Source organism: Microtus pennsylvanicus, chromosome 1, assembly GCF_037038515.1.
Source record: "Microtus pennsylvanicus isolate mMicPen1 chromosome 1, mMicPen1.hap1, whole genome shotgun sequence".
Taxonomy (NCBI): domain Eukaryota; kingdom Metazoa; phylum Chordata; class Mammalia; order Rodentia; family Cricetidae; genus Microtus; species Microtus pennsylvanicus.
The window spans coordinates 28,438,106-28,509,835 of NC_134579.1; the positions used below are offsets into that span (position 1 = coordinate 28,438,106).

General features: G+C 41.9%; 1 protein-coding gene across 4 annotated transcripts; it reads right to left on the reverse strand.

The window, feature by feature from the left end:
• Positions 1-1,109: 1,109 nt before the first annotated feature.
• Scaf4 (SR-related CTD associated factor 4) lies at positions 1,110-57,491 on the reverse strand. 4 transcript variants are annotated; one of them, XM_075959456.1, is made up of 20 exons: positions 57,018-57,491; positions 37,052-37,135; positions 36,352-36,396; positions 34,182-34,343; positions 32,348-32,483; positions 31,637-31,776; positions 30,914-31,090; positions 25,848-26,035; positions 25,464-25,572; positions 22,816-23,166; positions 22,353-22,438; positions 21,258-21,448; positions 20,368-20,468; positions 19,850-19,963; positions 17,819-17,975; positions 16,346-16,503; positions 15,592-15,751; positions 15,419-15,505; positions 15,071-15,196; positions 1,110-2,403 (listed from the first exon to the last, which is right to left on the reverse strand). In XM_075959456.1, the coding sequence occupies exons 1-20, from the start codon at positions 57,045-57,047 to the stop codon at positions 1,454-1,456; spliced, it is 3,552 nt and encodes a 1,183-aa protein (XP_075815571.1). In that variant the 5' UTR covers positions 57,048-57,491; the 3' UTR covers positions 1,110-1,453. The 4 variants fall into 4 exon arrangements, with proteins under 4 accessions (XP_075815571.1, XP_075815565.1, XP_075815576.1 ...); XM_075959450.1 differs by having other exon boundaries at positions 15,071-15,262; XM_075959461.1 differs by having other exon boundaries at positions 22,365-22,438; positions 57,018-57,490.
• Positions 57,492-71,730: the final 14,239 nt, after the last annotated feature.

The following is a 71,730-nucleotide window of genomic DNA, read 5'->3' on the forward strand; positions in this document are numbered from 1 at the left end:
GATATATTTTTTCAGAAGTATTCTAGAGCAAAAACTTAATAATCTAAGTAGGGTCAGCATAAAACTAAACCCAGGGCAGCTGCATTATCACAAAGACCTTGCATTTAAAATTCAAGTGAGACCATACAAAAAGGAACTTCTCGGCACTCTACAGCTAAGCCCATTTAGGACCTTGCAGTTTTAAAATCACATTTACCTATTTTTAGGGTATGTGTAGGAGGGGAAAACCAGTTCTTCCACCACTTGGGTCCCAGGGATGAAGCTGAGGCCATCAAAGGTGGCAGAAAGTGTCTTTACTGGCTGAGTTATTGTACTTGTCCTTAATGTAGGTTTAGGAAAGTCGTTCAGACTGTAAATCAGTGCTTCTCAACCTGTGGGTCAGAACCCCCTTGGGGGGGATTCCACATCTGATATTTATGATTAAAAACAGTAACAAAACTACAGTTATGAGGTAGCAAAAAAAAAGGCTATAGTTGGGGTCACCAAAACATAAGGGGTCACAGCATTAGGAAGGTTGAGAACTGTAATACCTAACTAATATTAAGTCCCTGACGTCTACGTCAGCGCTTTCAATACTATTAGAGTCTCAGTTTGTAGTAGCAAAAAGTGCAGTGTACTCTTGGGTTGTTGAAGATGAAGGAAACAAAGCTTACAAGAGATGTTACACTATACCTAATCTATAAAAACACTTTCTGGTTGCATACATTAACCTTGACCTTGTTTTACACCTTAGCAATTTGAACAGAATGATTATAAACAACACACTCAACTTTCTAAGTTAAGTGAAGCCCAGGCAATCAGGTAATTTGTAGTGTCATGTGTAATGTTGGGAATCCAATTATTTCTCTTAGCAAATCTTTACAAATTAATTATGGTAACATTACCACAAAGCCAACGAGAAAAAAGGACACAGGTTTCTTAGTTTAACGTTAAGCTCACTAATTTTTACCTTATAATCAAATTATGATCAAAATATTAAAATAGAATTCATGTAAGTGTCCTTTTCCCCAAAAAGTCTAGACTCCAATACATCATCAACAGCTCAAACTTAGATGGTTAACATCCTTTTCCACCTTAATGCAGTGTATGAAGAATAGCACACATTAAAGTTTGTTACGAAAATAGAGTTTATTAAAAACATCCCTATTGTTTGAGGAGCTTTCACCGTTACCTTGTCTTAAATTAAAAAAAAAAAAATAGAGAGCACTTCTAATTAGGATTTGTAAACTTTTAAAAGCCAAAACTTTTAAAAAGTTACAGCAAAAAAGGGTAATATATTTTCAGTATTTTTTGTTATTTTGTGGCTATTTTTAAATAGAAGGGAAGCAATCAAATTGCTTACAGTCCCCATCAACTACTGTGGGGTGATGTAGCAGGAGCAAATATTATACAGCATCTGTACACCTCAGCTCTACACCCAAGTGTCACCGTCACATTCTGTCATATCCAGTCTCTAGCGAGGAGCCTCTGCTGCTGAGCCAGAATCCTTCTCGGGTTCAACGGATGAGGTAGCCTCAGCAGGTGACTCTTCAGGTTTTACCACTGTGGCCATGGCCTCCCCCTTATCAAGTTCTGAAACAGTGTCTACGTTTCCCACTTGGCTAAGGGGAGGTTCACTGGCTTTGCTACCACCTGCCCTGTCTGTGAGCTCATGCTTCTCTTTTCGATTCTCTTCCTTCTCTCTACGAGACTCTCTGTCTCTAGAATCCCTGTCTCGGTCCCGATGCCCACTAGAGCGCCTATTTCTCTCTTCCAAGTCTCTGTGTCTGTCCCGGTCAGGGCTCCTTCTTCCCCACTCTCTCCTTTCACGGTTACTATTATCTCTATCATCATTACGGTTGCCATAACGTTCCCGGTCATTTTCCACCCTATTTCCAAAAGATCTTCTTCCAAACCTTTCTTGGTCTCTACCTGAATTGAACTGCTGCCTGTTATCATTTCTAAACTGCTGTGGCTGCTGCTGAGCTGGTGCTGGCTGCTGTGACGGTGGTGGCTGCTGTGGCTGTGACTGTTGTGGTGGCTGCGGCTGCTGCGGCTGCTGCTGCTGTTGTTGTTGCTGCGGCTGTTGCTGCCTTCCATCTCTATCTTCTGGTCCTCCCGGGCCTGGGCCTGGGCCCCCAAGCCCTGGCATTCCACCAGGCCTAACGAAAGGGCCATGTGGTGGAAAGGGCCCTTTCATTCCATGAGGTGGGGGCATAGCAAAGCCCCCTGGTCCTGGAGGCGGACCTCTGTGCATCATGTGCGGTGGCATGGGGCGAGGTGGCATCATAGGAAACCGCTGCAAGTGAGGTGGAGGCATCCCTGGGGGGCGCTGGAGTGGGATCATGCCAGGTCTGGCACCAAGAAGACCAGAAGATGGTGCCTGGAGCCCAATTACAGGACCAGGTGCAACTCCTTGAGTGCCTGAAAGATAACACAAACAAAAATATAACTATTTTTAGCTGTCTCCTGTGTAAAGAAAAACACCATTTAGTCCTGAATTGGTTTCGCTCTGAATTCATGCTGAACTAACCTCACATTAGTGATAACCAAGGTCAGCAATGGTAGACTCACTGTTTGGGTACCCAATTCAGGCAGAGGACAAGAAATGCTGAACGAGGAAATTGTAGTATTGTAGTTCTTGTCAGTCTTCCCTCAGAAGTTGTGACATCTAACAGTCCTGAGTCTCAACGAGATAAAAGTCTATATTCACTGCCAGCATGTCAAGACAGTGGGATGTGTTCTCTCAAAGTGTACAACCTGATCCCATGTCTTAATGTGTCCACTCTGTTAGACTACGCTGTGTAGTTACGATGCAGTATCCACCATCATTCTAGGACCTATGATAAAGATCCATATGCACATAAAGCTTATTTTTCATTTTTTTTCTAGGCCCTGCTGAAAGTGTCATCTACTAGGTCAACACGAGGGCTGGAATTGATCCTTGGCCATATACCCTCTACTCTTCTCCCAAAGGCAGCAAGACTGACGATGCTGATGCTGGTTAGTCACTAGCTCGCTGCCTGTTTCTGGTCTGTAGGGGAGACCATCCTGGCCCTGTAATTATGTAAGTTCAACCCAGCATTTACAGGAGGAGGGAAAAACAAGGATTTCTTTTGGTCCTGATAAACAGATATCACATCTATTTCTTTTCAAATACAAAGAGCAAAAGCCACTATGATCAAAAAGCTGTTAGAAAAGGCTCCAGATAATAAGAGGTAGCAGTCACTCATCTGCCCATGTACCAAAGTCTGTGAGGAAGACTGGAATTATGACCATCAGCTGACAGTGGTCATAAGTGCCTTTATGACAGAAATACACTGTTAATTTCAGGTGTGTAACTTGAGTCAATATTGTAGAAAACTAGCAAGCCCTGCAAGGGCCTCTGTTTTCTGTATGCACCAGTACTACCAAGGAACCAAAACTCCTACTTCAGCTGTGACCCATGCACGAGCCCACGCAATGTATGAACACCAGCTTACACTATTTTAACCCAGCCACATGTTTACATAACAACAAAGTCCTCTAGTACACAAACATGATCTACTCAGGAGTTGCCTTTTGTTTATTTTTTGTTTTTTTCAAGACAGGGTTTTTTACTATGTGACCCTGGCTGTCCTGGAACTTGCTGCTCTGTAGACCAGGTTGACCTCAAACTGAAGAGATCTGCCTATCTCTGCCTCCCCAGTGCTGGAATTAAAGATGGTGGATCACCATGCTTGGAGTTACTTTTGACATGTACCTGTCACTTAAAGTATGACAGAGCTCAGTGCCTGCTGAGGTAACTGCAGATACTATCAATAGACACATTTTGTTTAGTGACTAAACAAACAGGACTAAGCACAACATTTCCATTTTGTTGTTGTTTTTTGTTTTTCAAGACAGGGTCTCCCAGTAGCTTTGGAGCCAGTCCTGGAACTTGCTGCTCTGTATACCATGCTGGCCTCAGAGATCTGCCTGCCTGCTTCCGCTTCCTGAGTACTGGGATTAAAGGCGTGTGCCACCACCACCAAGCAAGCAGAGTATTTTAAATCCATGTTCTTCCAATATCAATTATAATTTAAAGTCAAAGTTTAGTAGCTGAGAAGAATTTTAGGCCAATGACACTCCCAATGTAAGGTTGTAAATTGAGAAGCCCTGTAAAATGGGTAAATTTGGCAAAGACTTTCAGAATGCCACCAGAAAATCATAGACAATAAAAATAATACAGACTATCGACTAGACTAAGACTAAAATACTGAAGTGGCAAACACAGCTAGTGCTTGCAGTACAGTTATTAGAAAAAGTTTGTTCTCAAGGACTAAGAGAACCAATGCATGCTGTTAGGTTGCTGTGGCATCTTCCCGTGCTCATCTATAGGCGCATGGGGACAATCTCAAAATGCTCTAAGTAGTCAGACAAGTCTGAGAAATCAAAGTTAGATCTCATGCCAAGCAGACAGTGGATGGAAGATGTAAGGCCAACTCCCTATCACAGAGGATAAAATGAGAGTCTTTATTAAATGTAAGTGACTATCCCTAGGACCACTTGTAAGTCTTTAATAGGGTGGATTTGAAGATTCAGGAATAAACTGGGCCAATCTGCAGTAATCATGTATTTAAACCTCCCATAAAGTACACTTAAAAAGGACACAAAACACCTGCCCAAATCTCCTTTCTACACATGGATCTTTCTATTTGGTATTTGTTCTAAATAGTAAACAACCAAATCCTTTTCATTCTATCAGCTGGGAAGATGTGTCAGAAAGGCTGTCCTCACGGGGTACAGGGAAGAAGTAACATTTATAGATCACATACACCACTGGCCCTCAGATACTGGGTAAACTCAGCTCCCTACCCCTTTAACTGCAGCTCCTTTTGCTGTTTTTGCAAAACAGCAAAACTGTACTGCTTCTGTAATAAAGGATATAATTAAAATGTATACAGTGAATCTTTTAGTAGGCACACAGGTAATGTTAACTTTTGCTAGGGAATCTAGGCTGGCATTACACACCAGTGCAATACAGATTTGTAAAGTAAAAAAGATATGCTGGCCATAATTATGTTTAATTAGGTTTATCTAGAATAGCTAGTTATAAATTAAAAAACAAATAAACCAAAACTTTACTATTAACTCACTTGAGGATTAAAACGTAATCTTCCTTTTAATTTCAATTGCTACAGATGGCACAGAGAGGGTTGGGCTAACCAAAAATGCAGACCTGAATAGGAATCACAGAAGAGGCCTGGATTGAGTCTGAAGGAGAGGCAGAAAAAAATACAAAACCAGTATGGGTAGGAGAGAGTGTAATAGAGGGGAGGGGGTTGGGAGCTTTCACAACAGCTCAGTACTCCCGTGAGACAGACAACCTCTGATGCAAAGGAAGGAGACCCTACCCATAGACAAGGCTTATGAAGCTGCCTGGGTCAGCCAAGGCAATGTAGGGGCCTTGAATGCCATAATAAAGAATCTGGTCTTTGCCTATTTAATGGAGGAAACCAAAGAGGGATCATGAGCAGAGGATGATCCCGTTGGTTTTGAAAACTTTCTGGTAAGTGGTATACAAAAAGCAAAGAGGGCCAGACTATTAGGTTCTTACCCCCCAAGAAGGACAAAAGACAGGAACAAAAGTAGGAGACAGACTGATGGCAGCTAGTGGGCAGGACTGAGTTCTGGAATTAAGAAACACAGATCTCTGCATGAATAAAGGTGTCAATGCAAGATGAAGAATGCAGAAAACAATTTTAGGAGATTAATAAGAAATGTCCTATTTTAACAGACTACCTTGCTGGATGTGTAGGCAGTAAGTCATGTATACACATAGGCATTGTCTGGAGGCTGCTCGTTCGTTTTCTGGCCGCCCAGACCCTAATAGGTAGATTAGTATGAGCTTACTCATACTAATACATAGGGCTCAGCAGGCAGAGCAGAGTCACAGCATTAATATTGGCCAATATTAAACAAAAAGCTCAGACCTGGGGAGCTAACACATCACACTCACAAATTCTTAGTAAACAAAGCTTGGGAGCAGGTTGGAAATAAAACATTGAAATGCCTGCCTCAGACTGTGGAGGCATAAGGATGCTGGGCTCCAGACTAGCCAGGGTTCTACAGCAATGTGGGATAAAGTGGTGTTGGTGGGACAACAAACACAATTACACCTAAGTCTGTTTAACTTAACACACCAGCAAACTAACCAATTTCCTAATGATCCCCAAAATGGCTGCTTCACGATTAAATTACAGAGACAGCACCACCATGGTGACTAAGGGACAGATGTTAGGAGGTTGTCCTCAACACCTGATGTGAAAAGGATACATATAAACACACACACACAAGGGCTTTCAGCGGAGTCCCACAGAGGGCATAAAACATAAATGGATCTTTAAAGAACAGACGGACCTCCCATGTGCAGAGGTGAGGACCAGAAGCACCAAGTGTACATGGCCTAGAATCTGTCCCTCAATCTCTACTTGGCTAACCTGGCCTTCTATTCCATTGCGGTCACTGCCTCACCTCTAGCAGGTAATGAAAGCTTCGTCACTAACAACTATCACTCAATCCAAATCCCAACCACCCTGCCCAGGATCCTCTCTGAGACTTCCTCAATTATCTCCTTCCTATTAGTCCTTGATTCCCTCCCATCATAGATTCCTAGAAAATTCCCAACACTGGTATTTTTTAAAAATTTGTGACACTGGAGACTGATCACAGGACCTCACACAGCTATGCCTTCACCCCCAATACTAATTTAAATTTGGGCCTAAGCATGGAAGTCAAGTCTTTCCCACCCCAAGCCCAAGCAAACTGACTCAAGAAATTAAACTCTTAAATACAGAACACATTTTTTCTCTCATCAGCAACTCTCCATTTCCCCAGTCAATTCACAGTCCCATATCTAGGGCATCTATTTCATAGGTTAATGCTTCTCCTTAGTCTACTAGGTATAGCTGGTTTGCTTTGTGGTTAACTTTTCGACATTCTAAATGTGCTCATAAAAAAACCTCAAGCCAATGGCCTTTGTGCTTTCAGAATACTTTCATTATCCTTAGAAGAAAGCCTGCTCTATGAATCATCTCCCCCAGTCCACCCAGCTATTTTTTTATTCTGTGAATTTGTCTATTAACCAGCGTTTTCAAAAGAAAAAGAAAAAAAAAGAAATCATACAATGTCATACAATACGTAGTCCTTTGTGAGTGGCTCCTTCCACTTGGCATTTTTCCAAGGCTCATCCAAGTTTTGTAGCACGAACAAGTACTTAATACCAAATATTCTTCCATTGTATGAACATACCATTTTGTTTTATTGTACCTTTTTTTTTTTTTTTGCAAAACCATCTTCTGTTACTTTCCCACCTGACCCTGAAACCTCCAAAGCCTACTTGCCCCGTGTCAGTTTTATGCCTGCGCAACATCAAAGCCCCTTGCTCTGCGCCATGCTGGCCCCACTCTCACCTCTCTAAGCTACCCTTCGGTTCTCTCTCTGACTAGCTTCTCCAGAACCACCCACTATTTAGGAATAAAAATGAAGAAACTCACTTTCTTTCTCTTCCACCTTTCAGCATTCACCTACCATTTGTCCCTATAAAACAACTCTCCCCAGGGTTTAAAAAAAAAATCATGTCTATATATATATTTCTTCACCGCCATTCTCTCCTGTCCCTACATCAGGATTACAAATCTTTCATTTCAGTGAACTTTTCTCAAGTCAGTAAGAGCCTTCGTTTTGTTAAGGCCTGCTGCCAAGACTCAGCACTTAGTTTTGAGACAGCTTGTTACATGCTCCAGGCTGGCTTCCAATTTAGGATTCTTCTGCTTCTCCTACTTGCTGGGTTTGGGGATTACAGCCATGAGCCACCATACCAAGACTTTTTTTTTTTTTTTTTTTTTTTTTAGCCAACAGTGATGGCACTTGGGAGCTTATCTTTTCACCCTTTGCCCTTGCATGGCCTCCAGATTACTTCTTCTAGTCCACTGGCTACACCTTCTCTACCCTCTGCTGGATAAAACAGTACATGAGTGGCTAAATGCCAGGCTCCCAATGCAGGTTACCATGACTTTAATTCCATCATCTGTTGCCATGAGACCCTGGGAGCTTTTTCCTCCCTTTGCTTCTCCAGCAACTCATTAATGTGCACCAATTCCTTAGAGATCCTGCCACGTACGGTCTATGTCCTTTAGCGCCGGCATCTTAGTCTTAACTGTGAAATGTTTTAAGGATTCTAGGGCTATGTCTATATACCAACTGTTTCTGAAACTCACAGGCCTCTGTGACATTAAATATTATCCTAATCTAATGGTGTGTGAGTGTTCCCCTTTATAATTTTTCCAGTGTACTTGGTACTTGCACCTGGACAAAATTAAAACAGAGCACGTAAATATGACCCTCACACTCCAAAATAGCCAGCACCCCTGAGATTTGTGCATCTCAAGAATGAAAGTCATAGCACCAACTGCTCATGTACATGTGACAAGTGTACGAATTTGATGCTTTTAATAGCACATACTTAAAAAGTGGGCAGTCCTGAATGGCCTACCTTTAAAATGCATTCGATGACAAACTACTGTATCAGCTCCCAGACTGTTCCTCAAAAAAAGGCCTGTCTTAAAACCTAGCACTACTTCGCTCTGCATGCCCTGACTCCCACAACTCCCCTACACTCATCTGTCAGCCTGAGATTGCTCTGTTCCAGCTCTACCAGTTCCTCGTGGCTCCTCCAGGTAAAGTTGCTTCTTAGTCCAGGTTCTCTCTTTTGTTGGTGTGCCCGAAATGCCAAATCTCAGTACTTACGTGGCTTATTTTCCTCTCTCCTCTACTTGGTTTTCTTTCTCAATGTTACTTCCTCCAAATGCCCACTCTGGCCATCTTACTGATAACAAATGGCACATTTCAATATCTTCAATGTCTTCACCCCTAACACACCACCTCTACTTTTCTTCTCTCTTCATTGGATGACTCCATGTGATAATATTAGTTTACTTTTTATCCAAAGGAATAAACACCAGAGAGACAGATCTCATTTTGTTCATTCTGCTATCTTTAGCACCTGAAGGGATACTCGATATGGAGTAGGTTCTCAGTAGACACAGACCCAGAAGTAACACTGACACTTGAATGGTGGTCGCAGAGGTGATGAACAATCTCATCAAGATACCGCCGATGAGAGCAGAGGCTATGGGTCCCAAAATGGTGAGAATCTTTTCAACGTAACAAACCTGGGAGATCCTGAACTTTGAAAACTACGTCACTTTTTAAGTTTTTTCTTAATTGAAATTGACTGCTACTTGTTTTCTAATTTGACCGAGAGAATGGTCACTGTAGTATTTTCCATGGGGAAGGGTTCTTACACCCGAGGAAAACATCTATCGGCCACTCATTTCATTTTTATGTGTACTGCTGGGAATCTAACCAAGGAACTAGTACACACGAGTCAAGTGTACTGAACTACATATCCCTCCAGCTCACTAACAACAACCCTTAACTTCTCAACCAATGCCTTATCTGTAGGCAAATATACAAAGTACTTATTTAATCAATCAACCAACAAAAGGCATTTTGTTTTTGATATCCTACCTTCAAAACCCTGACACAACAATACAACCAACATTTGGGTTTCCTCCCTCCTAGACTCACCAATTCATGATATTTATGAACATTTACCTTGAGAACACTCCCAGACAATGTTCACAGTGGACCATGTTGGAAGCTAAAGGTCATTGTCAAGATTAAGAGAAAGCACATTCCATTTACTGTTACAAACGGGACCTTAACATGTCACCAGAAATCTTTCGGAGAAATGGGAGACTTTTTAAGCTAAGGAAGAAGGTATACTGAGATGTCTTGTCAAAAGTCATACCATATATGGACTCAAGAATTTTAAATGAAATCTGATCAGACAGTCATTTTTTAAAGACGGCTTGGATCTTTTTGTTTTACACAAAATATTTTGTGTAAATAGACAATAGACTTTGTATAGCTATTAGTCTGCACCATTTATAACTACTTTTTAAAATCATTTATGTGCTACTTGCTAACTACTTTATGTCAACCAATAGACACAGCTATGATTTTAATGGAAAATTACACTACTGGCTAGTAAACTTGATATATAGAGTTAGCTTCTATTATTCAACATAATTTTCTGTAGACACTCTTTTAGTGTTAGCCAGACAAGTCTTACCTGAAACTCTTCACAGTAATATCTGTGTCTATCAAAACCTATCTAGATTCCCAAGTTTATGCCCTCCTACTCTTCAAAAAATATCCCTTAGAAACAAGATGACAGGTTCTCTTCAGGCTAGTGAACAAACCTTGGACTTCCTAGTGACAGCTTCAGGAGACATGGAGACAATGTGCAAGCCCTTGGCAGTTTCACACACTATTTTCCTCGTGTTCTCTGTAAGAGCTTCACCTTTTGTGATAACATATTATATTCGTGCATAAATTCATATCCTAGGCAAATTTCTGCTACAGATTTAACCATTATTTTTGCCTTATCCAGTCCATCCACTGAATAATATTGTATATATTATGCTGAAGGCACTGTGAGGAATATTTCAAAGTCATTTCTATGTGATACTAGTGACTAGAGGAACAACATATTAGTGTTTAGAACACCAATTTAGGTACGTTTAATGCTCTGAAAAGAACACTCTTAGAAGACAATGTCAAGAGGCCTTCTGGTATATCCTTCCAGCTTGTAATTTAATGTAACCATACAAAAGTTCAGTATAAAAGTATCAAAATGCACTGTTTTTATAAATCAGGCATTACTCTCAAAAAAAAAAAGAAAAAATGTAATTCCTCTAATTTTCTATTGCTGTTTAATATTATAGATAGTATGCAACTAGCAGAAAGGTGCTGTAATGTTCTAATTTAAATGCTGTTTAAATTACTAGCTATAAAAATTATAAACTTAAAGACAATGACTGAGCAGAGAAATCCGAAGCTAAACCATCAGAAATCAAATACCCATGTTGAAACAATCAGCAAAATGTAGGGAAGACTTCTAGGCACATTTTAGGGCTCCTAACTTAATGATATAAAAATCAAAACATTTTAGTATAATTTACTAAACAGTTTAATTTTCAATTTTTCTTGCGGTGCCCTAGTCCGAGATCAGTTTAAATGCCTGCTGCAGCTAGGTAGAGACTCAAGGGTATCAACCCACGGACCAACAACTCCACTAATGGGCCATCAACATGTGAGTTTGGCTTCAAAAACACTGTGACTTAGAGCAGAGAAAAAGTAACCCCCATTTGTAAGATTATTCTCAGAAGTCAAATTTTATTTACAAACTTCACCATCTGCAGTAGTGTGACAAAAGCAGGGAAGGTGAGGTGACAATCGCTTCGTATTGAGAATTAACAAGTGCGTGCATGTATCAGGAAGTGGCTTCACTTCCCACAGAGGAATTCACGCCACCTGGCAGTTTGTGTCTGAAGCATACTCTGGATATCCTTGTAACACAGGACAGATAGGTAACACAAACAAACAATTTTTTGTGTACTTTTTTATTGTTTGGAACACCAAAGTAACCCAAACTTTACATTTACAATTAACTTTTTAATAAATACGCTGTACATAATATTAGCAATACATCATACAACGGATTTGAAAGGCAAACATAAATGCTCATACAATCAAAAGGATGAACTGAATTGCCACCATCTTCTCTCCGAGATGACTGACAACTGTAGATGTCATCTTTAGGTTTGACAAAACCACTACTGATTTCAGCTACTTTGGCCCATGAGATGCTAACTAAACATAGTGTTCTTTAAAATCAAATAATAACCAATACTTGTTGTATGCCTAGTCGTTTATTATTTTCAAATGATGAGCATTATTCAAAGAATCAAAGTATTTTTAAAAATATGATGGAAGCTTATGTTCTTCCAAATTCAATTTACTGAGGGGGGAGGTGTGCACCTCAGCTCAGCTCTAGAAACAGTAAAGTTACCTTCAAACTAACACCTAAACTCAAATCTGATGACAGAAATCAACAGCAGCACCAGGCACTTCACTGTCTTCCTTCCCATTACAACTAGTCCTCAGTGTGAAATTTTGATCGGGTTAACATTTGACAGGCTTGTGTTGCTTCAAAAATACCGACACACTGCAAGAAAACTATTTGGTATCTACTATGTAGAGACCTTCAATACTGAGTTGTGCTATTAAGTAAAATGCTGCTATGATTTAACATATTTTCTGAATAAGTCAAACATGGAATTTGATTGCTTGTGATCTGGTCTTATCTTCCTTCAAATGCACAATCAACTATACAAAGACTATTGTTCCAGAAATCTTGCTTTCTCCTTGAGAGCAAACCAGAGCTTATAATGAGTCAGAGCTCAGCAGTGTCATCACAGACTGGAGTATAAACACTTGTTTCTAGATGTCCTAAGCACACCTATGGCATTTCTTACCTGTGATAGCACCCACTGTTCACTAAATGCCTCCCAGGTGGCAGTTTTGTATGTTAGCCACTGAATCACCACCACACCCTGGCGTGTCGATGCCATCGTATCCCCTTTACAGACGAAGAAATGGGACTTCAGCATTAGCCTCTAGAGGTTTAAGGTGTTCTGGTCAACACAGCATCTCCTTCTACAGACTTACAGTACACATTAGAGCACCAATAAGAGAGGGAGCACCTAGTCTCCGTGCTCCCACAGGAGGATTACACCGGCAACCAGCTCCCGGTCCACTGTGATACCATAAATGTGATTCTTGCGTTCCCAAGTGGTGGAACTGTGATTCTTTTGTATAAATTCTCCTTTATTTGCACACACACAAAAACAAAACAACAACAACAACAAAAAAGGAAAAACATCTCACTTGAAAAAAGCTCACCCTCTCAAGCAGGCAGAGAGGTATGGGTGAGAACTTATTGAAATTTACTGGTGACAGGTATGTCCAAGGAATACTGCAGGGATCGGATTCCTTTTTGACTCTTGTGACAGATGGCAGTATGAGATGGCAACTAAAGGCAAGAGAAGAATGCTGGAAGGGTGGGACTGTGAGGGACTAGGGCCACCATGCCAGAAGCCTTGGAATGAGTACAATGGCAGCTCAGGGGAGAAACCCATTCACCTCTTCAAAGGGCTTGCTTTACTACAATGTAAAAATCAGGTCAAGAATATTTTCATATTAGACCTTTGTATTAATAAGAAAACCAAAACTCATTTCTCTGAAAGGTCAAGATTTATGTGACCATTTTTTTTTTTTCAAGATTTCTTTCTCAGAGACGGGGGCTTGCTACGTAGCTCAGGCTGGCATCCAACTCAAGATCCTTGGACCTCAGCCTCCCGAGTTCTGGGAACACAGTGCCACAAGGCCCAGCACGTTTCCAGATGTTTCCTTCTGTTAACTGGAACTAGACTATTTCATGTTAGTTTAAAGAATTGATTTTAATAAAAAGTTTCTGTTTTTACTTTGATTCAAATTTTAAACCTTCCAGGATTTGAATAACCCTTCATTTTCCAATTTATATTTTCTAAGTTATAGACAAAGATAACCAAAATTAAAAGAGCCCACATTAAAAGTCTCCCATTTCCCTATCCCACCTCACTTATGGAATCAGTGAGCTCTCCTGTGAGTGAATACACAGAAAGGTGTGTGAGGTAATGAGAACACTTCAGTGCTCCTCAGCAATGTTGTACATGCCAAATTAACCTTGATTTGTTTCACTTGTTTCATGTTGGTTGCAAAGGTTAAAGTGTCTGTTGGGTGATAGTAAGAAATAAATAGAAGCAGGTACTCACTCCAAACAGGACTACTTACAAGCAGTAGCTAGCAAACTCTTGCAGATCATGAAATCTTTCTACTCATTCAGTGAAGTTATGAAGTCCAAAGAAAATGACAAATACACACAATTTTGTAACAGTTCAAGGAGCCTAACAACCACGGCCCTTGGACAAGATTCTCTTCCAAGGCAGAGACGTGCACGGGTGGAGAGGGTGTGTAGGAAAGGGCCAATTAGAAAACTACATCAGATACTTGTGCAACTACACTAGAGATACAAAAAATAGCTGTAACCTAGTGAGGTCTGGCAATGTTTTTCCTTATTTCCCAGTCCAGTGGTGTGTCCTTCCATGCCATCCCCATACAGTGCAAGCTTTGAACCAACCCTTCATTAAACAATTCATCTCCCCAAATTCTCCTCTAACAAACAGTCCTTCCTCTGTATACTAAGGAAATTAAAAGTAAATTCATTATGTACACTAAAGAGCAGTCCTAACTTCACCTTAAAAAGAAATTGGCATTTTTCACTATTTATGGGGTACAAAGTAAAAACTTCAATCCAGAAGATTTTTGTATAAAGTGAAGTGCTCTACCTGAAACCACTGTCCCACAATCCTACATCTCAGATCAGCAAGAGTCTTTCCTAAAGCAAGATTCTGAAAGCAAATGTGCACACACATACACTCTGAAAATAAAAAGGACCCATACAGAAGCATTAACTTCCCATTAGGAGAATCAAATATGAACTATACTTGGTGATATCACTTCAAATACAAACTTTTAACTTAAAAGATGGTTATCATAAAAACTATTGATGTACTTAATGTAACTGAAGCAAACTAGAGTACACCCTCACAAGGATAACTGGGAAACCTCCAGGCTGTACCTCCCTTGACTGCAGCGATGCGGCTGTGGGAAGGAGCAGCTCCAGCAGAAGGAAACCCAGGAGCCGGTGAGAATGGCCTCAGCTCTAATCTCACTGTACAACCCTCACACAGAAAACAACACCAGTCTGTTAAGATTATCATAGATGATGGACTTGCCAGTCTATATATTAAAAAAAAATTTCCAGGATTTTTAGAAGAATAAGAACAGAGATTATATGAGAAACCAGCTTCTCAGAGCTGAAAGTCTGGAATCATGTTAAGAACATATAACCATTTCTTTCATAGAAATTACTTTAATTGTTTTTTTTTTATCAAATTAACATGTGCAGATGAAAATGTTTTGCTGAAGACAACTGGGCCATAATGGCACCCATGAAGATGTCTCCTGGTAAAGTGGAACTGCACAAACCATTTAAGATCTTCCAAGCCAAACTTGAAGGGGCAAAAAAAAACTAACAACAAAAAAATAATTAACTTACCAAGAAGTGAAACAGGCTGGGTTACAGGAGGGGTAGGCAGATTCGTGGGTGCAGCAGGTGGCACAGCAGAGCCATACATTTTCGCACTGTCACCAGACTCGGCGTTTCCTCTAGCCCCAGACACCACTGTTGGAATGGGATTTCCAATAGATAAGTCTTTTGTAGTGTCTTCATTTATACCAGCGATAGCAGCTAAGGAATATAATTACATTGACATGTGAAGCTGAGTAATGAGGTATGTTTCCGGTCAACAACCTTTAACCAGACTACAAACCCTACTATGTGCTCACTTTCCCTCCTACCCCAACTCCAAGACATCAAGCCAACACAGAGGAAAGACATGCTTACAGTTTGGGATGCTTATTGGTGGAGTGTGAGGAGGAGGAATGGATACTGGTGGAGTTATAGGAGGTGGGGGTCCAGGAGGAAGAAAACCTAGGGTAAGAGAAATCAGGTCAATGCCTTCTGCTCATTTTATCAAGAGCCCCAAACTGTTGGTAGTCTCAGCTGTGTCAGTGTACCTGGTGGTAAATGCATCGGGTTGAATCCTGGGCGCAAAAATGGTGGTGGAGGAGGAGGAACACCAGGGCCAAAGCCTGGAGGGGGGATTCCTAAGGGAGGTGTGAAAGCAGGTGGCTGGAGAGCACCAACTACAGGAGGGCCCGGCTGATGAGGTGGGACCTGGAAAGAAAAGCCAAATACATATCTAGCTACTCTCAAATACAGTGTATGTGCACCAAGAAAATAAAAGCAGGTATTTTAAAAATTTTATTATACCACTACATTTATTAGATTAAAAAGATGGTAGGTAACCTGTGCCTACCTAAATGCTATAAATCTAAGCTCTGCTTTCTCCTGTGAGTTGACCATTTACACTGCATTTCATTGGGTTCTACCGGTGTTCTGACAGCATAGGAGACATTTAAAAATATTCTAAGGCAGAATTGTTTAAAAATTGGAAAATACAAGTCTAAGAAAGAACAGCTGACAACTTATGTAGCAGGCTAAGATAAACAATGTTCAAATCAAATTACTAGTGGTTCTGGATTTCAATATCTAAGACACTCTAAGTCAGGGTACTGAGTCATCCAAATAACACTTGTAAAGCAATCTAAATTAATTGTTTTATTGACATTCATGAAAAAAGTTGTTCAAAAATAGAGGTGATATATCAAAATGTGAAAAGTTAGTATTCACTTTTAGACAGAACAGTAAGATTTAAAAAGCAACCTTTCAGACCCTTAAAGTTTTAAATCATGTTCTTGACAGCCCTACCTGTGGAGGGGGCACTGTTATAGGTGCAGGAACAGGAATAGGAGGGACAGGCACAGGCAAAGGCTTAGGTACAGGTGACACTGGATCTGTGTGGGAGGCTTCTGCACCTCCATTTTGAGCAACTTCATTTTCAGACTTCTTGGGGATGCCTTTCCAATCTATGAATGTAACAAGAAACGTTTAGCATTTTCACTTACAACTTTAAATATAGAAATGAACATTGAAAATTAGAAAATAACAGCTTCATTAAAGAAATCCCTATACTAATTTTCAGTAATTATTCAAATTGACAACAGAAATATGTAAGCAGAATGGATGGATCCAGACACATCCACTTCTAATGTCTGTCTTTTCAGTCTCTCCCTAACACTAAAAAAATACTGAAGACACCCTTCTGGTGTGGGATTCCCCTTTGTGTGCTGTGATTACCATTAATGAATAAAGAAACTGCTTTGAACCTATAGCAGAGAAGAACTTAGATAGGTGGGGAAAACTAAACTGAACGCTGGGAGGAAGAAGGTGGAGTCAGGGAGAAGCCATGGAGCAGCGGGTGATGCAGGTTAATGGATACGGGTTAAATTAAGAAGCTAGAGCTAATGGGCCAAGCAGTGATTTAATTGATATAGTTTCTGAGTGGTTATTTTGGGGCTGAGCTGCCGGGCAGCCGGGAAAACAAGCTAGCAGCCTTCTTACAACACCCTTCCACCATCTTCTAGGCAAGAAAAAACATTTAGCATTCTGGGGCTTAACTGGGGCATGGTAGGCTCATCTGCCTGAAGAGAAATCTAGCTCCTCCTACATGAAAACATGCATTATCCAAGGGGGTGGGCACCTTAGCATCATCACACCACTTTCCCTCCTTCTGGTTGTCAAGTTAACACTTCTTAAACATCCATTATCTCCACCACAATCTTACTAATAACCCAGCACTCATAATATTACTATCCACAAACAAACTTCTTGGTCTAATACATGTGTGTGAATGTGTGTTTTCTTGGGATGCTTAACTTTCTCAAAAGACCTATTATAAAACATGAATTGAAACATAACACAGAGTTGAGCATCACCACAAATATCTGGGGTCAAAGTGGGGCTTTAAACACTTGTATCTTACTGGTAAGCATCTCTAATCAGTGTCTGCACCCTGAAATGCTTCTAGTACTCAAAGGGCTCTGTGGTTTTACAGGTATCTCCTGATTCTCAGTCTATACCACTGATGTGCAACTGGAGTCTAAGCAGTCCATTTTTAATGCAAAGTTCTAATTATTAAGTCTAACAGTCAGGATTTAACCAGGGTCTGTATTTCTCCTGCTAACATCTTAGACAGATAAAGGTTACTGTATCTTCAATTAACAGTAAAGAGACTAGCTTATACCTGGAACTTTAAGATCACCCAAAATTCTTCCTAGTGCAAAGAATAAAGTTGTTTGTTACATGACCATGAACTGTGAAAGAAGTTAAACATTGTTTTACCTGGGTTAAGTGTGTCACTGTCCAACATTCCTCCTTCACAAAAACTCTCCAGCTCCTCAGGTTTGACTTTGTCCCACGGAACATAAGTAACACCCAATTCAACATCCCAATACTGCTTATAATCTGCCTTTATTCCTTTGTTTAAGGCCCAGGCAATCTATAACCAGTGAAAATACACAAAGAAAGGAAAAGAAAAGTGGGTCAGCAGTCTTCAGAATTCACATCCCCATCACTCTACTCATCTGAACAGGGCAGGCAGTGAGCACCCTGGACTGCTGTCCCCGTAAGCACTTATAGACTCCTTGACATATGTTAGTGGCTCTTCTGTCTTCTCATTTTGCCTCACGATAGAAATCTCTTCACACCCAGCAGAGCCGGCATACAACAAAGAAAAAGTTCATCAAGAAGAAGCCCACTGCACTGTAGACCACTCAAGGTCTACAGATATGGCAACATCTTTTTACAGTATACACCAGGGTAGACGAAGATGCTAACACAGGGTAACACTGAATTGGACCCCTCAGAGATGGTTGTTTGTGTGCTTGTATTTTTCTTTATGTCTGTCGATATTTTTACCAGCTAATTCAACGGAGAGATGGCAAACCTTAAGTTGTGGAACATTCATGTTTTTATATAAAAGAATTTACTAGAAAATATTATCTTTAAAGCTCCAGTTAAAGCTAGATAGATGTGGTATTGCATGCTGTAATCCCAGTACTTAGATGGAGGATCAGGAGCTGAGTTCAAGGCCAGTCTGAGACCTGTTTCTAAACGACACAAGAACATAAATATGCTGGCCGGAGGCAGTGACAGAGTGCTTATCTAGCCTACATTAAGATCCTGGTTAAATTTCTAGCACATTATTAAGAAAAAAAAACTTATTAAGAATTTTATGTTAGCGCCAGGTGGTGGCAGTGCACACCTTTAATTCCAGCACCTGGGAGAAAGAGGCAGGGGGATCTCTGTCAATTCAAGGCCAGCCTGGTCTACAAGAGGGAGTTCCAGAATAGGCTCCAATGTTAGAGAAACCCTGTCTTGACAATCGAAGGAAAAAAAGTTATATCAGCTTAACAATAAAATGACTCCTAATGGTATTCTTGTATATCCATAGATCAGTGCCTTGCTCAGCCATCACCAGAGAAGCTTCTTGCAATTGATGGGAGATAACACAGAGACCCAGAAGTCCTAAATGGGAAGCTTCATCAATACCCCTCAAGGCTCAGGGAACTATGTGGAAGAGAAAAAGGAAGGATATTAGAGACTCTAGTTCAAGCCAGCACTGAGAAAGGGAAGCAGATGTGGCTCCCACCTCTAACCAAGAAGTCATCTGCAATTGAAATCTTCTTACAAAGGAAAAATCCTTTTCTAAGGGAGTCTCCCCAGATATAGTAACTTCAGGGGAGGCCCCACGCCCAGCAGTGGATGACAACACTAAACAAGTTTGGGTTTATTTTTTGGGGGTGGGGGTGAGGGAACTTGGTCTTCAGCTGCTTTGTTGGGCATTTCTGTCTCACTGATCTTTTGCTTGTGTGTTTTGGATTCTGGATCTGTGGAGTGTATGATGTTTTCTGTGCTTCCCCTTTGGGTTGTTGCTTGTTTTTTAAAGAGAGAGGGTATGGAATTGGGGGTGGGGTAGGATCTGGGAGAGGAAAGCTTGATTAGAATACACTGCATGAAAAAAAACTTTCTTAATCAAAAAGAAACTAAGGAAATTGTCACATAAAACTGTATGTCAACTAATGTGCAACTGCTTTTAGGAGGATTTTCGAGACAGGGTTTCTCTGTAGCTTTGTGGTTCCTGTCCTGGAACTAGCTCTTCTAGATCAGGCTGGCCTCAAACTCAGAGATCCACCTGCCTCTGCCTGGGATTAAAGTGCTGGGATTAAAGGCGTGCGCCACCACCGCCCGCCTTTTTAAGGAGGCTTTTATGCCACAGGCCATTTCCAAGCAGCAAAATTATAGTTAAAAGAAATCCCCCCAAAACTCCATATAATTCTGCATTAAACCCTTTTATAAATGATAAAAATGTACCTTTATGGATTTCTGGTTCACTTTATAGTTTCCCCGGCTCAGTTTCTGCAGGGCACGGTATGCATCCTGCCTGTGAACCATTACGATATAGGCACAACCTCTGGGAGGAATCATCTGTCCAAAATATTTCAGCATTACACAAGGCAATGACAAAAACAAAGACCCCGGCACAGACCCCAGCCAGTAGCAGTAGACCCCCTCATCAGTGCGCAAGAGCTCAAGGTCTTGCCAAGCACTTGCTGAGTGCAAACAAAGGTGGGTGTCCCCCTCCCACCCTCAAAGACAGACCTGGAGGGTTAAACTCATTCAATTTGGTTTTAATTGAGTTGTGCAAATTCTGTTACATAATTTCCAAGAAAAACATTTTAACTTAAACATGGCTGTGCAAGAAGCAACTACAGAGAATGTTAAAGTGAGCAGGAGAAGCCCAGCCTGCAGCTGCCTCCTACAAGCCTATGCAAGAGTCTCAACAAGAACTGAGCATCTTAATCAGCACCCTTAGGGCAGTAAGTACTCACATTAATTGATTCAATAGGACCAAACTCTTCTAAGAGACTGGCAACATCCTGCTGAGTAGTCCTTTTGTCCAGCTGTCCAACCCACAGTGTGGTACTACAAACTGAAAGTAAATCAGTGATGAGAGCAGTCATTTTATCCCAAGCAGAACAGCACATCATTACATGGCATTTCTACGTGACATTACAATGTCAAAGTTTAAATAGGAATACCCATTTATAAATTTTAGACACTTAAAAGAGTTTAGAAAATTAGATACTTAGAAATTAACCAGGACATTAAATTGGAAAAACAATGGTTACTTTGTGACTAGACCTAAAAATGCTCATGAAAACCCAGGTCCTAAGTAACTTGCCTGTCATTATCTGCCAGCAAAGAACAGGATGTTATTGGATAATGCTCTTGTACACTGTGAAGATGTCACTCTTGACTTGAACCTGAGTCTCTATTGCCAAGCAACCCAGCCATTAACATGTATAGGCACCCACTCCTAACCTGAGTTTTTTTTTATGGTATTTCCTATGTATGAGTCTCATTGTAAATACTGATCACTATTATGAATTAAATTGTAATAGTTAATGATTTACAAAAAGAGTATTTCCACTATACATATTCGAAAATGAAAATCAAGAGGTAACATAAGCTGACGTAATTTATAAAAGGCTAAATCTTTACCAAAGAAGGATATAGTTATGCCAGTGGAAAGACACCTTCTTGTATAAAGAAGCACTAAGACTATGCAGTACACAAGGAAGACATAAGGAAACACTATTCAGAATAAAACTGAATCATAATGATAAAGTTTCATTTATGGCTTTGCTAACAGTCATAAAACATCTTAACCCACACCATGAAAAGACAAAGTAAGTGTGCAGAAAGGTTCATTACTTACCACTTGCAGTTTCTGACTTGATCTGAGGGAGGCCTTTTTGTCGCCGTTCCCTCTCTTTTTCTCGATCCCGTCTTTCTTGAGATCGAGACCGAGGTGAGTGCCGGCGCCTGTCCCTGGACCGGGACCGAGAACGTCGGTGGCGGGATCTCCGAGACCTAGAGCCAGATCTAGATCTTCTTCTTTTTGGTGACCTAATACATTTTCATCAATGAGATGGAAGCACAAAGAAAAAAGGTAAAGATGCACATATTAAGTTGAAAAATGAAACACACCAGGTGAATGTTTGACTCTACAAGAACTCAGTTAACAGGGACTGCATGGATATAATTCAAACACAAGTAAACATGGGTAGACCACTTGTGACTGTACTCTGTTGAACATTGCCCACAATTCCATCTGCATGATTAAGAAGCCAGTCCTCAGGGCTGGAAACACAGCTGCTACTATTACCTTCTTCTACAAATGTCTTCTCTTTAGCAATTGAAAACACACTTGAACTGTGAATACTATGACATTTCCACGTTTGTTGGCAACACTGAACATATAACTCCTACAAAACCATATACTCACCGGCACTAAATCAACTCAGATGAAATGTAGGTGAAGAAGAGCTTTGGATCTGAAGACACTTTTACTTTTTTGAGTCTTTTGAGACAGGGTCTCATATATCCCAAGCTGGCCTCTAACTTCTGACGCCCAAAGGCTGGGATTATAGGTATATACCACCAGATTGTGAAGTGCTAATGATGGAGTCCAGGGCTTTAAGCATACTAGGAAAGCACTTTACCAAATAACTAAAACCCAAGATGGGACTAAAACAATAAAAAACAGCATTACTTTTGACGTCTTCTGCTTATGGATCAAGGGTTAACACTGTGAATATCAGAAAAACCTCAAACTAGGCATGGTGGACATATCTTTAATCCCAGGACACAGAAGACAAGGTAGGTGAATTGCTTGAAGTTGAAGGCCACAGACCATCCTGCTCTACACACGCTGAGTGAGACCCTATCTATCTCAACACAAAACTAAAGAAAGCAGTACAACTGACTCTTCTATCTCCTGACACACAGCTGCAGCTTTCCTGTAAGTTACCTGGATGCTGACCTAGATCTCGATTTTCTGCTCTCTGGCACGTGCCGCTTAACCTCTGGGATACAAGGCTGTTCTACTTCCATTTCCTTTAAAAAAAAAAAAAAAAAAATCAGAATATGAGAAATCTGGAAATCGTAGGGCAAGAGGCCAAAAATCTTAGAAATACTAATTTTCTAGTCAGACCAATTACTAACTAGCCACCACTGAGGGAAAAACAAACCTTTCGACAGTATGCAAACCGAGGGGAAGTTACTCTGTACAAACGACACTATAACAGAACACCAGAAGCGCCTACACACACTAGCTTCAGCACTCACAGTTGATAGTACTGTGGCGTGCGACTTCCACTCAACCTTTAGAACAAAGGGTTAACGAGTGCCCAAAGATCTTCAACATATTGAAAAATCAAAACAGCAGACAAAGAAGAAGGAATGTGCATATAAATCAACCCAAAAGCTATTACCTGCTGATGTGGTTTTTGTGAAAGGGGTTCATTTTGTGGCTGAAAAGTAGGTTGGAAAGTTGGTTGTACTGGTGGCGCTGGGGGGGGAATTCCAGGCTGCGGCATCCCAGGTTGAGCCATCCCAGGCTGCGGCATCCCAGGTTGGGCCATCCCAGGCTGCGGCATCCCAGGTTGGGCCATCCCAGGCTGCGGCATCCCAGGTTGCGGCATCCCAGGCTGAGGCATCCCAGGCTGGGCCATCCCAGGCTGCGGCATCCCAGGCTGCGGCATTCCAGGCTGTGGCATGGGAGGAAATGGAGGTGCAGAGAGAAGCCCAAATCCTGGCATCTGTCCATTAGGAGGAAGTGGAACCTTTCATTTTAAAAAAGAGTTAAATCTATTTTAAGTATCAGCAGCCTAAAGTAATTTTGAAGTTAGTTTATATAAAACTTCATTAAATTTTAATTAAGAAAAGCAACTTAATTTCTCTATGTCTAACTTTTCTCGAAACCACTATTACATATTCAAGTATGACATAGATGACATGTTCTAAGATTCACAATACTCAACAGTGATTCAAGATACTGTTTTATTTACCCAAGGTAGGAGTGTGACAGGCTAGCCCTTAGCCAAAGAGGTACTCAATTACAAATCATCTTCCTTCAACTATTTAACAGTAAGTAAGTTTTTATAACAGAAGAAAAAAATGGCTGTAATTTCTAGATTCCTGGAAAAAAAAAAGTATTTTGTTTGCTAGGCATGATGGTATACACCTGAGTGTCATATGTTAAAGACCAGGCTTGTTTAAAATGGAATTCTAGGACAGACAGAACTACAAAGAAACAAGTTCAAAACAAAACAACAAATTAAATGGTCTTACAGTGTAACCCAGATTGGCCTGAAACATACAATTCTCCTGTCTCAGTACCTCAAATGCTGGGACTGTGTGTTAATGTCATTCCTAAGTGTGCAATTTAAAAAAGTCTACCAAAGGCTGTTTAAAATTTCAAGTAAAATTCACAATATAAGAGCAAAGAACAAGCTGACGTTTCTGCATGTACAATTCCAACACCAACTGACTGTACTCAACTAATCACGTCCCAAAATACCTTTCTGTAAGAATTCAGAAATTGTTGGTAGAGGGGCTGGAGAGATGGCTCAGAGGTTAAGAGCACTGACTGCTCTTCCTGAGGTCCTGAGTTCAATTCCCAGCAACCACATGGTCGCTCACAACCATCTATAATGAGATCTCGTACCCTCTTCGGGCCTGCAAACATATAGACAGAACACTGCACACTAAATAAATGAATGAAATTGTTGGTAGAGCTGGGCAGTGATGGCGCATACCTTTAATCCCAGCACTCAGGAGGCAGAGGCAGGCAGATCTCTGAGATCAAGGCCAGCCTGACCTACAGGGTGAGTTCCAGGACTGTCAGGGATGTTACAACTAACCAGCAAACAGAAATTGGTACTAATATGTGTGTAATAAAATATCTGGCAATATGGTCATGTGTTTTCTTCATTATCTGAACAGGCCTCCTAAATAAGCCATTAAAATCATAGTACCAACTATATGTCTTCGAATGAAAAGAATTATCTGGAAATAATAGACAAGAAAATTTGCAAGTAGTTTAAGGCTGTATCTAGGCACCCTTCCCACAGGCTATAAAGCAATGTTTCCCAAAGCTAGTTGTGCACAAAAACCACTGTAGTATTAAAAAAAAAAAAAAAAAAAAAGAAGAAATTAAACAAATTCCATAGATTACCTAAAATGATTATAAGGTAGTGGGTGTGGGCTCTATGTCTTTAAAGTCCCCACTCCACCCCTAATGTAGATTCATAGCAAAGTGAACTTACAGAATTTAGCAAAATAAATTCGATAACCCAATCCCTAATTTCTGTTAACTCTCCAGTGTGCTATATGTTTTTGTTGCATAATACCAATGGTCTATATCACCAACACCAATGCTTAAAGTACTCCACAGCAGAGCACACAGGAAATAGACGTACAGCAAAGAAAACAGAACTGTAATGTCACTAAACTATTTTAACTATTATTATAAGATGACCATGTTTATAAACTTGTAATTAAGATAAAAAGCAACTCAAAATAGTTGCCATTCCACAGCTTTCACTGGGGCTGCAGTTCTCCTTAGCAAATTACACAGTAATCACAACGCTCAGAGGTACAAACCGGTCTCCAAAAACAGATCTTGAATTCATAAACTCAAGACAAGAAAAATGCCTGTACATTGTGGGAGCTCACAAAAGCGGATCCATTTCCCCTTAACTAAAGGTCAGAGAGTTCAGACCTAGTCTCCTCTCCTTCGGTCTGACCCAGGGTGTGGCTACTACCAGGATGTTTTGACCTAGGGTGTGGTTATTTGATGCTTTGGGTACTGAAAAGTTAATTACTTTGTTCTTTGCATCTTGGTAAAGAAGTCTCTTGCCTCCCCCCTCCTCTTTGGATCAGGGCATATAAAGTCTTTGAGAAATAAACATGAGGCGAATCTCAGTATTTCCTAGATGCCCTCCTGGCTCTATCAGTTGTCTCTAGTCTCTTAATCCTCACGCTTCCCTCCAAGCATGGACAAATATGCTGGGTAGGACCCGCCTGGACACAGGATAGGACAAATGGCCCTCAACCTGGGGCTTAGGGGATACAGTACCTGATGGTGCACTGTATCCTGCTGCATTCCCATCATCCGAGGGGGAAACTGATCCATACTTTGATGTTGTGTGTAGGCTGTCTGCTGCATGCCATCCCCAGGATAGCCACTAAAACAAGGTGAGTACATAAGTTACTTAATCAAAAGCACTTAAGACTCTTAGTCACATTTACATTGCAGAATGCCACTCAGGAATCACAGGTAATCAACAAATATTGTCCAACATAAAAGCCGCACATTTAAAATTCTAACTCTGAAAAGGATACAAATTGTCTTAATATAAGTTTATAAAATAAAGACCGCACTGAAATGTGTTTCAGCCCTGTTACTTAGATTATGCTTTGTAACTGTTACCAACTATCAAAGAATTAAGAAGAGACTCACAATGGCACCTGTGGAGGCGGGGGCGAGGTGGTAGAGGGTACTGGCACAGCAGGAGCAATGGCAGGTGTGGCCACAGTGGGTGCAGGAGGGGCAGCAGCAGAGGCTACAGCGGTGACAGCAGCATCCTCTTTCTTTGCATCTTCCACAGCTTCTGGCTCATCATCATAATCAAATCTATCAAGCAGCTTCTGTAATGGTACGGCAATGTTCCACTTAAAATACAGACTGAGTCACCAAACCAGAAACTTTACAGAGTAACAGATGTCTGCATCAGCTACACCCCTACTACACAATGTACAGTTTCTTTTTCTCTTCTATGTCCTGAGGAGTTTGGTCCAAAGAGAGACAATTTTGACATAAATGTCACATTAGAAAAATACAATTTAAATTCTACTTTCCTTCTCCAATCATAAAAGCATGTTTTCTTTCTGAATATTAACCGCTTATTTCATAATAAATTCAGCCATACACTTACGTATCTAAATATTTATTTACTGAAGCTTCTAGAGCTCTGTGTACATGCCAACATGTGTGTGTTTTCAGGCAGCTAGACCTATTATGTGCACAGACTGCCCAGTCAAGAATATACTAATATAATCAAAGAAAAAATTATGGTGTAGGACAGGAACAGAAGTCTCTTAGCTGTTTACCCTAGCAGTTTCTTTCTCAAAACTTTACAGATTATACCAATTACCAGAAACTTTCATTAAAGCAATAAATAAGGGCTGAAGAAATGGCTCAGTGATTAAGAGCACAACCGACTGCTCTTCCAGAAAACCGGGTTCAAATCCCAAGACCCACATGGTAGTTCACAACTGTCTGTAAATCCAAGATCTGATACCCGCTTACAGACATACATGCAAGCTAAACACCAATGCACATAAAATAAAAATAACTATTTAAAAACAAACTCAAATAATCCAGAAGTTCACAAATCTAAAACAGTAATTTAAAATAAAAATAAATTTTAAAAAATAAAAATAACAGCATTTTAAGATAAAAAGAAAAAATAACAGTAATTTAAAATAAAACTTATTGAGCCAGGGTGATGGTTAGCCTGTCATGCAAGCCTGACACTTTTAAGTGCCATCCTTGGAACCCAACCCAATAAGGGGGTTGGGGGGAGACTCCTAGAAACTGTCCTCTGACCTCCACATGTATGTATTCCATGGCATATATACATCACTCTCACACATTATAACTTACTTAAAAATTATTCTTATTAAAAACAGGGAATATACAACACTTTGCAATCATAAAAAAACCTGTGATATAGATCTATTTTTTAAAAAAAAAAAAAAATATATATATATGGAAACCAAGGTTCAGGAGGTTAAGAAACATAAACCAAACTACAGCTGGTGAATATTGAATCACAGTGAACACTGATATTTTGTACTTCAAATGCCTGTGCTCAGCTTCCAACATGCAAAAGTTTCTTTCCAGCTGTGCCTGTTGTGCCCATGGCTTCTACCCCATGCTTTCTGCACTGTTCTGCCTAGAACAGATTTATGGTATACTTTATAAACTCAAAGTCATGACTGGATGGGCTTTCCTGAGATAAGACGGCACAGAGAACTAAACCCAGTGTGAAGAGTATATGACACAGCAAATTTCCTTTTTTTTAAAAATTGTTGTTTTGTTTGTTTTTTTTGGGACAGGGTTTCTCTGTGTAACAGCCCTAACTGTCCTGGAACTAGCTCTTGTAGACAGGTTGACCTCTAACTCACAGAGATCCGTCTGCCTCGTCTACCAAGTGCTGGGATTAAAGGTGTGCACTGCCATTCGGCAGCAAATTTCTTTATTCAAAAAACACTAGTTGTTTTCTGTCCTTCAGGTACTTTGCAGATTATATTAATTTATCTTATGGTACCAACAAGATACATTATTTAAGTTTTAATAGCCATATATATTGATCTGGAAAGACTTAAATCAATTATAGAATCTCTAGTTTAGCAAAAATAATTTTCAATGGTTTAGAGGAAATGAAAGATGTAGGAAGATCTGAGTAAAAGTGCTCCCAGTGCCTAGCTGAAAACAGACGTTAGTTCAATAAAAGCACAGAAAGCACACATTCACAGCCATACTTCTACTCGTCAGCAGAGGAATTCCGTTTTGAAAACTTGATGGAACTAACAACTACTTCAGTTAAACCAGCAAGCTAAGTATTCCCATAGCCATGGTCTTTACTCAGTATTTCCTACCACTGGGGTGTAAGAAGAGAAGTATCAGGAGCAGATGTTGAAGAATATCAGATTCAGCACTACCTAGAAATCCCAGGAGAACCACCTAGAAAACTAAGCACTCAATACTGTAGCCAGTTACAACAGTCAGCCTTTTCTCTATGGCATTATTATCCAAATTCAAAGTGCTAAGGAACATTAAAAGACTAGGAATCCAAGGATAAACAAAACAAGAAAGCAGTAAGGCTTATATAAAGAAAGCCAGAAAAACATTGGAGTTTACTATGGAGATTCTGGAGCAGTGCATACCAAAGCTAAAGAGGTCCATTTACGTCCACCCAATAAGCAGGTTTTGTTGAGTGATGTATGTTAAAACTCTGATATCTAATATAGAGAACAATGTCATATGGCTGTCACTGTGAAGGTAAAATATTTGAGATCACATTATCACTTAATGAACAGAAAAGTAAGAGGGCTCTGGACTCAATCTTCCCAACAAGAACTAGGGTGTCCTGAAGAAGCTTCCCAAGGGCCACAGCACAAAACTGTACCTCAATTTCTAGTCTGTTGCTCCTCGGAATGTTCTCTTACACTAACATCTCACACAGCTGCAGAGACAACTCAGCAGCTGAGAGCTACGACTGCTCTTCCAGGGGACCCAGTTCAAGTTCCCAGCACCCACATGGTGACTCACAACCATCTGTAACTTCAGTTTTAGGGGATCTGATGCCCTCTCTGACCTTCACTGGCACTGAGCATGCACATGGATCACATATATACTCCGAGGCAAAACATTTATACATATAAAATAAACCTAAGAAGAATCTTCCCATCCATTCATTCAGCCATCATAGATACTGCTTGTGATTTATACAAAGAACCTAGACATAAGACCAGGAATAGCCCAAGTAAGCCTGAGAAATAATTAAGCAGAGGGACATTTGGAAGTAAAGCATGTATACATGTGCTCAGTGGCCAGGTACCTGCACTGGCTAAGACCCTGAGTTCAATTCCCAGCACCAGATATATGTATCTCTTTAACTGTTAGGATGCAGAGAAATAAACACTGGTGTGACAAGGCAGTGTTAACAAAACAACAACAACAACAAAAAAAGAACCCCCCCCAAAACAACAAAAATCAGGCATGAAAACAAGTAGGAATAGAGAGAGAAAAAAAGAGGTAAATTAGCCACGTTAAAAATAGAAGCACTTAAAAAAACCCTTGAATGATAATGTAAAACAGACTTCACTCTAGAAAGAATAGAGACAAACACAGGACACAGGAAGCAGAGAACTATTAGAAGAATACAGAGCTTTTCTTCTGAGGGTGGAATGGGTGGTGGTGGTGGTGGTAATAAAGAACAGAGAGATTTCCAAATGGAAACCACACAGGAATTTATGTTCATTTACTCATGGAAATAGACCTGCAAGCACAGATACAAACATCTTTTCAAAGCACCCTGGAACAGCTTCTTTTGCTTTACAATTCTAATTCTGTTTCCCCTACAAATATACAATCCTCCTGTGTGTGTGTGTGTGTGTAGACAGGTTTGTGTTCAGTATCTTCATCACCTGGTCTTGGTCTGTGTCTCACAGGCTCGGCTGGGCTGGGTGACCAGCAATCTCCATACGGCTTTTACATGGATACCAGGATGGAAGCTCGGGTCACCATGCTGGCACAGCAAAAATTTTACTAGCCACAACATCTCTCTACTCCTGTTTATTTCTTTTTCACTCAAAATTTAATCCAGTCTTTCTTACAATCAGTAGTCACTTATTAATCATTAAGCTAAAATAATGAAAACTGGCGTTTATCTACAACACTGATTATCAATCATTGGCAGATAAAATTTTTATCTTATGTTAGAAATAATCATAAATTTTAGAGCTCATGAAATCAAACATGCCATTTAATGCTATGATTTTAAAACCATCATTTTTTAAACTATGAAACTGGAAAAAGAAATTTTAAACAATCATAACCCCAACAAAAAAAAAACCACAAGACAAAAGTAGAGCTGTCTAGGTTGAACCCCACAGCTCACCCACAGCTTACCCACGCCCCTGGTGGCAGTATTTTAAACATGCCTATTAAGTTTCATTCTGAGATGCTCCCATGGGCTCAAGTAAATTACCCAGCTGGTAGCCTTTTTGGGAGACAGTAAAAATTTGGAAGATGGCACTTAGTTGAAAGAAAGCTACCAAGGGCATGTTTTTCAGCATCCTTTTCCCCTCCCCTGCTTCCTGTCCATTTTAAATTGAAGAGGCTCATCTGCCATGTGGTCCTGCTGCAAACCATGGATTCAACTCTCTGATACCAGGAATCAAAATTAATCTTCCCTTTCAATTTGTTCTCTTTGGTATTTGTCCCAATCACACAGAAACAGAGCTAAGGATGGCAAGGCACACTGAGTAAGCAGAGAGATGCTGGGGTCACCCCAGGACTCACATCACAGACATGGTAACTACAGTTATCACAGCAACAGCAAATGTCTATCAGTAGCAAAACAGATAATCTGAGGGCTCCATCTACTGGAGTCTTAATAACCATTCATGCAGAATGTACACAGACCTAATGATAAAGATCAAAACAAAAGCACAGACTCATAGTTATTACTTCTGGAAAAGCATACAACAAAACCCGACAGATCACTGCTAGGGACGAGTGGGGCTAGTGAAGATTTTCCTTCTGTTTGCTGTTCTTTATTCTTTAAACTTGTTTATAGTGAGCCTGCATGACACGTGTAACCAGGAAAAAACATTTTGATATTGAGGAGGAAAACTCAAACCACAAACAAAAACGAACAATCCAGAGAAGCTGCGGAAGAGAGCCCACAATGCACATGAGTAAGACAGACAAGTGGGGTGATGTGAGAAGCGTACCTTGTCAAATGCAGTTTTTTGTTCAGGTGGGGGGAAAGCAGCTTTTTGCTCAGGTGGTTGTGTAGGAGCTGTCTTTAACTGAGCTGTGATAGCCTGAACCTGAGCCATCACAGCATTGTCAAGGGCGGGAGACTGTGGTTTTGGAGGCTGTTGAAAAGTCTGAAGGATCTGCTGCAGCTTAAAGAATGGGAAAACCGATAAACCACACAACAAAGCATCATCATCAAAGTTAATTTACTACAAAGCAAAGAATCTCAGAGGGACTGAAATAGCATAAGCAGTAAGTAAACTGGACAAAGAATCCACCTTTCACTAATGGCTAAATTTGTGAATGAACATATTACAGGGTATTGCTTACAGTTCAAATGTATGCTGACAATCCCAAAGAGACAAACAAAGCTCAAAGAAAAGAGAAAACACATGGAATTGTAACAGCGACTTTTCTAGAAATACAGAAAATGTCACTCCATATAATCTTGAATCAATCCGAAATACTAGAATTGTGAGCAACAACACCTGCCACTTCAACAGCTCAAGGTCTTTCAAAGAAGTACTACCATTTCCTTATTTTTCACATCCGCATTGCCTTCTTAGCTCTAACTCATCACATTAGCTCCCTAGCGAAGGATACTCTGCCATCAAGGAGCATATGAAGGAGCAATGGGAAACAGCACCAACAGAACCTAGCTCTGCAAGCCACTGGAGCATTATTAAGCAGCTTACCTGCTGGCCTTGGGTTGTCTGAAACAGCTGAGCCACAGCAGCAAAGGCATCAGAGCTCGGCAACTGTGGTACAGCAGGCATGGAGTTTGTGGGAGCTTGTGCAAGTTCAGAAGAGGCTTTTACTGGGGGTGGAGGTGAGCCTAAAAAGCAAAGTGCATTAGGCCGCAAAAAAACTAACCAACCAAACAAACAAGAACAAAAGTCAACCCCCTTCCCCCCACCCCTGGTTTAAAACACCTTTCAAGTTTTGCTGCTAAAACAAAATTCCGTTCAGTTTAACTTGTCATTAGTACAGTAGGGGTGTGTGTGCACATTCTCGTTTGAAAAAAAGAATTATAGGAAGAAAAACTACCTTCCAAATGCAAACTCAAGTTTCCTTCCTATGGGAAAGGTCTATCAATTCAGAAATTTCATGTACAGAAACTCAATTCTTTTTAAAGTTTTCTTTTGTTAAAAAAAATCAAGCTTATTTATACAATATAGTCTAATTATGGTTTTCCTTCCAACTCCTTCTAGATCTTCCCCACCTCCCCTCTCTGAATTCACACTCCTTTTTGTCTCTCATTAGAAAACAAATAGGCATATAAAGAATAAAATATGATAAAAACAAAAACCAACCAACCACAATAGGACAAAACAAACAGAAGGAAAAGAGCCAAGACACCAGTGCACTTTCAGGAACTTTTCTTCCAGTCAGACACACCACTGTACCTTCATTGTTGGTGACATTTTCTGCTACTGGAACAGCATTACTGGCTCCTGCTGCCATGTCCAAAAGAGGCTGAATAATTTCAATTTTGAATACTCCATTTTTTTGCCAAAGATTTAGCACACGAACTATTTTACTCTGTTATATGCAAGAAAATGAACATACAATAAATATTTATAGAAAAAGCTTATCATATCTGACTGTAAAGAGAAACCATTACTGTTTCATCAGGAAAAAAATCCATCAGAATCACTCCCCAGTTAAGGAACTCAGATTAACCTTTCCTCCATGATATACTCTGAAGAAAGAAACACAGACTACACACAGAGCAAATAAAAAGACAGACACTATTTGATAGCACTGTTCTTTACAAGAGTTACAAAGGAGAACACTGACAAAACTCAATCATCTTAGAAAAGTTCATGAAGAAAAAACTTTCTGCAGGATGACCAAGTTAGTCTCATTTAAGAGACTAACTGCATATGGTCACACACGCTTATGATGCCAGCACTCAAAAAAGGAAGATTACAAATTTGAGGCCCAACACCACAGCACCAAAAACAATGAAAACAAACCAGTTTTTAAGAAAGTGGCTGATAACAAGAAAAAGATGTTTTATGGCCAAGAAAATATGAAGGAGATACAAACAAAATTTTCTTATTCATGGGTACAGGTTTTAACTCCTATTCAAAGGGATCTTTTTATAAAATTATGCTTCAAGAGCCTAAGAATATACACACAGACTCTTAATACCCACAGTGTTCCTCTTTATGTAAACTGTCTCCATTTTCATTACTGAGTATTGTACCCAGGATTCCACGCTGAGAAAGTCTGGCAGTAATGGCAGACAAAAAAAGATGCCTCAGAAAAGGCTGTTTCCTAACTAAACCTGCATGCCTGCTGGCCTTTACCTTAGGGTTTTCTTTGAGTCTCAAGTCTAACAGAGGAACATGAGAGAGGAAGTAAGCATTCTTTCTCTCGGTTTTGATCAAACTTAAATTCACATTTCCTTCTGCTTCATATTTTCTTTCAGAATTCAGGGAAGCTAAAGCATGAGGTTATGTGAGTACTCAATAAAATTGCTGCAATTCCCACCTATTCAGAGCACTTATGTGTAACTGTCAATATTCCTTCTTTCTACAGTTCACTGTGAAACCGCACACGTGCGCAGTCTTACTGCAGATTAATATCACTTACATTCCTGCATGTTGGGAAGAACAATTCTGGGCCTTCTAGAAAAAGTAGCAAACTGGGAGGAGTAGTCTCTCCACTACAGGGCTGTTCCTCATCCAAGGACAACGCTGTAGCTCAGGCTTACCATTCCTAGCAGATCTTCCTACAGCCACCTGCTAAGCACTTTGGATCAATGGTATGTGACACCCTGCACAGCTAGTGATATTGTCTTTAAAAACAGTGCTTTCTGCACAAACCCTTTGGTTTCTTTACACTATGGTAAGAACATTCAACACTAACCACACCTTCTCCAGTAATGTGCAGTGTTTGGCAGATCTCAGAACTTAACCTTGCCTAACCAAAACTTCAGACCTACCACTAAGCCAACTCTTCACACCACACTTCCAGCAATTACTGCTTTTCTCAGATTCTGCAATTCAACATGAGAAAAGTCCTTGTGCAAAGACCATGTGAATGTGCCATTTCACAAGGAAGCCAGACTAGGAAATGACCACTGCAGAGAAATTAAACTTAAGACTCAAGAATTTACTACATGAAGATATTTTCATATAATACAACAGGCTTTAAATAACATGAATCTAAACACATAAAAATAAAATAAATCCAACAAGAATGCAAAATTTTAGAAGTGATTAACCATACCTTATCTTCAGATGGACAAAGATATAAATATTGGAATGTAGCAGTTATATTTTTAGAGAATCTTGGCCCAAAAACATCTTTATCAGTTCCAAACTGATGACGAGACTGTCTCACAATGGAATCAATGACATATAATCCTGGAACCTTGTATTCTGGCTTACACTGCAACGATAAAGGTACACAGTTAGTCTAAGGAAAGGAAAACCAGTGAGTGTGGTAGCGCACACCTTTAATTCCAGCACCCCAGAGGCAGAGACAGGAGGGATCTAGGAGACTCAGTGTGCTCCACTTTAGTGAGTTCTAGGCCATCCAGAGCTACAAAGCAGAACTCTGTCTCCCCACCTCCCTAAAGGGAGACCCAAAACAAATCTGACACCCATTATCTCACAAGTATGCAGCTCCATATACCCATCATCTACTGCGTAGAAACTACTTAAGTGTTCCACCACCTAACTAGCTGTCAAACTTCAAGTCTAGGGACAGTTTACATTCTTTGCTAACTCAGACTCCAAGGACTTGCCCCCAGATCCTTGACTTCCTCTCTTCCTCTCCAAAACTTTCCAGAGGCCATTACCATCCCACTTTCCTACAAAATCAGTTATTATTAATGAATCTCTGATTCAATGATTTCCACCTTTTGAAATTACTAAAAAAATACTTTAAACATGTTAGGTTTACCAGAGAAATAAAAAGTAAAAGGAGCTGGGCAGAGAGGCACACGCCTTTAATCCCAGCACTCGGATCTCTGTGAGTTTGAGGTCAGCCTGGTCTACAAGAGCTAATTCCAGGACAGGCTCCAAAGCTACAGAGAAACCCAGTCTCAAAAAACAAAAACAAAACAAAAAAAGTAAAAGGGTCATTTGAGTCTATAAACTGGACGAAGGAAAAACAAAACACTACAGGCATTTCTGTAGGAAAAGGTATAGCCCTTTGGGAAGACAATTCAGCAACAAAAATAAAGCTAAGGAAAACATGTATGTATGTTTTCCTTTAAGGTTAGCTATTGAAGCATTTTCAATGAAAAATAACTATTTACTAGATAAGTAAATCAGTAATAATCACACAGAGGGTTATTTTGTAGATGTTTATAATATATTCAGTAGGAAAGGCACGTCAACAACCAGTACTGTGTCCATTTTCCTTACAAATGCACACACATAAATAAAACCTAGGCAGACTCAGACACACAGTAGTAACTGGAAACCGAAGCATACACGCAATCAAATGTTCTCCCCATTTACTTCTTTGCACTTTGACCTGCCTCTCCAAGAAGCTTCTAACTGACAAAGCCAGCTACTCTGCATTTCATGACCCCAAGGCAGATCAACTGATTAAGATGTCTGAAATCATTCCCAGATGCTACTGAGAAAGATTTGCTAATTAGATACACTTTAAGACAAGACACAACCATGTAACTAAAGAAGTTTAATGTGATGGCAACAGGGAAAAGTCAGGGGAAAAACTCACAGGAGAATTAAATGTCAACAGAGTGGATAGGCCAAAAGATACGAAACAGCCAGGCCCTTAGGTTTGGGGAAAGGTCCCAACACAAAGACAACAAATTCTGTCGCCAGGTATGACAGAAGCTGAGTGCCAAGCTTTTCTACAATAGTCAACGAATGGAAGTAATATGAAAAAAACCTTGTAAAACTTCCGTGTTTAAAAAATTCAATTACGCACCGGGCGGTGGTGGCACACGCCTTTAATCCCAGCACTCGGGAGGCAGGGGCAGGCAGATCTCTGGGAGTTCGAGGCCAGCCTGGTCTACAAGCGCTAGTAGTTCCAGGACAGGAACCAAAAAAGCTACGGAGAAACCCTGTCTCAAAAAATCCAAAAAAAAAAAAAAAATCAATTACTATTTAAAAAAAAAAACACATTCATTTTATGGATATGAGAGTACCATGTGCATGTCTGGGGCTTGAAGAGGCCAAAAGAATGCATAGGACTCCCTGAAACTGGAATTATGGAAGACTGTGAGCACCCATGTGGGTGTTAGGAGCGAACCCAGGTCCTCTGGAAGAGCTTTCAGTATTCTTAGCTTGTTGAGCCATGGCTCCAACCCCAGTAACTACTTTTTTCTAGAGTGTTTTTAGGAGCACACATCCAATTTCAATCCACACAATATGTGAATATATATCATAAATGAACATGGTAATAATGATATAGTTACCTTTTTGATGAATTTCTCTACTATCTGAACAACATGCTTGTAAAGCTGAGAAAGAAGGGGAAACCACAGTCAGGTTATATATACATTTCTACATCCCCAGCTAGTGAGAACACTCGAATCCTTAAAAATTTTAATTTAAAAATTTAGCAATTAACTCAAAGAGTCATTAGAAATAGTTCAATATCAACAACAGCAAAAAAAAAAAACCTTGAGAAAGGAATTAATCAAAACAGAAACAACATACTCCATTCCAAAGAGAATGAATGAGCTTTCTTAATTGACCAACCTTCCTGAAGCAAAGTACCTTGTTACCGCCACATGAGTAAAACATTTCTAAACTGCCATTTACTAAAATGTCATCTTGGGTAACTACTTAACTTACTTCATTTCCCAAAGCCCACATTTTGACTTTTCTCACAGCTGCTTTGTAAGGACTAAAATAGTATAGTCACAAAGCTCCGGCAAAAGTTAATTCATGAGATAAATTCTGATGTTAAGAATATTTTAAACAATTCAAAATCGAAGCTGGCAAGATGGCTGAGTGGGTGTGGTGTTTGTCACAGAAAATTAAGCTGGATCCCTGAAACCCACATCAAGGTGGAAGAGGAGAATGGGCTTCACAAAGCACTTCACTTGGCATGCCCCTCACCCCTGCCAATAATAAACACTTAGAAAGTATTTCCAAATTAAATATTCTTACCTTAATAGCTTTAATAGCAGCTTTAGTAATCAGAATCATTTTGGCTCTAGAGATGGGAGGTTTCATGTCCATCAGTGAAAAAAGCTTAAAAAACAAGAAATAAAGGTCAATCCAGGGGTCAACCCCCCATTTTACAAAGATATTTATACCCACTGGCCTTTGTCACTACAATTTGTCACTCTGGCTACACATCCAACATCAGCAATTTTTCTATACACTATTCACCACATAGAAAAGAAGAAAAGTATGAATATAAAGGCAAAAACATTTAAAAAGTTACAAAACTAGTCTTCCAAAAAACCAAAAAAATCGTGAAGGGAAACAACACATCTCCTCTGGACGGAGTCTGGCAGTAGTGTGATTTTATCAATATTTAGTGTATTTTCAATTCCAAATCTTTATTGAGACTTTGAAGGACTTTCAATAACCTTAAGGTCATTCAGACAAACACGTAAAAAGTCAAGTAACAGATTTAAAACGCCAGTATAAAAGATCCAAGTATCTGTGATGCTAGTGTGAGAATTAAAACTTCATATGAAACCTGGCCCAGCACTCATAGTCAGACTATTTACAGCAATCAGGTAACCTCTTGATCCCCAAACACGCACTGATCTTCCCCCCAAATTAAATTTCTATACATTCAATAAATTAAATTCAACTAAGATGTTAATAATCAGAGTCCGAAAGGGTTATAAATATAAACCCTGAGATTAAGCAGTTTAAGATCTGAGGAAATGAGGCCTGGGTATGACAGCGAACCTTTAATCTCCTAGATACTTGGGAGGCAGAGGTAGACAGACCTCCATGAGCTCCAGGTCAGCCAAGGATAGAGTCCCCATGTCTGGGGAGATTTTGCAGCACAAAGACTGAGTAACCTCAAAGAAGCCGAAAGACATGAGAGGTTGTCCTCTCTACACACACGTCCACACGCACTCACTCACACACTCTTTAGGTAACAACATTCACTTCAAGAGCAGTCTAATGACTGTCAAGCACATTTCAGGGTTTTGTGAGCAGCATCAACCTCCCGTGAGCTATCTCCATTTCCTTCTAGCTAACATTAATGTTTCAAGTGTGTATGTGCTACTCTACCATACTGACTAGACATAAACACCAGTCTAAGAAACAAGTCTATTCCTAGGGTAAGCAGCCCTACCTGGCAGCGTGTCCTAAAAACTCACTATTTCATAGCTCTTTAAACTGGGGATAGTGAGTACCTACATATAGAAAAGGCATGGATGCTAGATATAGCTAATATAGGATTCAGATAATCTAAGCAGAAAAGGCTAGACAATTTCTATACATGTTAAGAAAATGGGAGAAATAACTTAAGATTTCACATACAAATTCATTTTCTGAAGAGATTTAAAAAAAAAAAGACTCACAACAGTCTCTAACTCTAGCCGCAGGGGATCCAGTCTCCTCTACTGGCTGTGTGCATGTGCAAACAAACTCCCCCACCCTCTGTCTCAAAAATGTTCTCCTTGAGAACAACACTAAATGGAAAGTAGAAAGCACACAGTAATGAGCAAAGCTAATCAAATCAGTGAACAACGACAAATTTAAGTATTTCAACTTAAAAACTCTAAAACTGATTCATAAACGTATAGCACACATTACTATTCCTCCCATCTATGTAACTGAAAACAGAGAAAGGGCTGCAGAAAAGTTCATACGTGAATCTCACTGCACATGTTAAGTCTTGTCAACAGTAAGCAAGTCACTGTTTTCTTTTAAAATAAAGCCCAATGAGTGTACAAGACTGCTACTTCTTCCAAGCAAAAACAAACCATCACTAATCATTTTAAAGATAAAAGCCCAGGCTATCATATACCAACAGTCAACATTTGGGCAAATGAGTAACAAGAAGTGCCTAAGGAAGAAAAGCATTACTTCCATATCTAGCATGCATAAGGTAGCAGGGTGACCTCACTGCCTTTAAGATCTGTTTTCACATGACTCTTATTAGAAAGGTTCCACATTTTAGGTGATGCCCAAGAAGTGAATCTGAACTGAAGTGGTCAAATCTAGTCTTTTCTGAAGTCGACACTTCCTAATGGTGCATCTAATGCTGTTTATCAACTACATTTATGCACAGAGCACTGACCATGATAGGGAGTTCAAGAAACAAAAAATCCCATGCCAAGCAGGCATATTCTCCTCCCTGAATGTTGCATTCATTTGACAATGAAAGAGAATGTGGTCTGTGCACTCAACAGCCAGAAGATGTGCAAATGGATCTTTAACACAATACTAACTAACAGGTCCATGTCTGAAACAAGTATCTTCCAAAGAAAGCCAAAGAATTTGTGCTAAAAGGAAACCCAGAGTCTATTGAAAGTTAAGAAATACAACAAGGCCAGGCGGTGGTGGCGCACGCCTTTAATCCCAGCACTCGGGAGGCAGAGGCAGGCGGATCTCTGTGAGTTCGAGACCAGCCTGGTCTACAGAGCTAGTTCCAGGACAGGCTCCAAAGCCACAGAGAAACCCTGTCTCGAAAAAAACAAAAAAAAAACAAAACAAAAAAAAAAAAAGAAAGAAATACAACAAAGTACAACGAGCTGCACAAAGGAACATCAGAGCAAAGTGAAATCTTAAAACTCAAAAAAGCACCTAGCACTATCAGAAGATACTCTGAGGCTAAGAACACAAACCAAACCTTGTTCTTTCATTTAGGACACGAAGCTTTTGTTCATTTGTGTGCATTTTTATGTGACACGAATAAGGTGTGAGCACGTCATGGTACATGTGGTGGTGGGGAAGGGGGGCCCGACAACAGAGGACTTTAGGTAGTCAGTTTTCTCTTTCCACTTTTGATACCAGGGACAGATTCAGGTTTTCTAAAGCCTTTAAATAGCCCTTGCCCACTGAGTTACCCTGCAGACCCCAGACACGAGTTTTTCAGTCATAAGGATTGTATGTAAGCAGAAACGTATTGGGGAGTTAATTTTTCACTCAAAAGTTCAAACACTTCTGAACTCAGCATAGAGAGAAGCAGCAGGACCATATTCAGAACTATTTATTTAGAGACAAGATATCACTGTGTATCCCTGGTTGACGTGGATTCAATGAGTAGACCAGGTTAGCTTTGAAATTAGAGCCCCACCTGCCTTTGCCTCTCAGTGCTGGCTGGGATCAAAGTGTGTGCATCATGCCTAGCTTATACTGTAAACTGTTAAGCAGAAGGTTCCCAGGGACCTTGACTCTGTTTTAACAACTCTCCTTGAGTCTTAAGAGTTATGAATTTGAATTTGACGTTAATTGGAGGAAGAACACTTTAGGAATGCTTCAAAATTGGAGATTTAAAGGTTATTTTATTATTAATTCAACTCCTAAATGGATCTACCTAAAATTGTCCTCAATAGTCGTCTTTTTTCTTTTCCTGGTATTTATGTCCACCCTTCCTCACATGTACCAATCTCGATTTTGTTTTCTTTAATTAAAATCAATTATGCCAAGCCCAATACAAAAGTCCATGATGCCTGCTACTTGAAAAGCTAAGGAAGAGGTTACAAGTTCAAGGCCGGCCTAGGTAACTTAGTGGGAGCTTGTCTCAAAATAGGAAGTGGATAAAAATAAGTAACAAATTGTTAATCTATTTTCTATTTACAATAAGTTTCTCATATCTAAAGTAAATGACTAATTACTTAGTCCTTCCTCTCCTCATCTAGAGCCAAGTTGCAATTTAATAATCTTAAAACAAAAAATTTGTCAGGGTCACCAGTATTGCCTGAGGAATCTCCCAGATTTAAAAAGGCTGGCCTTGTGACAATCCCCAACTTTGATTACAGCTCCTGACTTTTCATAATTTGTTATTCTCGGTCAGAACAGAGATCCAATAATCAACTAACAGCCCACGAAGTTCGGCTAATGCTGAGAAAGGAAATCATGCCAGGCTCTGCTTACTTAAGAAAAGTGTGGAATGTAAATATCAAATCATTAATGCAGCACCTAGTGGAAAGCAGATGCTCAGGAGGTCAGCTTACTACCAGGACACCTTGGAACCAGTTCAGAGTACTGAGCTGCGTTCCAAACTACAGGCTGAAGTCACAACTAATGCACTTAATGCACGTATCCGGTGTCACTGGCTCCCCACTAAGGTCCCTTATAGAAAACGGCAGAGATGCTGCATTTTCTCTGGTGTACTTTCAAGCATTTCTAGACCACTTATACTATCTAATACATAGCAAGTACTATGTAAAAACAACTGTTAAGGCGCATTATTTAGGGAATAATGACAAGAGAAAAAGAAGCCTGTCTTACAAATGAGATACGAGATCAACACCGTTCAAGCACATGGTGGTGGGATGGGAGATTCTCAAACACCGAGCAGCCTGAGCAGGCTGCCTGCACACCACCACTCAGGAGTCCCAGCACTGCCCAACACACAGCCAAGAGAAGCCTCACCCTCTGGAACAGTTCCAGGATTTTAAAGGCAAAACTAATTAACTTTGAGGTAGTACTGAGTCAAATGTACCTGTTTCACAAAATCTGCACTTTTGCTTATGGGCACTTAACACATAACTCTAAGAGTAAATTATAAGTCTTCCTGTGGACTGTGGTTAAAAAATAGGAAAGCACTGATGGGGAGGCGCTTTAAAATGAGAAAAATAAAGCCTAAATGTTAAAATGGAGGGGAGAAAAGAAACTTAAGACTGGTTATTTCTAACCAATATTCAGTCTTGGCAAACAAACCTCAAGGGCAAAACAAAAAAGAACCGATTTAAAACACAAAGCGTGAAAATCATAAAATTGTTAATCCAACATTGTCTAATATGGAAAAACACCAGACACTGAGGGACTAAGAGAAGACTGGACTCTAAATCTGTAGTCTGTACTGCTACCTGTGAGCAGTGAGTGTTCAGATCATTGGGTACAGCTCCCCCCCCCCCAACAGGCCTGCATTTCCATTCATTTATCAATGGGAAAAGCCCACCATGAAGAAGGGTGAGGAGCCATGAACTCCTCTTACACTGATAACAGCAGACCTCAAAAGCACCAGGATGAGGAGGTTCCTTCTCTTTCCTAATGTTCATTTGCACCAACCAGCCTGAGTTACTCTTTGTTCCATCAACTGTTAGGAAAGGCTACCTGTGACATGGTCCTCTCTCATGCTAGCCTGAGACACAAAGACTACTCCTCAGCCTCATCCCTTGCCCTGCCTGGTAAATAGACTTAGGACAAAGAACACAAGAATTTAGACTATGCTTCTTTTGGAATTCATTCACACTTGTGGGTCAGATAAAGCAAATGGCATTCTACTCACCGCACAAACCTTGGCAAATGTCTCAGTTTTCTGTAACTGTATAGAATACTCCACACTAGGAAATTTTTAAAACGGTGTGCAGGGTAACTACATTCTCAGCCCACTATGTAATTTTTAAGGAACTTATATTTTTACCCAGGGCCTCACTCGAACTGAAGATAATTCTCATGCTGCAATCTCCCAGATGCTGCAGGAAATAACTTATAATTCCAGAAGCTGGATAGTCGAAGGTGTCCCTCTTGGGTGGAGACATTTGTTCCAAGGCATCTCATGGCAAACGACAGACAATGAGTGAGCACAAAGAGAGGAAAGCAAGGGATCAAGCTTTCTTTTCTTCTCTCAGGGTTGTGTGTGTGTGTGTTTGTGTTTGGTTTTTTGAGGCAAGGTTTCTTTGTGTAGCCTTGGCTATTCTGGAACTAGCTCTGTAGATCAGGCTGGCCTCAAACTCACAGAGATCCTCCTGTCTCTGCCTCCCAAGTGATGGGCATGCACCACCACCGCCAGCTAAACAGCTTAATAACCTGTTTTCATGACAATGGCATCAGCTTTCTGGTAATCCAACCGTATCTGATTAGGTGTCATCTCCCAACGTACTTGCACAAACAGCATGAACGTAATTCCATACACATGAACTTAATCATTCATAAATGTCATTCTAACTAACCATTCCAAACTGTAAGATTTTTTTTTAATTTGAAAAAAAGCATGTTAATAGTGCTCATCTTGCTTTCTAAGGCGGTCAAAACTAAATAAGGTAATGTACATAGATCCCAAGCCTAACTCCTGGCATATAAGCACTCAGTAAATGAGCAACATAATGCCCTGAGAATCTTGGTATGTTATTAAAGATTATTTATTAGGTATAGTGTTCTGCCTGCATGTACACCTACATGCCAGAAGAAGGCACCAGATCTCATCACAAATGGCTGTGAACCACCATGTGGTTGCTGGGAATTGAACTGAAGTCCTCTGGAAGGCTTAACCGCTTAACCACTGAGACATCTCTCCAGCCAAAGAATCTTGTTTTCAATTTTTAAAAAATGACCAGTTTTGTCTGTGTACCTACATGTGACTGTGGGGGGGGGAGAGCGAGAGCGAGAGCGAGAGCGAGAGCGAGAGCGAGAGCGAGAGAGAGAGAGAGAGAGAGAGAGAGAGCGAGAGAGCGAGAGAGCGAGAGAGAGAGAGCGAGGGCACAAAGGTCACAGAACACTCTTCTGCCACTCCCTACCTTATTCTCCTGAAACAGGATTCCTCAGTGAACCTGCAGCTAAGCTCCAGGGATGCTTCTGTCTCCACCCACCACAGCAATAGCGTCAAAATCATGCTTACACAATCCTACCAGCTTTCCACATAGTCCTCAAGTTTGCAGAGCCAAGTGCTCTTATTTTTATACTGATGTGATAGTACACAAATGCTACACTCAGAGAAATCTTTTATAGTGAAAACACAGGAGTACTAAGACTTTAGTTGGTAACTCTTCGTCAATCAGTACCAGTGGTTACAGCAGTATTGCTTGTACTGACCTACATTTCAGCCTCAGGCAGAGTAGGGATCTCTCATGTGCCCACCATGCCCTGAATTTTGGAAGGCAGACTTTCATTAGCCAACATCAAGATGGTAGAAGGGCTGCACTCCTGGAGACTCAAGTAGAATCCATTCCTCGCTATTTCAGCTTCTTCTGGCTGATCACATGCCTATGTGCACGACCTATTTTTCCACCCTCAAGGCACAGCACAGTGCCTTCTCCCTCTCTGATCTTTGCTTGCCCTTTCTTCCTTCTGTCTCCTGCCATTCTTGGATAAGGACCCTTTATGATTATACAGGGCCCCCCTCAGATAACCCAGGATAAACACTCCATGTGAAGACCATTCAACCCCCAGTTTTTTGATACATAAGGTAACAACAGCCCCAGGTTCAAGGCATCGCACTGTTAGCACCCAATAAACACAAGAGAGGTGTATTTACTGCTTTAAATAAAACAGTGCTCATCTACTTTGTTAACATCTGTGATTAACTTACTCCCTGGACTGCTTTCCATCATCACCTCCCATAAAACCCCATCTTCATGGTGATTTGCTGGGTTTTTAGGAGTCTCTCCAGTCTATTTAGGTCAACTTTCATTTCAATTTATGTGCTCACTTTGTATGCCGTAGACTAAGTAATATAGGGAGGGGGCTTATGTCTAGGATGACCTCAACTGATGGTCCTAATGCTCTTTATTAAAACTACTTGATAACTTCATCCGACCTCTATTTTTCAAACTGATTCAGGATGAAGTCATAGTCAACGGCCTTTCTGGAAAAAAACTGTTAAGCAGTCTTCACTTGAGAAAACATTTTTTTCATGTTAATAACTGGAAGAACTGACACAGACTCTCCAAGTTCTACTCTGAAAATTAAGCTATCAAGGAAATGAAAATAAATAAGGTATTGTATAGCACTCCTGCTGGGCGGTGGTGGCGCACGCCTTTAATCCTACCACTCAGGAGGCAAGGGGCAGGCGGATCTCGTTGAGTTCAAGGTCAGCCTGGTCTACAGAGTGAGCTCCAGAACAGCTGGGACTGTTTTACGGAGAAACCCTGTCTTAAAAAACCAACCAACCAAACAAACAAACAAATTACATAGCAGTCTTAATTTTTAAAATGTTTATGAGGATCACTAGCATGTATCATGTGTGTCCTAGAACCAGATTTATGGGCATCTGTGAACAACCATGTATGTGCTGTGACTAACCCAGGACCTTGGAAAGAACAAATGCTCTTAACATTGAATCAACTCTTCAGCCCCACTCTTAATTTTTAAAAGAAAGGTGTGTTCACGTCTGTGTGTGTCTGCCACCAAGGCCAGAGGTCAAAGTCAACTGTCCTTTACTGCCTGTTTGAGACAGAGTCTCTCACTGAATGTGGAGGGCATTAACTGTCCAGACTAGCTGAGCAGGACCTGCCTCTGCCCTCCAGCACAGGGTTTCAGGGATGTGCTGCCACAGCAAGCACAGTAAGCATGGAGCCATCTCCCCAGCACCTTCAGCATTTCTTTAATTCTTAAATTCCTTAAGTACTTTTTCCTTCCTTCGTTTCTTTCCAAAGTACTTAGCCCAACCTCTTTCCCTTAAACATGAAAATTTTGTTTTTCTCAAATTTACTTCTCCTTTCCTATTATATAAACTCCAAGATGAATGACAAAGCACTTTTTCACTCAAGTTCTGTTATTTCCATTTAATTATAAAATTTAAGGGAAACAAACAAACAAAAGCAAAAATAGCAAGAAACCCCAGTGAGATGGCAAAGGCACTTGTCACCAAAGACTGAGTGAGTTGGGTCCCCAGAACCACGTGGAGGCGAGAACTTATTCCTGGAAATTGTCCTCTAACCCCCACAGGCTTCTAAAAGAGCCACAGAGACATTTAGAATGACAGACAGCTGCTGAAGCCTTCCAGTGAGCACAGGCATCAAGAGCATTCAATTCCACTCTTTCTCCTCTTTTGTACATTGACTCAGTGTATCAGATACATTAGTTCACACCAAATCAAAAACTAAAGTCAACACAACTGGGATGTTTAATAACATAAACATAAAATGACACACACATTTCTTAATAAGAGATAACAAACATTTCTGGAAAAAATGCTTATCCAGCTAATTAGACCCAAAGACAATTCCACAAAACTTACTGCTAGAACCATTAGGTGAAGGGTAGTGTGCAGTGCCTTCTGACAGTTTCATGTTAGGGCTTTAACATGTCATTTACGAAAGCTATGTTTGAGAAAGTATTCTTCCTAATGTTGGGGAAGGCAAGCACAATAAAAACAAATACTGCTATGCTGTTCTACTAAAAGATGACTCTGGTGTACAGAGCTATCAAGAGCAGGGCTGATGAGAAGGCTCCCCAAGGAAAAGTGCTTACTGCTAAGCCTTGGACTTGAGTCTGATGCCCTCGACTCAAAGGTCCTGCAGCTAAGTCCTTTGACCTCCCCATGTGCAGTAGGCACATGCCTTCTCTCCATGAATACAACTAAAAAAGATTCAAAAGACAGTGAAATGTTTACTAGAGTGAACTCGATTAACAAAGGAAACATCAATAAACAGTAAATCAATGAACAACTCTATCAAGCAAAGCTCAAATAAAAATTAAAATGAACTATAATTCTTCATCTATCTGTAGTGGTGAGTCCAGCATAAAGCCAAAAGGTGGCGAGACATAGCTGATGCCTTTCAATTCCTCAGAAAAATATCAAGTTATAATAACAGAACTAAAAAACAAATAAGACTCCATAACATTAAACAAATTCTACCAGTGCTCTTAACCTCTGAGCCATCTCTCCAGCCCATGAAAAATTTTAAAATAACTAGGAGAAAGATACTGTATTACTGTACTGTTCCCAAGAGCAATGTCTTGAATTCTTTTCCTCCCCTTCCTTCTGTTCTTGGTACTAGGGACCACTCTTGGGACTCCATGTTTGGCAAGAATTCTCACACAGAGATGCACTCCAACCCAAGGCCTTTAGTTTGCTGTAAATAGTGCATTTCCCCCACCTACTTCTTTATAAACCTAGTCCTCAGATTTCTACACGTTTCAAACCAGACACTTTAATAGTAAAGCCACACATAATGCCCTCCAGAACCCTCCTCCCTAAACCCAAGCATCTAGAACCCTCCTCCCTACATTTCTTTCCACTTATCAGTTTCCCACAAATGCATCAAATTCCTTCATTCTAGACCTTAGAGAAACATTTTACAAAATAAACTCACATAAATGTAAAAATTAGTTTTCAAAGTAATTTCCGATGATCTGCCCTAAACTATACCCCCAATTTATGCTTCATTTTGGAGAACCTCCTCTACAATTTCCAAAAATCTATCCTGCATTCATTTTTTTCACTTCAGAGTCAAGTGCACTTCCCTCACCAGGATTTTAGCCATTCAGCCCCAGTTTCTAATGCCAGGCCTTTTCCATTCCTAACCCCCATTTTCACCAAAATGCAGTCAATCCAAAACTTCTTTTCACTTGCTCAAGAAATGTGCCAGAAGATGCTTCTAGTAATGTATGGGGCTGGCAGGATAGGTAAGCAAGTAAAGGTGTTTGGTGTAGGAGGTTCTTCCGTTTGTGTGTTGCTTTCATGGTTGAATAAAGAGACTGCCTTGGCCTTTTGATAGGGCAGACTTAGATAGGCAGAGTAGACAGAACAGAATTCTGGGAAGAAAGGAAGTGTGGCAGACGCCGGCCTGAGATGGACTTAGGTTAGAATCTCTCGCGGTAAGCAACGACCTCATGGTGACATACAAGATTATTAGAAATGGGTTGAATCAAGATGGGAGAGTTAGCCAATACGAGGCTAGAGCTAATGGTCAGGCAGTGATTTAATTAATACAATTTCTGTGTGGTTATTTCGGGGGGGGGGTTAAACTAGCTGGGAGGCCAGGAGCTGGGCGTCCGGGACAAAAAGCAGGCCTGTGTCCTCCTACTACAGGTGTTTATGACCAAGCCTCTGCCCTCCACATGCACACTGTGGCACCTGCACACACCCCATCACACACACATAATAATTTCTTAAAATGTCCACGTTTTACCCACACTACTGCTCTACTACCAGGTTTCAAGATCAAGTTATTATTAGCTTCACTAGTGAACTTGAACTAGTATCTCAAGGAATTACCTATGAAGAAACATTTTCATGAGATATTTCCTCCTACACTTCGATAGAGAAAAATACTTGGTTCAAGGATATAAAGTCATTTTACTAGAAAAAAACAAAGTTTTAAAGTTTTCTTTAAAGCATTTAGACAGATATATAACATTGGCTATAGCACCTGGCTGATATTTAATGAGCAAGCACAGTATCTCCCACTCTTGTTTTTCCTCGAAGTGTCTCCTCTGGTAACTTCTTATAATATCATGTCAAAAACAAAGATACCCTTTGAATAAATTTTAGATTCAGAATCATCAAAGGATTTACAAAGCCATGAAGCTGGCTAAAAGAAAACAGTGAAATGGTACGTTATAACATTTTTGAGTTTTTAAAGTTTTGAAATATAATTTATATAACAAAACTGCATTCTAAGAATATACAATTCACTAGTTTTTAGAATACTGGACAACGGTAGGACTTTATAAAAATCTGGACAGTCACAATGGTGGCGCACATGTTATCCCAGAACTTCAGAGGCAGAGCCAAGCATGCTGCAAGCTCAAAAACTGTCTAGGCTGCAATGTTACAAGCTAGCCAAAACTGCAAAGGGAAAAAAGGTATGCAGTTTTCAGTGCCCACAAGGTGGCTCACAACGGTCTTTAACTCCAGTCTCAGGTGCAGCTCACACAGCAGATAATCATCCATATCAATGAATGAATGAAGTGTGTTGGGTATATATGTGGAAGTCAAAAGTTAACATTACATGCCTTCCACCTTATTTCTAGAGAGCTTGCCTCTCACCCTGGAGCTCACTGGTTCAGCAAGGCTAGCTGTCTACAAAGTTTCAGAAATCCTCATGCTCCCACCTCCTCAGTGCTAGGGTTACAGGCATGCACTACCAAACCCAGCTTTTATGTGGGTCCTAGGAGCCACATTCAAGTCCTTATGATTGCATAGCAAACACTTTATACTAAGGCAGGCACCTCCCCAGCCCAGACATTAATTTTTAAAAAATACCTTGCTTCCTAAGAGTTATATGGCTCCATGGTTAAGAGCACTTGCTGCTCTGGTAGAGGAACCAGGTTCAGTTCCCAGTATGTACATGGTGGCTCACAGCCACCCGTAATGCCAGTTCCAGGAAATCTAACAGGCCTTTGCCAGTACTGTGTACATGGCGCAATACATACATGCAAACAAAATACTTATTCACATAAATCTACAAAAAACTTAAAAGACATGTATAATAATAATAATAATAATAATGTAGTAACACCCTATATAGGTAGGGTTTTATAATTTTGCTTCAGTTAAAAATTAATGTTGACCAAGAACAAGGAAAAGACAAAATGGAAACCTCATGATAACGTACAGAAAGACTTGAAGTCTTTCAGAGGGCAATGACAGACTGCAAAGTTGGTAAGTCCTTCTCTAACACAATAGCGGACTTTAGAGAGGGATCACAACACTAGGGGAATAGCAAGGGATATAGCGAATCAGGTCTAAACACAATATAGCTTTGGGGTTTTTTTCTTTTACCATTATATATTTGCAATAATAGCACCAGGAATAAAATAACCCCCTACCTCAACCTAGTATCTCGTTCATGGAGACTTGTAAGTCTTACAGACTAGTGCAGTGGTTACTGCTAAGATTAACCAATACTTCAATACCTTTAGTATGAATCCACTCAGCGCAAATTCATCAGGAAATACCCACTTCCCCACCTCAAGCTGCCAGTTCAAATGCATTCACTTTCAAAGTAAGAGGATAGAGAACTGAGGTTTGCTTGGGTTCCGTGTCTCCAGTTTTGTAATAAACCTGAGTGTGCTTGAACAATATTCAGACTATGCTGCTTATGTGAATGCCTCCTCCCCAAGATTATGCTTCTAACATATTTATTTTCAAAGAGCCAGAAGCAGCTTTGAATAAATATATTGTGAATATTAAGCTTTAAAACTAAAGGTTCATAAACAAAAATTATGCAGATAGTCATTACTAAATGACAAGCAGCAACCGGGAATTTATGTAGACGTGTGTAGTGGTTAATAAACACAGTAGAAGCAGACATGGGCCTTCGGGGTGAAAATCATCAGTGAATTAAAACACAAATGTGTGTGATATGTGGAGCGTATGTGGAGGCCAGACAACTTTATGGACTTGGTTCACTCTTTTCAAATTTACTTAGCCTCCAGGGACTAAACCCCGAAGACCAGACACTCAAGAGCAAGTACTTTCACTTGCTGAGCCATCCCGCATACCCCAGTAAGGGTAACTTTCTGACCAAGATGACAACCAACACTAAAATCAATGCTGTGCACATAGATGACGTTAGGACTTCTCAATCTACTGTCAAGTAGGCTTTTTAAAAATTCCTACTGGCAACCAGGGACTTCCTGCCTCTTCACCTACTCATTCATGTACAACTATGCAACTCATTTTTTCTTTAAAGGTAAGATAAGTCTAGTCATTTAACTGTCTACTGAACAAAAATATGTAATGCTTCAATTTAGTAGCCACTGATAAAATAAGCTTAAAACCTGAAGAGATTAGCATACTATTATGTTATTAACAACCACTGCGACAGTAAATACACTGTTGTGGCCTTTCAATTGTATTTTAATAAATAAAGCTTGCTTGGGTTTCAGAAAGTAAATCAGCCACACACTGGTCAGTCTCACAGCCAGGCAATGGTAACACACACCTTTAATCCCAGCCCTAGAGAAGATTGAGATTCCTGGAAGCAGGACTGCCATTCAGAACTGGGATTGAGGTGAAAGCCAGTAGGTGGCTGCTTTGCTTTTTGGATCTTCAGGTTGAACCCCAATTTCTCTCAAGTTTTCATTAGTCAATTTTAATATACTGCTTCAATACATAGCAAGTTTTACGACTCTAAAAAGACAGATCAGGTGCTAACGAACCATACTTTCCACTGTGATACTTACCTGTAACTGGTATGAATCTATGTATGTGTATAAAGTTTAAGTTTTGTGGGTTTTTTCTTTTTGACACAGGATTTCTCTGTGCAACCCTAGGTGTGTCCTGGAATTCACTTTGTAGAACAGGCTGGCCTCAAACTCAAGAGACTCACCTGCCTCTGGGATTAAAGGCATGAACCACCATGCCCAGCCAAATTTCTTCTCTGGTCATTTTTATCCAAGTATCTATTAAGTCTGAAAATGATTCTGTGGAAACAGATGTTTGGGGGGGGGGGAGCTACATTGAGTGTCAACTATTCTGCCCATCTAGGATTAGTGATTGCATGGATTATACCAAGATGCTCCAATTATCCAAACACAATTGAGAGCTTTCAAGAGGTAAATGGATAGTCCATTTTTAATCAGCCCGATGATCATTTATCCCTGATAAAAACAACCCTACTTTCCAATTCTTAACTGTTTCCCCGAGTTTCACTGCTTTTCAGACTAATGAGCGAGGGCTACATGGTAAGGGAAATAAACACACCAGTAAGAGCTTTAACTATAAAGCAAGGAATGTAATCTGCAAGCCACACAAATGCTTCAGGGTATATAATAAACTGTTATCAAGGCATATTTAAAATTAGATTTAAATGTGTACAGACCTACAATTTGTTTCTGGCTTTAAAGAAACAAAACCACAATATTGCCATCTTTCTATGATTAGGTATAGATTATCTCCAATTCTGTTTTACTGTATTTAGAAACCAAAACTTTTTTTTTCTTTTTTTGTTCTTTAAGACAGGGACTCTGTGTTGCTTTGGAACCTATCATGAAACCTGCTCTTGTTGATCAGGATGGCCTTGAACTCACAGAAATCCACCTGCCTCTGCCTCCTGAGTGCTGGGATTAAAAGCATGCACCACCACCACCCAGCTGAAACATTTCTATTACTCTTAAATTTATCTCTAAATCAATTTTATTACTTATGTAGGTAACTTTTTCTAGAATAAAATACTTGACAAAAATGTTAAAGAGGAACATATTTTTACCTCAAACATTAGGGATTAAATGCTTGGAATCCTCAAAAAGCCAGCTTTCCTTCTTTACCATGAAAAGAAAACAGGGAACAGAAGCAAGCTGTAAAAGGATCCAACACCCCCCCAGGATAACAGCATCCTGCAGTCAGATAAAATAACAAACTAATAGTACCTATCCCTTCACACAATAAAAGCATTTTGAATTTTTTTTAAGTCAGATCTCTCAAAAAAGAATGATTCACACTGCAGGTTAAAATAAAGGAATAGCCTCATTAGAGATCTAAATTCCACTGAATAATCATGACCAGCAATTACAGTGAGGAGAGGAAGGGGCAGCAAGCTCCCTACTTACCAGGATACTCAGGTAAGTGCCGAGTTAAGACCGACAGTAGAACATCGTAACAAATACTCACAGCTTAACTTGTCTGACTTTAAATATAAAATGAGGATTAAATTACTCATTTTTCCCTCACTGCAAAGCAGCACTGTATGCTGCTAAAACTCTCAGAAAGCCCTTTTCGTGGTCTGAGTTCAAACCCTTATTCCTTTTTCATTCAGAGCTTTTTCAACAGAGCTTCCGGCTGTAGCTGCATCAATGGTCCCCATGCTGTATGCCCAGTTTAAATTTCTAACACATACTGAAACAGTTTGCTGTGGTCCTTAACATTTATGACTAAAGGAGTCATCAGAGTGGATGTGCACAGGAGCACACTCAACAAAGCTTACTGCAGTTTATCAGCCAACATGGATTCTCTATAGAATTAGTTCGTGAGCATGTTTAAGAATATGCACAATAAGCAACATTAAGTACAAACACAGACTCTGTCTTTAGCATTCACAGGTGTCAGATTTCATCATTTGCTTGTCTCTGCTGAAAGTAAGACTTGGGTGAGGACAATGAGAAAAGGGACTTTTTAAAATTCAAAATAACTCATATTTTCATTTAAAAATTGTTTTCTGTATTATTTTTAGACCTTAAAGATCCTAAAATTATAGATAAATGGGGAGGTCAGGATATGTTACTTTTTAAAGCCTAAGTTTATAATTAAAGGATTAAAAAAATCCTGTAACTTTCTACATCCTTAGTGCTGGGATTAAAAGCATGCGCCATCACTGCCTGGCTAAAAATTTCTGTAACTTTCCTTAACTTCAGAAACTTCAGGGAGCTGCAAAGATTGCTTGGAGGTTAAGAGCACTGGCTGCTCTTCCATAGGTCCTGAGTTCAATTCTCAGCAACCAATGGTGGCTCACAACCATCTGTAATGAGATCTGGTGCCCTCTTCTGGCCTGCAAGCACACATGCAGGCAGAACACTATATATAATAAATAAATAAACTTCAGCAAAATTTTAAACTTTTCACATTGAGGAGAAGCACATAGCAAAGCACAAAGTACTGGCCATAGTGGACCTGCCTTGGTCAACCTTTCTCAAGACTTAGCAGTGTGTCATCGAGAGAATAAAGCACCCAAATACCAAGTTTATGAGTGCCTTCTCTTCTCTTCACCATCTATAAAGACAGACTTCCTTGACATCATTCCCAGTCTGTCCCTGTCCTTTTATCCCTCACCTCCTTGACATCATTCCCAATCTGTCCTTTTCCTTCTGACCCTCACCTCCCTTCTCTTGTTGCCTTAAAACTTCCTTTTCCTACCCTTCCCTGAATATGCTATGCTCCATTCTCTCCTTTACAACTGATTTCAAGTAATACTGATGTTCTGTCTGTCTATACACCAGAGGCCCCTCCTTTTATCTATCATAGAGACTAGAGTCTATGATGTGCCACTCCAACCGCCCAATCTCAGACAGAACCTACCTCCTTACCAAGACTAAAATCCTACGGTGTAGTATGCATAAACACATAGCCTGCCATTCAACAGTTCTAGTATATATACTGTTAGCCTCTCTCTTTCCATCACCCATAAAGCAGCCGTTTCCTCTAAATGCTCAAAACCAAACCACCAAAGACTCCTATTTCCTTATCCATTCACCCCTAAACTTCAAATTCTATTACCCTTAAAAGGTTCAGTGGTCTAAATCTTTAATCTGTTGACCAATCCCTTGGTAGTCTACAAAGTTTATCAGATAAGCAAAGAGATCTACCTTCAAACCCTGGCTCTGCCATTAGTTTAGAAATGTGCCCTTGTGTGAATTATTATTTAACATATTTGAAAAATCAGCCTCTCCGAGGACAGCCTGATCTACAAAGTTCCAGGACAGCCAGGGCTATTACACAGAGAAATCCTGTCTCCAAAGAAAGAAAGAAAACCAACCTCTCTATATGTAGCTGTTTGTCTGTGCAAGGCTGCAGGAATATGTATCTGTTAAACTAGACATATATAAAGTGCATGACAAGCCAAATATGCTATAGTAGGTATTTTCTTTCTCTCCCCTGCACCCTGGAATTTTTACCAGCACCCACCTGAGAGAGACTGTCCCTGTTTTGGCTACTTCTGACTCTAAATACTAGATGCCCGATTGCTTGCCAAAAACATCCATGACTGTTCCACACTAGAGCAACTTAACCTATTTCAAAACCAAACCCATGTTGATCTCCGCTAAACATACTTTTGACGACTGACTTGTACTGCTAGCACCATCACTACCTCAGCATACAGAACACAGGGACAAAGGTGTTTACAAAACTACTAGACACCAAGGTCCATGAATTCCTTTGGCCCATATCCTTCCATGCCTCTCCCGAATTACACCTGCCTTTCCACAAAGCACCACACCACTACAAGCTAAATACCATCTTGCTATTGTACTACTTAAAATCTTCAGTGATTCCCCACAGCCTAAACATGACATTCAAATGCATTAAACATGAAACATGACCCTCCAAACTACCATCCTTACTTTCCGGCAGCTCCCAGAGTCAAACCACTTCTCACATCGCAGACCTGCTGCCCCTTCAAACTCACTTTCTCTGAAACCCTGACACCATTCCTTCTCCTTCTAAGTTCTCACTGACATCTCCTGGGCACCTGGCACACGCAGAGCCCAAAGGAAAAACTTAGCTAGAGTTCTATCAGATAGACCCCTAAGTGACAAAAGAGATTTTTCTCAGTGTTAAAGACACAACTGAACAAAGAACAGGCGAGCATGTTTAAAACAACACTAGATTTGGGAGAGTCGATACCACAAGGACCTAGTCAATAACGTTTTCTGAACAGGGAGAAAGAGTAGAGAAGTACTACAAATCAAAAAGGCAGAAGAACTAGGTTTTATTTTGCAATTAAGCAGAAAGAATTGGCAGTGGAAACATATGCCTAACAAATTGGACTTCAAGTTCATAAAGACAAGGAATAAAAGGAAAATGAACACGAGAAAATGCTCATTATGCCATTTAAAAGGTCAAAATAGCATTTCCCCTTCTCAATGTGCAAACATCCCTAAGTTTGGTATTTCAAAGCAATTATTCAGGCTATATCCGTTCTAAGCTTCAAACTCTATTATTCTTAGAAGGTTTAGCAGCCATTAAATCTTAATCTGTTGACCACTCTCCTGGTATTCTACAAAGCCTAAATGCAGACGTTAATGTTGCTATCTTAACAAAGTACTTGATACCACTTTCCACAATACCTCCAATCAAGATTGAATATTCCTGGCCTTCAAAAGCACACTAAAAATCCTTGTTCATTAAAAACACAAGTTAGTTTTCATCTTAGGAGGTGTGCCTGAAATCTTAACGACTGTGGCATTTGTGTAAGCTCCCATCTATCCAAGAACAGTTTGCCAGGCACCTGCTACCATGGGGGTGGGGGTGGGAAAAAGAACTGAAACACTGCCCTCCAAGAGGCAAATGTCCCAGGCAATGCCACAAAATCAACGCTGAACTCTGGAATATCTGGAGCGTTAGTACCAATATTCTGGGAATCCAAATTCCAGAAGTATTATTTGGCTATTTTGAAAATCACACCTAGTAAACTTCCTCAGTTCACTTTCTAACACCACGTGCCAGTGCTGCAGTCTGTGATGTACTCATCAGCTGAGGTACGGGTAGGGGGACGGGACAGTCTGTACAACAATAAATATTCTCAACTGCGGGATTAAGTGGACGGCCCCCTATTAGGGCACTACAAATCGAAAGGGGAGTAACACCTCAACCCTATTGCAAGTTCAGCCACAGAAATCTTACCGTGCGATGGAGCAAGTTCTGACACCACATCAACACATGTCAAACTATGACATCAGAGTTCTTCAGTGCTGGTTTATCTTTAGTATTTGAAACGGGAAACATAACCGAACTCAACCCACAATATTTCCAGTCTGTAACTGCGTTTTAAATCATCAATGGTCGTCTCCTCCTCCCAAACCCATTCAGATAAATAAGACGGTATAGACTTTATGCTCCCAAAGCAGCACCTGGACGATCAGAGAGCTTTAGGGCGGCAGGCAGCTTTGTTCCCGGTTTTGGGGGGTTTTCAAGTGTAAATGTTCCTGAAGAATGGAACTGAGGACTAAGTACTCCGGGAGGAGAGTGCAGGGTGAGCAAGCCGAGACTCTCGCAGCCTTTCTCGCCGACTACGGCGGGGCAAATACTCTGCTCTCCCATTCAACTTTTCAGGTGTCACGTTGTTGAGAAAGGGTACGTTCCAGACTCGAGAGACTAAGGAACCACCTCTCTCTGCTTATTTGTGAGCGTGTCAGGCCAGGAGGCAGGAGGAGGGTAGACACCCTCTCGAACTCTCCGCCAGCAGGGATCAGAGTCCAGCGGCCGACGCGCGGCGGCCTGAGCAACAGGAGAGCGCAGGCGGCGGCGGCCGCCCCGGTCCCCCAACCCGCGGGAACTCCCGCCCCTAAGTCCGCCCTCCCGCCCGCGCTCCGCTGCAACCCCTGGCGGGATCTCGGCCCCGCCGAGCCGATAGCCTGGCCGGGAGCACAAGGGCCACGTTGGAGGAGCCGGAGCCGGCGCAGGCCGGAAGGGGGCGAAGGGGGCATGGCGGGGGAGGGGCGCGGGGTCAGCCCCCCACCGCGACCTCTCCTCAGCTTCAGGCCCGCCGCCCCGGAACCCCGGGCAGGAAGCGTCTCCGCCCCGACTCGGTGCTCGAAAAGCCCTCGGGCAGCGGGAGAAGCGGCCCGCTTGGCCCGCAGCAGCCCTGCCCCGAGCACCCCTCACCTCCTGGTTGAAGGCGTTGACGGCGTCCATGTTCGTGTTGCGGCGGCGGCGGCGGCTGCTCCGGGCCCGCCGGTCACATAGACCTCGCGCCGCGGCGGAGCAGGGCCGGGAGCCGGCAGGGCCTGGGACGTGGGGGGGAGGAGGACGGGAGGCGACGAGCGGCGGAGGCCGAGGCCGAGCAGGAAGGGGCTGCGGCCGAGGCGGCGAGGCCGGGCCGGTCGAGCGCAGTCAGAAGCGGCGGGCCCCCGCTCAGTCCCGTGCGCCGGAGGAGGGAAGGGAGGCGGCGGCAGCGCGGGGCTCCAACATGTCCGTTTGGCGGTGGCGGCTGCGCTCTGCGTCGCGCTGACACAGCCCCCCGCGCCCTCACGCACTGGCCCACACTAGCCCGGCCGGCTAGCGGGCGGGCCTCTCTGTCTCTCGCCTCTCTTTCGCCAGCAGGATGGCGGCAGCGACCCGAGTGCACGCCGCGCGGGGCACCCTGGGACAGCTCGGGCCTCCAAGCGCTTCCTGCGCGCGGCCCCGCCCCGCTCGCGCTTGGCTCCGCCCACGCCCCGCCCACACCGCGCGCCGGGGAACCAGCGTGTGACGGCGCTACGCCGGGCGCCTTCCCGCCGGTGGTGGCTGCGGTGAGCGCGGGTCTCTGGGGCTCGCCGGGTGCATTGTGTGTGGTGCATCGTGCCAGGGCAGGACTTCGCCCCGCTGCTACAACAAACAAAGCGCGGAGGGCGAACGTGTGCATTTTCCTAAACTCCCTGCTGCGACCTCACCCGTGCCGGCGCTCACCCAACTGCCTGGGTTCCGGCTGTGTGCCCGCAAGGACACCCATGCGGACGTGCAGGAAGCCCTGAGCGGCCTCCGAGGACTGGGCTCCCAAACCCCTGACGCAAATTTCCCTAAACCCGGTTGTTTCGTTCTCTGTAGAAGCGCTGCTCGGATCCACTTTCTTCGAGTTCTTACAGCCTGACCCAACGTGCTTGGTCGGGTGTGTGAAAAATGAAAGTTTTTTTTCTGTTGCAGAAACCTCACTTTAGTGGAGAGGGCAGACACAGGAGCGCATGATTATCAAAACAAGAGGACCTGACTCATCGGACTGGAAGTTCGGAAAGACTTCCCGGAGAAAATGACGAGTGAGAGAGTGAGATAAAAACAGAATTAGAGAAAGAAGGGACCCTCTGGGACATATGCGTTTTGTCACCTCCCCCTGGAGGACAACGTGCTGGAACTTAGGGAAAGCAACCGACCCTACACAGACCCGGTCCTATAGAGTTAGGATTTTGTTCCTAAGGGGAGGTTGGCAGCGTTCAAAGTATGCGCTCAGAAGGGTGTGAGAAAAAAGTGGGATCAGGGATTGCATGGCTTCAGGCCCTGGGGATGATGAGGCTGAAGGTATCAGGCAGTGGAAGAAGGACATACTGAGGACGTGGGGCAGGGACACGATGGCATTCAGGAGGGATGGTGTCAAGCAGGGAGCATGATGCTTCTTGAAGGGCTTGCATGGGTGGTGGCTTTGATTCAGCTTGGTAATTACAGAAGGGAATGAGTTTGGGGGAGTAGTGGTTAACACTTGTAGGTCACTTTCCGTGTGCCAGGACTCACAAGACGTGAGTCTGCCATTTAATCTCCGTGCCAAGGTTCTGTGTCAGTGCCTATCAGTAGTGCGCTCATTTTACAACGGAGAGAGGCCTCATTCAGTTGACTGCCTTGCCCAAGGTCACACAGCTGGAGTTTTCTTTTGGAGGCTTGTGCCATTTGAATTGTCCTGAGATAGTAAGTGAGGGTTTCTGGGGGTCAAGCCTATACAACTGGAAGGAACTGAAACAGGACAGATACTTTAAGAACAAGAGTTTGGGAAGAAAAAAAAATTACCTCTGGAGAGTGACCAGCCCTCTCCAGGGAGAAAGTTCTAGTCCAGCAGGGTAAGGATTGAGAAATACCTCAGTATGATAGTTGTGGTTAACAAAATAGCCATTAGAGAGGATTCTAAATATATCTCGCACACAAAGAAGCAAGATTCCTGGTGGTGGCACACGCTTTTAGTCCCAGTGCCCTGAAGACAGAGGCAGGCAGAGCTCTATGAGTTCAAGGTCAGACTGGTCTTCAGAGCTAGTTCTAGGATAACTATTCCTGTCTCAATCCCCCCAAAGGAAAGACCTAAATGAATAAATAAAAGTCTGCTTTAATGGCGGTGCCATTTACCCTGAGCTAACCATTACTCAGTGTCCACGTGCACCTTCTGTTCCACACTGCCGAGTAAATACGTCTAATTATTACATATCATTTAAAAATTAAATCATTGGAAAGCTCTGGGGACGTTGGTTTAGTATCCACAAATTTATCTTACACTTTGGCTAGAGTGTTGAGGGCAAAAGCCCAAGAACTACACATCACAGAAGAGGAAGGTAGGTCAGGAGAATTTTACAGGCACATGGTGCAGACATTACGGGACACTAGGATAAGGGGAACGTTTGTATGAAGGTGAGAGGAGCGTGTTCACTTGTTTGCTAAAGCAAAGACAAAATCCTTTTTGTCCTCTTTTGCTCCATATATCCAGGACAGCGCTTGTCCACTTGCATTGCTGTTATCTGTGGGAGAGCCTGCATCAATCAAGCATGGCATACTCCTTATCTCTACGTGTGTATTAGTTACTTTTCTCTTCATGTGACCTAATAGCTGACAGACACAGCTTGAGAGAAGACACGGTCCAACATGGCAGGGAAAATGTGATGGTTGGAATGGGTTGGTCCATGGCAGAGGGAGCCAGGAAGCAGAAAGCTTGGGCAAGAAACTGTCTTGCTTTGTATGCTCTCAGTATTCCCCTCTCAGGATGAGGCTCTCCCTCCTAAATGTTCACCACCAGCTCGCACCAAGTATTCAAACATGAGCCTTCAGGAAACTTGACTGTAAGTCATAACTACTCTTGTCTGTGACCTTCAGAAGACCGTGAAGATGCTCACAAGACGAGATTTTTTTTCCCCTCTTCAACCAACAGGTTTTATTTATTTATTTTATCTTAGATATCAAGGAAATTGGTCTGGGTTAAGGAATTATGAAAATTTGAGCTGGAACCAGAGAGGACTAAGGGGGAAGATGACAGGCTCAGCTTTGAAGTGGTGTCTTGGAGAGTCAGTGCACAATGGATGTTTAAGAGTGTAACTGTTTGGAGTGAGAGAATGGCAGCCCAGACGAGCACCTTTTCTGCAACCCATCCTCTTGAGATGTCCATGTGTAAGGAACAAGATTTCAGGTTAAAGCTCCTTGTGGTTGAGGTGAGTAACTTAGATAGGGGTTGCTTACTGGAAAGGGTTGTTTGTTTTCTCTGTTGACAGTGCTTGGGAGGCTTAAAAGTGGCTCTAGAGATGTGTGCTATCAGCTAGACTTTGGATACCTCAGCTGCAGTTTCTTTGCATTCCTCTGTTCTGAAGAAAGGGGACCTTTACAGCTGTGTGCACAGCTCCTGCTGGACTTCTCTCTCACTGCAGGCAGACCAGGCAATCTTCTGTTCACACATTTTTTGGGGCAAATGACAGAATCTCACAAGAGCTGTCCTTTGTGGTTGACCTTGCAGCAGTAAGAACGTACCCTACTTTAGAACGTGCTGGAGGATCATAAATAGATGTGAATGATAAAAACCAGCAGGACACTGCAGACTTGCAAGTTTGCCTTCTTCCTAGGAGCCTAGATTTATCCAGATTCATTTGTTCAAAATGGAGAAGGGAAAATGTGAAGTTGAGAAAACCATTGTCAACAAGCTTGCACTTTTGAGAGAGGAAATAGAATGAACATCCAGAGGACAAAAATGGACGGGTGTCATCTTCTGGTCAGTTCTGCACCCTTTGACTCATTTTTGTAAGAAGTGTGGGAAATGTGGCCAGAAAGTATCTCATTCCCCAAAGGGTCAAGAAACTATTTACAGGGCAAAGAATCGAGAGCAAATGGTTATTTCTAACGTCTTATTCCAGATAGGCCCCGCCTGGCTCCTGCTTGTGCCAACTTCTGTCTGCAAGCTCTTATGCTGTTATTGCCAAAAAGGTGGGACAGACTAGAAAGGGTGCGGGAAAGAGCCAAGACTGTCAAAAGGGAGTCACTCAGTGGCATGAGCAGTTGGGATTTTAGGGAAATTTTACTTTCTTCGTTTTTCAAAAATGTACAGAAGCCTTACACAAGGCATTTAGTGTGTGTGTGTGTTTGTCTGTTGAGAGTTGAGCTTGTCACATACTAAGCACATGCTCTATCACCAAGTATTTTTATTCTTTGAGATCATAAGTGAGTATTGAATTTCTTCAGATGCTGTTGTCTTGTCCACAGAGATGACCACTGGCTCCCCCATTTTGCTAGCATAACAACCTACAGAGATTGATTTTGAGAATCAAACCAACCTGACATTCCTGAATGAACTGTCCTCATACTCCCAATGCCTGCCCCGTTCTCACTTCCAAATGATAATGTTGCTCCCATGTCTCTTGGAGGACTTCCTCAGACTGACATTTCTGTATCCACCTGTCCTAGCCTCGGTATGTGGTCTAGCCTCCTCTCCTGTCACTGCAAGTAAATGATCCACTCTTCTTCCTAAGGTTTTCTCTCTCTCCTCCAACCCTTGTTTCAGCTCTTCTTTCCTTCTCAGGTCTCTTTTACCTCTGCTGCATTATTTTTTTTCTTCCATTGGATCATGTGAACTATTATACAAACCTCATAAGGATTAGAGAGTCCGAAGATCAGCCTGCTTGGTTTGTGCCTTTGACTTCTACTTACTTGCTCAAAACTATATGTGATGAATCTGTTAGCCTAAAATATTTTATATGTAAATAACTAAGAGTTCTTGCCTTTAAGTTGCTAGTTGCTGCACCGCATGGCTATAGTTTCATCCTCCTTAGCCCAACGGCCATGGCATGGCACTGTTGAGTGGAAAAGGCTTACACGGGAAATGCCACCCCACTCTTAGCCTCCGTGACTGTATCCAATCGTTGCTGTCTTTCCTGCTTTCCCTTCTATTTAGTTTAACTTATTGGAGGAAATTATCCTTATTAATGTGGCCAGGCTTCACATTATGGGATTTGGCTGAGATCCACCTGGCTCAGCCTCCTGAGTACTGAGATGACCAGTGTGACCCACCATGCCCATCTTGGAACTCTGTAGCTTAGTGTTGTGTGGCTTTTCCTGAGAAGACATGAACAGCCGCCTATTCACCCCAGGTGGGGCACTAATGACAGGAAGAAATGATCAAAGCAAGTAGGAAGAAAGGGCCCAGAAAACCCACAGGGCTCTCAAAGCAGCCATGACAAAGTGAGCTCTTGCCACCTGCAGCCCAGAGACCTAACAAGAAGCCCCCGGCCAGAAGAGCTCACCTAGACCCTTTACCCCTTCCCAACTCCCTCCTCACCCACCCTGGTGGGTCTGCACCACCAGCTGGCTATTTGGGAGCGGCATAAGCAGGGTGAGAAGGGCCACAGGTCTCTGTCGTCACACTTCAGCGTAGACTCCCAGGCAAAAGTTGAGGAATTGCCACTGTTAACTTTGGTGTGCTGGCACCCTAGCTGATACCTGAAGCTGTTCATGATTTAATGTGACTCGTTTGTTTTCTAGAAGGGAGTGGAAAGGCAGAGAGTGGTGATGGAGTTTCTGGACAATTCTCCTGCCTTTGCCTCCTATCTCAGTAAGGGAGTTCTGGAATTAAGGGTGTGCAAGACCACGCTGGGCCCCAGAGGCAATTTTAAAATCATGTTTTTAATCTGCGATCGGTTGACCCCCATGGGTGCAGAACACACAGATATGAAGGGTCCACTGGCCTTGAGGCCCAGAACCCAAGAGCTGGTCCTCTAAAGACTGGATATTTCCTACCACATCCTGGTGGGCCAGAGACTTGTCAGGCTTCCTTGGGTCAGCTGGCTTACAGTGGCTGAGTGGTAGGGTAGCCGGCACTGAAGTCTGGACTAGCTCTGGACCTTCTGTTCTCCAAGCTGAGGGCTGGTGGGTCATGCCTCCATCAGACACACCCAGATGCCTTCTACCTGTCTAAAACTTGGCACAGGCCGCACTGCTTTCAGGGAAGACTTGCAAGGTAGAGCAACTTGTTCTGCAGAGAGAGGCAGGCATGCGGCAGATAGACAAGAGGACGTGCTCCCGAGCTCCTCCCCAAGTCTTCTGTAGCTTTCTGAGATATGCCTTTGACTCTCTGGTGTGAACCACTTCACCCAGATGAGTGAGTGTCTGTCATTTTAGCCCTTTGGAGTCCCTTGTCTAAACCTCCTGTGCGAAGATCTGGGTTTGCACAAACTGAACTGTAACACAGCGTCAGAGAACTGACATCGTACTGTGGAGGGGAAACATTAACCATTACCCTAGACAAGTGCAACAAACAGACAGATAGACAACGTTCTTCCCATGTTCTAGGTGTTCAAATGGAGAAAACAAGTCTTTGGCAGATATGTTCGTTCATTGACGAGCCCGGCAGTCTGTATACTTATTGTTGTCTGCCAAGCCGGACAGCAGGTCTGATGACATTCATAACACACCGTTGCTCCTCAACCCATCTGATCGTATTCAGAAACCGAACTAGAGAGTTTAACTGGTATGTGCTACCCCCCGCAGCCTGCGCATCATCAGACCCATCATCTCAGACACGCTTCTGGAGAAGGGCATGTTTGGGAGGTACCATTCCGAATGTCTAGAGCTCCTTGAGGTAACCATTGACAAGTGGTCCGCTCACTCTATGGATCTGAGAGACACTATGGGGATTGGCTGTCTCTGTTTTTTATGTATTCCACTTATACCCTCAGGAGTTGGAGAGAAGAGCATGGGTCCGTGAGATCGTTGAGCCCCATGAAGACAAATGTTGGTCAAAACATAGTTTATTACCCTACTGACGGTAAATACTTTCTCTGATCGAAACTGGCCTTCTCTTTTCACAGGAAATAGTGTTGGTACTAGGCCCACTTCCCAATCCTCCAAAGATCTAGGTACACATGTACCTGGTCAGTGGAAGGCAGCTGTTTGGGGGAGGATCATGACGAAGATTTATTATATCCACTTTGATCTTACTTCATTCAAGGGACTCTGGGGCTGTGACTCAAACTCTAGGTTTGGAATTGAGAGTCTCTCTTCCAGTGGTCAAGCCCACGCATCTGTTTATCAGACCCGTGTGGGCTCTTTAATGCTTTTGCGCCTAGAAGCCGTATCTATAATCAGCCCCAGCCAGAGCATGCTGATTTTGTTCAGTCTCTGTTTCCTTACATCTCTCTTGATTCACTGTCTGGAAGGTCTGGAGGGAGACTGGTTGCAAGTTCACACCCTAGCTACAAAGGAGCCTAGTGAGGGTCACAGAGAGAACATTTTTAGTTTCAGTCATAGAAAGCAAAGTCTGTCAATCTCCATCAAAACTTATGTTCTGAGCCGGGCGGTGGTGGCGCACGCCTTTAATCCCAGCACTCGGTAGGCAGAGGCAGGCTAATCTCTGTGAGTTTGAGGCCAGCCTGGTCTAGAAGAGCTAGTTCCAGGACAGGAACCAAAAGCTACGGAGAAACACTGCCTCGAAAATGCAAAAACAAACAAAAAACCAAACCAAACAAACAAAAAAACCAAGCCGGGTGGTGGTGGCGCACGCCTTTAATCCCAGCGCTCGGGAGGCAGAGGCAGGCGGATCTCTGTGAGTTCGAGACCAGCCTGGTCTACAAGAGCTAGTTCCAGGACAGGCTCCAAAACCACAGAGAAACCCTGTCTCGAAAAACCAAAATAAATAAATAAATAAACAAACAAAAAAACAACTTATGTTCTGGGAAAACAAGTCCTGATTTCTATTCTGAACACAGGAAGAAGTTTCCACAGCCTTTAGCTAAAAACAATAAATACTAAAATTACGTGTGTGTATATGTGTGTGCGTGTGAGTGCACATTTGCAGATCAGGATAATTTTGTAGAGTTGGTTCTCTCCTTCCATCGTGTGGGGCTCGGGTATTGAACTCCGGTCATCAGGCTTGGCAGCAAGTACCTTTATCTGCTGAGCTAATCGTACTGGTCCCTACCTCTTCTATTGCTTAATAACCACGAGGTTTCAGAAATTAATCTCATCCCAAAAGGTAACCCATGATTTCTTCAAGCGAAGTTTAACAATATAGTCCCCCTTGCCAGTGATTTGTTCAGACAACCAGACGTAAGTTAGCACATGCTGTTCCTCTGAACACAGAGCTTGGCTCAGGGATGGGGCATCTGCTCTTTTAAAGAGCAACAGAGAGCACCTGTCCTGTGGATCCTCAGGAAACATTTCCCTGTTTGAGAAAGCAGAAGAAAGCAAGCAACAGAAGCATGTACGGTGTGTGGTATCTTCCCATCTCTCTACACAGGATGACAGGGAGGCCCGGGACATTACTGGAGATACTAGACCAGGTCCACTGGAGTAATCCAACTCTGGAGCCTAGTTTATTTGTAGATCTGCAATCACGAGAGCCAATATATTTGTGGTTGCTTACACCAACTTGAATTGCTTACTTTTTTCTGGTTTTTGTCATGGAGGATATCTTGGTTAAGTCACTATAGAATTGTCTATGACTATAACTCTTAGTGATAGTCTCCGAAACTGGTGTTCCTTTATAATAATCACTACTGTCTTGTATGATGAAAGTGGCCTGAATTTGGACTAAGATGACAATATAACAATTATAAATGCCTTTAGTCCCAGCACTTGGGAGGTAGAGGCAGGTGGATCTCTGTGAGTTTGAGGCCCGCCTGGTCTACAGAGTGAGTTCCAGGACAGCCAGGGCTGTTACACAAAGAAACCCTGTCTCAAAAACAAACGGACAAACAAGGCAACCAATTTTGAATGTACTAGATTGATGCTTCATTCATATCACTTAAGTGAACAAGGCACTCTCGAGTATTCAGACATGTCCAAGCTGCCTCTCCCACCTCTGTCTCCCGCTGAGTTGCTGTATTATCTTATTCTGAGGCATAGTGACACCGGGGGAATTGATTTGCAACACAGTTTTAGGTAACATTAATTTATTTTTCTCAAGATTAAGCTTCTAGCGCAACGATTTTTATTATAATTGAATTAATTCACACCTGCCAAAAAATCCTAAGGTGCAGGGCAATGAAGAGGACGCTTTTATATTTGTGCATGCAGTGGTCACTTCTGCTCCTGTCATAAATACGTGTGAAAGTTCAGTTTGTAGAGACGGGGTGGTTTGGGCTCCCAGGTATGAAGACTGTCACCAGTATTACTTTAGCCCGGTGGCAGCACACCACAGGGGGAGTGTGTGGAGGAGCAAAGCCTCTCAACACGTGGCCAGGAAGTGAAAGAGAAAGGGGAAAGGTGAGAGTCACACCACCCCTTTCCAGGGTTGACTCGGCTATATGGTCCACCACTACCTAGTGGCACCTCTCGTGGGACCAAGCCTTTACCATGGGACAGACCACAGGTCACTTGAGGGTGTCACTTGGGCTCCAGATTGCAACAGTACCAATTCCGGCAGTCTGAGATGGCTCTGTTCCCCGTGAGTGGATTTCAGTCCCCCCCATAAACGCTTTGTTTCTTGTGTGATGATTTTCATAATAAGAAAACACAGCACATGAGCTGATGGATGTTGCCCTTCGTGGCTCCCTGCCTTGTGACTGGTATTCTCTCCATAGTCAGTAGATAGCCAAATGCTAACAAGTAACGGTGAGGGAAACGGAAGTAACAGAGCATTTCATGTGCATAGTCTGAAATGGGTGAGTAACTCTACAATCGGCAGCAAAGGGTATCACAACCACAATGTGCGTACTGACCTGAAAGTCTCACCAGTCTTTAAGGGAGAAGTTTGGTGATAGTCTTGTGAGTCTAACTCGACAGTTTTGTCTTCCTCTCACTGTTAACTTTTCGTTGTTGCTGCTGTTTTGTTTTTTGTTTTTCAAGATAGGGTTTCACTGTGTAACTCTGACCATCCTGGAACTCACTTGGTAGATCAGGCTGGGCTTGAACTCATAGAGATCCGCCTGCCTCTGCCTCCCCAGTGCTGGGATTAAAGGCGTGCGCCACCACGGCCTGGCTCATTGCTAGTTTTTAGGTAATCTTTTTAGCCTCTTTGTGCCTGCCTTTCTTTCTTTCTTTCTTTCTTTCTTTCTTTCTTTCTTTCTTTCTTTCTTTCTTTCTTTCTTTCTTTTTTTTGTTGTTATCACAGTTTTACATCTTTGACACTGAGTGTTTAGTTCTTTTTTTTTTTTTTTTTTTTGGTTTTTTGAGACAGGGTTTCTCTGTGGTTTTGGAGCCTGTCCTGGAACTAGCTCTTGTAGACCAGGCTGGTCTCAAACTCACAGAGATCCGCCTGCCTCTGCCTCCCGAGTGCTGGGATTAAAGGCGTGCACCACCACCGCCCGGCTGAGTGTTTAGTTCTTATCCACAGTGGCTGTCTGTAGGTTTTTGTATATGGTAGCAGGAGACATGGGTTATCAGTGTAGTGATATATTAATTGTATTTTGATAAATCTTGCCTAAAGACCAGAGGCAAAGCTAAAGCCACTAGAGGTCAGGCAATGGTAACACACACCTTTAGTCCTAGGATTTGGGAGACAGAGTCAGATGGACCTCTGTGAGTTCAAGACCACCCTGGGTACACAAGATCAGTGCAGAAATAAATCCAGGTGGTGGTGGCCTATGCCTTTAATCCCAGTAGTAGGGAGTCACACCTTTAATCCCAGCACTAGAGGGAATATAAAATGAGAGGAGAGAGAGGCTGTCTGCTTAGTTTGCAGTTGCCCAGCCTTGGTAGAGGTAAGACTTCTCTAGTGACTTGACTGCCTTGCTTATCTGGTCTTCAGGTTGAACCCTAATTTCTGTTTCTGAGTTTTTATTATTCATGCTACATATCAGACTCCAAAGCTGGCTTGTTGACTCTTGGTCCTCATTACATTTTCTGGACAAACGTACCCCAAAATGATATAGAACATTCCTTCCTCCTTTGGCCCACGTACCAAGCATGGTAGCAGTGCACACTAGGCATCCTCACCTCCCTGGTGGCAACTCTCCAAAGTTCTACAAGTGGAGAAGGGGCGTGGCTCTTGAAGCCCATCCCGTGGGTGAGCTTATAAATGGTGACAGTGCTTTCTCAGGTCGCCATCTTGTTGATGGTAGAAGAACCCTTCTCACGACCTTTCTTTCCGGGAGCCAGCCTTCCTTCCTTCCTTCCTTCCTTCCTTCCTTCCTTCCTTCCTTCCTGCCTGCCTGCCTGCCTGCCTGCCTGCCTGCCTTCCTGCCTTCCTGCCTTCCTGCCTTCCTTCCTTCCTTTCTTTTGAAGAAAACAAGCTTGTCTTGATGAACCTGGCCTTTAGTAAGCACTGTGTCTCCCTCCTGCTATTACTACCATCAGGGCAGTTCATTCTCTTCCGAGTATTTCCCCTCTAGTGTCTGTGCCATCCAGACCTTGTTTATGCCTACTATGCATGAAAGCGTGTTTATGATAGGATATAATGCTGCATTTCATAAAGGGTAATGAAACTATTGGCTAAGCCTGCTTTTATAGAGAAAGTTTTATTGGAACACAGATTCCCTCATTTATGTACACTGCAATGGCAGAATTGTCGCTAGAACATGGCTTGCTCACGAGGCTTGAAATACTTATCCATCCAGAAGAAGTGTAAGACATATTTCTAAGCTACAGGCAGCAGAAAGGAAACAGTATATTTCTTTTCTTACTTTTATATTTTATATTTGTACTGTATTTACACCACTTCCCCTTCATTCTCCCCCCTTTAGCCTTTCCTATCCCCCTCAAATTTATAGCCTCATTTTCTTAGTTATTATTGTTACATATGTGTGCTAGCTAGTTCTTCTGTGAACTTGACACAGGCTAGAGTTATTTTGGAAGAGGGAGCCTCAGTTGAAGAAAAGCCCCCACCAGACTGAACCGAGAGCAAGCTTATGGTGCATTTACCAACAGATGATTGACACGAGGGCCCAGCTCACTCTGGGTGTGGCATCCTTGGGTTGGCTGGTGGGCCCGCGTACTATAAGAAGGTTCCTGGGGAAGACGGATTCTTCTCTCATTAGTCCACAATTGCCTATAGCTTTTTATCAAGGGGCGTGACCTTGAAAGATTTCCCTCATCCACACTGGGATATCAACTGGTATTATTACTATTCAGGTCTTGTTTAGGCAACCGTATTGGTAAGAGTTCATGGGTACAGCTTCCGTATTATACACAGTTGATGTAATCTCACAGTATGTGTTCTGGTCCTCTGCCTCATGCAATGTTTCCATATCCTTTTGCATCTTGTGTTGTAGGTGTATCAATTGGGGCTGGGTAACCCCAGTCAGTGGTTCTCTGTATTTTGACCGGTTATGACTTTCTGCGATGGTTTCCATATGCTGCCAAAGAAGTTCTTTTATGAGGCATGAGAGCCACACTTACTTGTGGGCTTACCGATAAGTATTAAAAATGCGGATAGAGATTGATGCTGGTTTGGGAAAGTGGCCATAGTAGGATACAGGTCCTGGGAAGGGAGAGATAGGAAAAATGAAGGGGGTAATAGGGGAGAGGAGAAGGGCAATACAGAGGGAGAGAGGAGGGGTGAATAACTCTCTGTGTGTGTCACACCACTAGGTATGATTTCTAGTGGTATGACTAGTGATAATGCTCCCCTTGAGGGCCACAGGAGATGCTAACTAACAAAACCTCCAGCACCAGGGATGAGGAATCTCCCTTTGAGTTATTAGTCAAGGGAATTCAAGAGGGCCCTAACATGATACAGGCTTAGTGCTGGTGCCCTTAAGTACCTGCCAGAATGTGAAGATATGAGTTCCTGTTGCTGAAGACGCCATGCATTTCAGATACAGAACTCGGAAAACTGTGCTGGGTCTGACCTGGAAGCCTACTCCCCGAGTACAAGCTTTCACGGTTCTGCGTGGGTGCCCTGCAAGCTGCCAGGGAAGAAAAGTAATCAGCAGACCTATCCACTCACAAGGGAGAGATAGGATGCCTAAAATCCACAGCCACGAGCAGAACGGCAAGATGTCCCCAAAGAGTGACAGCCAGCTGCAGTTTAACTGGACTAAAGTCCTGCCTCCCAGCGCTGGTGAAATACAGGCTCGAGAAAATATTTTGCCACTTTCCACAACCAGTAAATTTTATAATTCAAACAAGGTACATACTTCTCTTTTATTTATACTGGATAACAAAGGCTGAAATGATTTCAACATAACTGATCACCCAGCTTACCTACATCACAGATAAGGGTCAATCCTTATTAACCTGTTATTACAAGTTATAGATTGCATTTGCTCAGCCCATGCCTGCTGAGAAGCTGTGGACACATATATACCTATATGGGAAGGTTTATTTCCCTCCTCAGACAAAACTTAGGCTCCTTGGACATGAAAAGGCTGACTCAAGTCCCTCTGGGAAACAAAGGACCCAGGTCTTCTGTTGGCTCCACCTCAGGCTCACAGACAGTTCCTGGAGCACGTTCCAAGTTCAAGCCAGGCTTCTACTAGGCAGCTTTTACTCAGTTTTGTTACTGAAGGCAACCACTTAATCCTGGACATTTTTATTTCCTTCTAGATTTGTGCTTAATAAGAAAGTCGAGGGGAAGAATCAGACGGATCAGTTTAAATCTGTCATGAATTTTCCCCTGGGAATGGTTTGAGGCACAGGACAAGAGCTGGTTTATAAATAGGATGAATCGACGTTTTGGTGTGCGGCTGCGTTAGCGTGCATCTTCCATGCCCTTGTAGTGTATGTGCGAGAATGATGTATTAGCCTCTAGCTCCCTCCATTACCACACATCTTGCAGCGAATTGTTTCCCCTTAGTGTCCAGACAGCTCATTTTAGGCAATCTGTCTTTAACGTGTCTTAAAGTTCTCCTAGGACTCCCCCATAATTCTCGCCATTCTTAGAGTCTGTCTGCCCTGCCTGTCGTTTCCTAATGCCATGACATCCGTTCATCAGTCTTCACTGTTTGTGCTACTGTTTGGACCGGCAGATTCTGTCCTTATCACCTATGACATTTTCATTGACTTCCTTTGCCAAGTGGCATTACTGCCATCCCAGCCTGAGGAAGACTGAATACCTGACATTTCCCACATCCCTTTATCAGAATCGTGCGGAGCTTACCCTTCCCCCACTGAGAGTAAAAGTTCAAAGGTTTTTTTTCCTTTTGAATCTATTTCCTAGAAAACTTCTCTCTAGCAATCGTGTCATTAAGGAGATCGCCTAAGGCACAGCAGCTCTGCCGTGTCGGTGTTCTGACTTAGGGGAGCAGTGTTTGAGCGTGTTATTGTTAAACTGTAAGGAAGTGCCCCAAATCTATTGCTAAGGAAACAGGTTTTTTTTTTTTTCAAGAACAACTTGTATTACTGATCCTGAAACAAATAGTATTACATAGGATGTACATGGTCACTTATACTAATTTCATTAATTTTTTTTATTGATTCAACCAATTTACTAGGATTATTACCTCATTCATTTATCCCATGTACTGTTTTGTGCTTTTCTCTTTGTTTTCTGTCAACTTGACACAAACTAGAGTCATTTTGGAAGAGGGAACTTCAGTTGAGAAAATGCCTCTGTCAGATTAGGCTATATTCAAATCTGGGGGCATTTTATACAGTAGTGACTGATGGGGGGCCCACCCCAGGAGGGCCCACTCCACAGTGGGGGTGCCACTCCTGTGCAGGTGGTCTTTAGTTGCATAAGAATGCAGCCGGTGCAAGCCACGGGGAGCAAGCCAGTAGTCAGTTCCTCCACGGCCTC

Bases quoted from the DNA above. Each gene is read 5' to 3' on its own strand.
- Scaf4 (XM_075959450.1), bottom strand. From the start codon at position 57,047: ATGGACGCCGTCAACGCCTTCAACCAGGAG. The intron at 20,469-21,257 runs GTAAGTAATGAA...ATTTACTTTCAG, and splicing joins CAAGTCAGAAACTGCAAGTG to TTTGTAGTACCACACTGTGG. The intron at 15,506-15,591 runs GTACACTGACAC...CTCTTACCCTAG, and splicing joins CCCGATGCATTTACCACCAG to GTTTTCTTCCTCCTGGACCC.